Source organism: Oryza sativa, chromosome 6 (genome assembly GCF_034140825.1).
Source record: "Oryza sativa Japonica Group chromosome 6, ASM3414082v1".
NCBI classification, from domain to species: Eukaryota; Viridiplantae; Streptophyta; class Magnoliopsida; order Poales; family Poaceae; genus Oryza; species Oryza sativa.
The window spans coordinates 23,540,553-23,612,641 of NC_089040.1; the positions used below are offsets into that span (position 1 = coordinate 23,540,553).

The window sequence follows — 72,089 nt, forward strand, 5'->3', positions numbered from 1 at the left end:
TAATTATAAATAGCTAACTATCATATAGGTAGACTGAGAGAAAGCTACAAAGAACCTTATAGCCAACAGGTCGACTGTATTATTAGCCTTGCTCTAATATGAAATGGATGGAGTACTAGTAATACTATTTACATTAGCACTTTTGTTGAACAGTTAAATGATGTGTTTTATAAAAAAAAATATGTATAATTTTTTTCTTAAAAAATTAAATAATTTATATTTAAATTTGTAATATTTAATACTTACTTAATTACACACTAATGAGTTGTTCGTTTTACGTGTCACTAATATGCTACTTCAATATAGAGTTTCGAACAGCCCAAGATTTGTTATATATTTAATTGCTATAACTTAACGGTCGAGTATAATACGTCGGTGGTATCATAAATTGCAAGATGGGTGCAGTTTAGTTATTCATCTTATAAATTGCTCAAATATGTCACTCATTTTGCTTCGATGGTGCAAATCTTACCGAATACATTGTCACATGGATTGTTTGTTTTCAAATTGGAGGTCGTATTGACCTAACATCGTGCATTTTTTAGCTATGTGAGCAGGGCAAGCATTACAATTACAAATTAATACACATATTTTTTATGTATATCCTAATACTCATGTTTTTAATGAACGCCACCATATTATGCTTAATAATCAATAACAAAATTCATCTTTAATTGGATTTTAATACCGGTAGTATTGCACGTTGGCTTATTTATAGATCGTGTGATCATGTTTACAAAACAAATCAACACAACACGTAACTTCATTGCGAACACCCTACACAACATATGTTTTATGTGATTTGCACCCTAAAAACAAGATAAGATGAGTAACTTATTCGAGCATTTTACAAGATGGGTGACTAAATTACACCCACCTCACGAGTTGAGTTACTAGCGGTGCATTTTAGATTAGTTCGTAAGTGTTGATCTTGTTTACTGCACCCACCCACACGTACCATTAATGCATCAAGAAATCATAATATGCGGTGGTCCTCGATAATATAATAATAATAGAAACTAATACCAGTGATCGTCTGGGTGTGCATTGGAAAATCTATATACTTCACTTATACTATACTACGATGTAAACCAGATTGTTCATAAGTGTTGACCTTAATGCAATGCACGTTCAAGGGCGGGTAAGCTGGTTAAGAAATCATGGCAGCTGTCAACACAATTCCAGAGTTTTGGGGAGGGTCGTTGACTTCTGGAGTATCTTAATTTATTGAGCAGGAATCGAAAATTTTTCTTTGTATATTTCTAAATGGGCTTTGAAGTCAGGTAATCCTCAACACAGAGCAAGATCTTCGTATGGACTATGGATGATGATATATAATTTTTGAGTACGAGCCAAGTCGTTAATTAATTAGTCAGTGTATTCGCATGGGCTATTATTAATTGAACATGACCGCACACTACATAACTATTTCTGTATGGAAACATTGTTTCGAATAAATGTTAGTGACTACTATGGATTTCAGAATAACAATTTTGAATTTCAGAATAAATCTATCTATCTATCTATCTATCTATCTATCTATCTATCTATCTATCTATCTATCTATTATATACTAAAAGTCCATTAAACTTCCTACAATCGCTCCTAAACTGCCACATGGCATCTCTACAAACGCTTCTAGGCTGCCAAGTGGCATTTAAAACATCTAACCATTGATTTTCATTTAATCCGGTGAACTCATATTTTTAACCGTTAGATCTAAAATACCAAATATATTTAATTCATCTTTAAAATTCAGAAAGCCACACATCCATGTCGATCACTCACGTACGTGTACGTTCACGTATGTACATACTTCGTTAGTGTACGTCCTTCCCCTTCCTTCCTTTCTTTTTATTTTTTCTTTTTCTTTTTCACTCAAATGAGATAAAAACTAAATAAATAATTTTAGCCAAATAAATTAAATAGGGAGTAGCTAATCTTAAAAGCACTTTACAACATTATTATTGTCTTAAATTTATTACTTAGATATTAAAAACTTAATATGTAGTATACAATATAATTTGTCAATCCTAGCCTAAAATATCAATTGTATATCCTCAATGATCCCCATATATATAAGTTTTATATATAAGTCACCATTTACTAATCACCAAGTCATATTACTTATGAGGTATTCGTGCACAACGCACCTAACAGCCGGGTAGCTGATATATAATGAGCATGTATGTCATCAAACACCGATGATAAAGGGCATATAAGTGTGCAACGATCAACAAATTATAGGTAAGTAGAGGATGCAACTAATCCACCGCAAACAATAGTTGACTAAAGGTAGATTGTGACTATGAGTAATAGCATTTCTATACTCATACAAACGCTTCTAAGATATCATGTGATGCTCTAATTAGAAATAATCTAAGAAAAACTGTAAAATAAAATAAAAATAATATTCATCGATTTACACACAAAATCGGTGATCCATTATTTTTCAACCATTAAATTAGATCTATGATAATAATCCCTCTGTCTAAAAACCATCTAATCACTTCTTACGTACATACACATCTCCTATACACATCTCCTATGTACATACCTACGCAAGATATATAAAAAGGAAAAAAAGAAGAAGAGTGTGTATATGATTTGTCCCATATAGTTGTTTTCTCTTTCTTTCTAGATCCAAGCATATACGTAGTGATCACTCCTTGCCACGCCGCTGTCTCATGCCACCTGTTGCTCCACCCTCTTCCTGTCAAGTTTTTAAGGAAAAAAAAGAAGAGTGTGTATATGATTTGTCCCATATGGTTGTTTTATCTTTATTTCTAGATCTAAGGTTTCTTTTCTAAATTGAGCATATACGTAGTGATCACTCCTTGCCACACCATTGTCTCATGTCACCCGTTGCTCCACCCTCTTCCTGTCAAATTTTTAAAAATACTTTTTTTACTAACAATTTAAAAGGCAATCGTAGGAGCTCATATAAATGCGTGCATACGCACATTATGAATACAAATACGCACACCCTATTCCTATGATATACAAATATTTGTCCGAAAAGAAAAAAAAAGAAAAAAACAAACGTCCATACATGAGACTACTATTCACTAGAAAAAACATACATGTAACAACATTGTATCTCTTTTTTATGTTGTCCCCAGCAAAATAGTATTAACATTTAGCACAAATAATTTTAATAAATTTATCCAATATTAATCCCCACAAACATGAAATGGTGAATTAGATGTATAATACAAGAAAAAAATTAAAACCTATATTAACTTGTATGTTAGCAAAGGATCACAGTTTGAGCAATTTTTTTTACGTGGTCCACACCACCGAAGCTATTAGATTTTTCGAAGTAGAGTCCAATGAGCAACCCTGCTAATTTTTAAAAGAGAAAATTATATATATACCACTAAAATTTAGTGGTATCGATTAACACCATAAACAAATTATGTATACTCTATATAATAAATCAACTCAAGACATAAAAAAAACTATTTTCATCACCTCCATTTTCTCTCACTCATACCCTGAAGGGTGCCAAGCATGGATCTCAACTGGCTACATTATAGTAACTATGGCAAGAGTATGCATTATTGAGCTAAAGTCATCTTACCCAAACTGATCTACCTTATTTTAAACTGTTAGATCTATATATTAAAAAAACCTACTGATCGATCAGGCCATCAGAGTGCGTATGTACAACACATGTATCCAGTTCCCTCCTCACGGATGAAACGAACCCACTGGCTCTCGCCTCTTTGTTTTCCTTACCACAATTAAGTTAACCACTGAATAAAAGAAGATACTAAAAATTACCCCGAAAAAATATCTACCTTATTTTTTAATAAAACTGGTAGACTAATTACTTCATACCATTAGACATCTAACGACTTTCTACCAACTTAATTATATTTCTCAACTTGTATACCAGGTCTATTTACCTATACAAATATGTAAAGCTAAATCCATCTACAAAGGTACGAAAAAATCTGTCTCTGAATGAAGCTCTTTTTTGTTACTATATATCTCCGTCTTATAATGGATCCTAAAATTTTATACCCACTCCGTCCCAAAATATAACAACTTTTAGCACTTACGATTTGTCCCAAATATAACAACATTACCACCAACATTCCCTTCCCAACTAATCACAATCCTCCACCTTTCACTTTTCTCACCTACCTCTACTTCTCAACCCAACATAACATCTCCCTATTTAATTCTACCTACTTTCTTAATAACTGTGTCCAACTCTAAAACTTCTTATATTCTGGGACGGAGGGAGTAGAAATCAAGGAGGAATGAAAAAAAATACTAAGATACCCATCATTAAATAAGGCTCATTAAATAAGGAGATGGTTAGTGTAAATAAAAATTAAAAGAAGAATGGCTGGATGAAACGAGTAGTATTAATAATTACTTATATTTTAGGATATAAAATTTAAATCCTTCGATTTATGGATGGAGGTAGTAGAAGTAAATAGAAGTACATGAGTATTTGTTTAATTAGATAAAGATGTCATATTATCATATTTTTAATAGAAAATTTCTTATATTAATATATCGTAAAATCTACGAAGAAATATTTAGTATACAAGAAAAAAATAAAGTTTAAATTAAGATGCTAAATATTTTTAAAAATAAAAACATGTAGTATAAAAATGATATTTTCATATGAACCAACTTCATTATTGTGACATATTTTTCTCATAAATTTAAGACGACATGATGCAAGTAATTTTAGTTTACAATTTGTAACAACCCGTCCTTCAGAAGAAGGCAGCCCAGCCTCCATCCAACTGGCACGCTTACTTATAAATATCACCTCACTTACACTTTTATTCTCGCTTCGCATAAAATAGTCAAACCAAAAATAATATGGTTGGAGGGACAATGCATTACAGGTTGGCTACACTCTTGCTTAAATAGCAAGATAGTACTACTACTCATGTGCACACAATGCTTATAGACAACACATGTCAAATTCTTTAAATAAAAAAATATAGACCACATCCTAATTGCACTAGGATGTCTAAGACACCCTCTCAAAGGATCCGACGTTCCCGTCGGTCCAACTTATCTCCATAGTCACATATGCATATAGACAAATATCCAAAAACATGTCACCTCTTAATGCACGTCCGTACGTCTAGTGATCGAAACAAGCTTCCAAAACAATCCCAAAAAATATTGATAAACACAGATTTAGAAGAGTAAAAAAATAATTTTTTTTTGAAAAAAAATCTTATACATAAATATTCATCACAAAATTTCAAACATCATTAAATAAGGTGCCCGCGCATTTGCACGGGCTACCTTCCTAGTTGATTTAAATTCCATAACTGGGTAGGCGTTGTTTAGCATAAGTAACACTCCTCAGTCACCAACCCGCTCCTGTTCCCCTCCTAATTTAAGAAAAAAAAAACTCTCACCTTTGTTCTATCGCTAGGATCTTCACCTATCACCCACCCTCCCCCGCGTCCTCTCTACTGTCTCACTCGCCTCTCATCCCCTCTACTCTCCCACTTCCTTGTTAGCCTCACCCTTTTCTTTTTTTACTTTGGGAGAGCAAGAAACTAGTGAGAGAACCAATTTTCGGGTAAATAAATTGTCGAGATATTTTTTTCTTGAGGTTAACTTTTTTATCACGAGAGAGCCTACCAAGATAATTGATTGATGCTTCATACGCCAAGAGGGGTGAGAGTTTTTTTTTTCTTTATTAGGAAGATGAGAGGGATTAGGGAAGGGAGTTACCAATATAAAAAAATTTAACTAGAAGGGTGTGAGCAATTTTTCTTCATCAGGAGGAGAGGAAGTGGGGTAGAGTATAAAGATAAATCTCTTAAGCCAAAAAGGGTGATAGTTTTTTTTCCCATTAGGGTATGGGTCGAGAGCTTAGAAATAGAACATGTACATGTGAGAGGAGAGGAGCAGGATAGGTGTGGCTACGAGGCGTGTAGTTTCGAACAACCATTCAATTTCAATAATATTTCTAAAATCCAACTCTATAGTTAGTACTATCTCCGTCCATAAATCTAACTAATTTTCAGCATTTAAATTTATCTCACGATATACCTACTTCTCCACTTATCTTCTTATCTGAATCAATTACAACCATGTAAATATAGCTACTTCCCTACCTATTTTCTCATCTCAACTAATCAGAACTATCTCTAATTTAATTTATTCATCTACTTTCTCATCCCAACCAACCTCAACCATACCATTTCTCACTTAACCTTAATTCCACGAAATACTGAGGGAACTATGTTATTCCATTTTCTTATAGTTTAATAGTTTTAGAAGTCCTAACTGGCGACGGGAGTTATAAGTTACTTTTTTATAATTTAATATTTTGAAATTTTGAAATTAATAAATACGAGTATTGAGCTGTACCTGTCTCAATGTCTCAATCTATTATTCCTTAATTTAATAATTTTTAAATTTGATATTAATTATCACAAAGTTGTACTCCCTCCATCCACAAAAGTTATATCTATTTCACATTTGAGTTTTTCCAAATAAGTTGTTCCTATCTGTAGTCTTTATGTATTTAAAACTTAAATGAAGAGATAAATTAAATGTTTTATTAGAACCCAAGGAGTCATCTAAATACTCATTGGTTGCATGCTTGCATTCACTCTTTGATTTTATAACATCTAAGATGATTTAATTTCTCCTTGGTTTTGGTGTCAGAAGTAATATGTGTAACTTTTATAGATGTAGGGAGTAACTGCCTTGGACGTCAACAAATTAAAGAGGCAGAAACTGTAGCGTGTCTCAGGGGTCAAGATCGATGGATCATCAAGACGGGAAAAATGTACAACCCAAACGTGACAGATCGATGCAGATATCTCCTTATCCTTTTCTTTTTCCTTTGTCTTCTTTTTTTTTCTTCTTCTCTTTCAGAAGAAGAAGAAGAAGATAATTTGCATCGAGATATTTAGCAGCAGCTAGCTTTACATCGACCCTGACCTGACGATTCTGCTGCTGAGACGGCCAGTCAAATTATTCCTCTCCCATCTCTAGCTTTTTAACCACACAAATTAAAAGCTGGCGAGACACAAAGACATGACACACTTAAAGCAAAGTAACAGTACTGAATCAGATGTGTACGTTAAGAATAGTTATAGACTCGACAGGAGATCTGCTCATCTCCAAATTAATCCGGCAGCTAGTACTAGCTGCGTACTCCCTCCGTACTCCGTACTCATAAAGGTAATCGTTTGGAACAATGTTTAAATTAAATCTTAGGAATATAAATCATGAATAACTCTCAAGTTGTTGGGTTTAAAATGTAAAAAATATATGAATAGATGTGTCTTAAAAAAATACTATCATACACTTTTCAATATTTTTATAGAAACAAGAAGTCAAAGTTGTGTTTCAGAGACCGAGTCAGCTGTCCAAAATTGACTTCCTTTACGAGTAGGGGGAGTAGTTAACTAAGCTGTGTTCCCTCCTCCGACACGTAAAATGAAGCTCGTATTACTGCATGATTAATTAAGTATTAACTATTTTTTAAAAAAATAAATTAATATAATTTTTTAAAACAATATTTATATAGAAAGTTTTTTTATAAATCACACCATTTAGTAATTTGAAAAGCGTGCGCGCGAAAAACGAGAAAGGTGAGTTGGAAAAATGGGGGAAGAACACAGCCCTAGTGAGTTGACCGTTGATTTCCCGTCAACAGCTACTCTCCCTCCATTAAAAGGAAAAAGAATTTCTATGTATTTCGTAAATAAATCTGGTCAAAAGAATATCCGACACCTAGAAATTCATATATTTTAACGGAGAGAGTAGAACATACCACTCACACGTACTACCTGCATTTTAAAGTATAGAACATATTTTATTTTATTAAGACAAGACTTTAAATAACAAATATTTCACTAATATATCGTTCATATCACATAATGATGTATATTAGTGAAGTAATTATTTATAACCTTGTTCGAATTACCAAAAAAATATATTTGAAGATACAACCACTTTTGAAGACAAACGCTGGTACGAGACCCTCTATCCGATTTAGCGGCACATTTGGCCAAGTGCCGGCTTTAAATTTATCGATATTATCGGATACGTTAATTTTTTTTATAAACCATATCATAATAGAGTACCTGTTGATCAAAATGTTATATAAGAAAATAAAAATATGCAATATATATTTTAAAATGGATGGAGTACGTACCTACCGGCATCCTGTTCCGTGTACACGTACGGTCCGATCCTCTTGTGATCTGGTCGGTCGGTCCACGCACGGAATGATTGGGTCGGTCACGTAAGCAGGATGAGCTTTTGTGCGGATTCCGGCTCGTACGTACGGCCGAGAGTTATCGAGATCGCCAGATCGGTTTATATAGATATGGCGTCGATAAAAAGGTAAGTATACTTAAGTGCCTTTTCGTTGTATATTGCTAATCAAACCATAATTAATTCGTATTTTGCTGGGGTGGGGGGGGGGGATTTTCTAGCGAGTAGCCGATCGAGTAGTACCTAACTTGGATGACACGCGTGATGCGTGATCGATGCCATGCAAAAGCGATGCAAAGCCATGCAGGATTGCAGTGCACAACTGGCGTGATCAGATGAACTGCGGCGTTTGGAGCTGTGGCGGCAGGCCGGCATCTGTGGTGATATTGATTGAATATAGTGACATTAAAAATAGTTTTGCAACACTGTGACACAGATATTTCTAAAAGAAATTGCACCGAAAGAGATTTATCACATCTTAATTGCAAAGGGAACTGGAATAATAGTCTTGTCCTCGCTGGTGGAGAAGTGGTTTTTACTTCCGATTGATAACTTTTGTAGTCCTGGTTTTTCAACCGGGACTACAAATTGATCTTTAGTCCCGGGTAAAATAACCGGGAGTAAAAATCAAATTTTAGTCACGGTTGGTGTTACTAACCGGGAATAAAGATAGAGCCGGGCTAGGTCCGGTTGCTCCTTTATTTTTTTTTCTTCATTGTTTTTAATATATTGATTTCACTCCATCCCTGTCCCCGAATCGTCAAATCCCAAATCAATCATCCCTGAATCGTAAAATCTCAAATCGATCATCTCCAAATACATCACAAAATCTTAAAAAAAATTACATCACAAGTTTTGCAAAATTCATCAAAAATACATCACATATTCACATCACATACATATCAAATACATCTCAGATCCAAACCACAAATTCTCAAAAAATAACATATCTAGCCGCTGCTGCGCCGCCGCCGGCGGCAGGCGAGCAGAGCGGCCGCCGGTGCGCCGCCCGCCGCCGCGCAGGCCGCCGCCGAGTAGGCCGCCTCCTTCCGCGAGCTGCCCGGCCCTCCGCCGCCGCGTGCAGAGAAGTGGGGTGTGGGGAGGAGGGGGAATGGGAGGAGAAGGAGAAGGAAGAGATAGAGGAGTTAAAGGAGAAATAGATCTTTAGTTCCAGGACTAAAGAAAATATAGGGGTCTAACACTGCCTGCCCTCTTTTGAACCGGGACTAAAAATGTTCTTTAGTCCCAGTTGATGTTACCAACCGAGACTAAAGATCAAAAAGTACCCCTAAGCTTTTAAACCGGAACTAAAGATATTTTTAGTCCTGGTTTTTAATACAACCGGGACTATTATGAAATTTGGCCAACCGATCAAAGATGGTTTCTCTAGCCGTGCCTGTTTTTGTTGAGACTGGATAGGACATCCATAAGATAGCTTAACTACTAAATTAGGGTAAAGGAAAATTTTAAATGTGCATAAATTGTGCACACTACTGTTTATTAATGTTTCCTGAGAGTATTCCTATAATACTTTAGTACTAATTATAATTACTTCACATATATAATAAGCAAAACAAACACTAATATTCATTAAAAAGGCTAATTTTCTAACCAAAGCTAATTTGACTATAAGGAGAATATTTCCCTAAATGTGACAAGCCGCTATCATGCATGCTACGTTATTCTTGTTCGTCCCACCAACCAAATATATGGACAAAACCTAGTCATGAGACGTTCCTTTCCTATTCCCTTGGTCGCACTAACCAAAGACTAGCTATAATTGTGCAAGTAGTGATTCGTGTACGTACACATAAGAACCTCATGGTGCTTGATTTTGTCTGTTAACGTAACGGTGTGGTACGTTAAATTTTTTTTTGCCAAGATTTAATTAGTTTATCTAATTAATGTATCGATTACTCTTAAATTTAACCATTTCATCGACACCTAACGATCCATTTTTTTAAAATTTGTGTGAAACAAATATTGTTCTAATTTAAAACAAAATTGTACGTACTTTCGTGAACCCACAGTCCATATACGCAATAATATCAAATATATATTGAAAAAACATATCTAAGAAATTTCAGCCGACTACCAAAAATGCTATTTTTCATAGGAATGTTGGACCAGGAATCAGCCACTGCAAGTTGGATTAATGGCAGCCAACAAGAAGCCAATCACTAACGTAGCTGTTTCCCAGAGGATCAAGGCTCCATTTTGTGCTCGGAATATTAAACATATAGCTAGGTAACTGGTAAGCGCGCACTGCCAAGTAAAAAATGTCGATAAAAACTGCAAGCATTCTCCACGTGGAATTAACCGTCAAAATTGCTAGAAATTAATTACCAAAAGTTAAGCTGGAAATTGACCGTGCATTTGTTTGCTTTTATCACCGCGTTAGTCCATGTTGTCCTCTTCAGGCGTTCTAATTTGATTGTTTTTTTCAGGAGTTCTTTAATTAATTATTTCCAGTTGCATGCATTTTTTAATAAAGGAATATATTATTCCGGCCTCTACATAAGACATGCACTCAACCATTCATTATTACAAGGATTTCCAATTTCAAAATAAATAACACTAACAAAATAGCACGTTTATAAAATTTGAGCTTGAATGAGAATGCTTAAGCACAAAACCTACTAGTAAACATCCACCCATGCTTGCACATATTTACAGTTGCATGTATATATAAAATTACAAATTAAATTTGCAATGTTGCATGACACGTTTTTCCAAGGACCGTTATTTCTCCACATCATTGCGATAAGAACAAGCAAAAAACTTTCGCACTAAGTGTTCATATGCATGATAGTGGGTTAGCTGCAAAGAATGATCCGTTTAAATTCTCTTTGATTTCAAGGTTGATCTGGTCGCTGCCGTGACAATTTGCTGCATGACTCCATGAGGATTGAGGATGGTCGCACCGTCCTTTGATGTTGCTTTTCTCTGTACCGGGTATCGATTCCGTATAGACCATCTTGTCAATTAAAATTCGGTGGCACCACAAAAAACTACCAACAGCGATACCTTCTGCATTTGTCGTAGTCCAACTTGTAAAGTGTGTTATTGGTCGTGATTCGAATACTGACAGAACTTGGTTCCTCCAAAGCACATGAAAGCTCTGAGGAATTTCCCAATGCAAGTTTATATCTCTTCCAATCAGCGGCGGATTGATAGCTCCCGGGCAGGTTGGGCGCGCGGCCGCCCGACCTCCGCCGCTGCTATCTCCATCGCCGTTAGCCATTGACGTGTATAAAAATCAGTCGGTCACCGAAAAATCACTATTACTCGTCCGGGTTTCACGGTGGTGCTGGTTCCGCCACTGCTTCCAAACGTATACAGCTTGATCGATTGTTTCGAACATATCCGCTCTACAATTTATATGAACTTCTGTACGTATGGATAGGCCGTTCCAAGTGGTGGAAAAAAAAGAACAAACAATTAGTTAAACACAAGTACCTTTATGACAGTCTCTATTGAGTACATAGTATTACTAGTAGGTACTTTCAATATTATTACAAGTATATTATATCTTAATTGTTTAATCATGAATTCTACTACTAGTATAAAAAAATTATTCTACTACCGTACAATTAGTATATATGTAAAACGTCTATTTGAAAAAGTGAAAGCAAATAATTAGTATACATGTATAAAAGTATTCGGTGATCAGAACATTGGATTTGCCCTTCTTTTCCTATACTTACGAGAGTAGAATGATACGGGGCGCCATTTGGCTCGAGATAAAGTTTTGTTTCGCCAGGGCATCCACAATGTGGCGTAAAAGTAGTCCATAAGCAATAGAATATTCTATTCAGCCACCTATTCTCATTGTGCAACTAGTCCATATAAAAAAAATAGCAAAAGACACCCATATGCATATAGACTACCAATATGGAATAAATTATATTATCTATCTCTACTCCTCTCTCTTCTTCTAATGATATCTTGTATCTATATACATTGTGAACATTGTCATAGGGATAAACTATTTATGTGGGTTCCATCTATATGGATTACTTTGCCATATACATTGGTGATGCCCTAAAGATGCTTTAACATTTTTTTTGTTTTAGTTAGTGTTTATCCACCTATATATATCATCCTATCTTTATTTTTTAATAAATAATGCTGTTAACTTTTTATCACACATTTGATCATTCGTGTTATTAAAAAAAATTACGTAATTATAATTTGTTTTGTTGGATCGAGTTGTTTCGTTACTTAAAGTACTTTAATCATGATTTATATCTCACATATTTTCATAGAATTTTTGAATAAGACGAATAGTTAAATATATGTTAAAAGTCAACGGTATTCTCTATTAAAAAACAGAGGGAATATATGACTAAATTTTAATACTTAGTAACCTTAGCTAGCTAGTTGACAAATTAATCATTCTACATCTCCGTACGTGCATATATATATATATATAACGGAAATATCGCCTAGCTAGTTCCCCCTAGTGTAGGCAATCTTGTCTAAGATCCACATATCTAACTAAACTCAATTAGATTTTAGAACACTGGAGAAACATGGATCTTGTTCCCACTGTCCATACATAGGAGGAATATAATCTCTCTCCTTCTTTTCGGGAAGCCTGTAAATGGAACGCATAGGAGCATGCGGTTCTATTCCCACATATACTACTCTTTTATTAAGGATTGACATCCACATACAGAGATGTGGCTTACTCCTGCAGATAAATAATTAGACCATGTGGAGGCCTCCTCCTGCCTAGACTTTCTTTTTGCCTATCCATCATATTCATATACTCCTTCCGTTTCAAAATGTTTGATACCGTTGACTTTCTAGCACATGTTTAACCGTTCGTCTTATTCAAAAACTTTTGTGAAATATGTAAAATTATATGCCTACATAAAAATATATTTAACAATGAATCAAATGATAGAAAAATAATTAATAATTACTTAATTTTTTTAATAAAACGAATGGTCAAACATGTTTTAAAAAATCAACGGCGTCAATCATTTTAAAACGGAGGGAGTATATTGAACCAACCTTACTACCACCTTGCCTCACCTAGGTCATTCTTTTAACCAATTATGTATATAGTGTAATATATATAGTCCTTTTAGTTTAGTTTATTACCACTTAATCAGTTTTGGATATGAATGTTCTGTGACTTATCGATCGCGATTATATGCATTTGGATAAAAGTTTTAGTTAGTGTAACTGGCAATAATTCAACTAATTTCTCGACTAAAACAAATGATCCCTAAAGGGAAAAAAAATACTCTGTTGGGTCACCATTTTCACGGGAGAAAAATTCAATACAAATGGAAGAATTGTGGACTATACTACTATTTGAAGTGAAAAAAAATGTGATTAGTATGAATATTGGCTGATTTTGGCTACGGTAACTGAGCTGCATAAAAAACTCCTATCTTTTAATTGTCCGATGAATTATATATAATAAAAAATAGACTTAACCGGGATATTTTATAATAATCTTTACTGGTAGTAGAAATCAGTCTAAACCGTTTATTGTTTCTAATCCAATGTACCGTTTCTGTTTTTACTACCATATCAACTACCGATATTACAATAGATTTTTCTATTGTTACAAGTCATAAATAAATTATTGGAACTTGTACTGTGATAATGCTAATAGTACGTTCTACTACTTGTAGAGATCAACTTCCGGTTGTTATAACAGATTATTTAATCTTGTATGGAATCTAATCTCTGTCGTTTATAAGAGAATCTTGTGTTCTGATTCTTATTTGGTCACTATCCATGGGGTCACCGTCTTTTCTTGTTTGTTCAAGTGGAATATCTCTTATGAATTATTGTAAGAATATATTGCTAATGCCTTTTCTTCCACTGATCGATTCACTTTATTTTTTGACATCCTTTTAACTGTCTTGTGGTCGAAAACTTCTACAGACTGCAGGCAATTTGAACTTGAGGTCGCTTGTCGATCGTCCATAATTTATAGCCGCATTTTAACCATGTTAATTAGCCACCAGCAATTGTCGGGGAATTCTTCAACACATCATTTGGATCACTAATCTTTTATATAACTTTGTTTTAACCCATTATTAATTGCAAGCAGCTTGCTAGCCACAACAATATGACACAGTAGGATAGTACTTCCTAATTTGGTAGCAGGACAGAGCAAGGATGAACTAGTGATAGTTTTTTGTCCTACATCTGAACTGCGAATTCCCTTTGGAATAAACAAACGTAAAGGCTGTTCTTGGGAGAGGCAGGCCAACCAAGCTACGATTGTTAGTGGCATCCAATGTACACACAACAAGATCTCTCCTCGAATTGCTTTCGTGAGCATTAGAAGTGTGGAGAAGCATTGCTTTTTATGCTATTGGCTGCAAGAACTTAACGAAGAAGTTTCAGAAATCATGTTGAGATGTTTTCTTTCTTTATCTTGAAAGCAATGGCGAGGCTTTATCAAAGATCTCAATCGGTTGTGGTGACAAAAACTAGTACAGATGACAGTTGTTTGTTTCTGTGCTTAAAAAAAAATTGTACCAAACATATGATTTGTTATGCGATGTGTTCGAATTATGTAACTGAAGAAAGAAGTTGACTGATGTATAGTTTAAGTGACGAGCTTCCATCATGTCGCAAAATAAAATATGAGACCTTGTAAAAAAAGTACAGGTACGATGAGATGATCCTCCTCTCAAACTTGGTTGTATATGTTTCAATCTGATCATGACTTTAAACTATCTGTTAATTTTTTATTAGTAATTTTATAATGATCGATCATGTTCAGGACGGCTCCAGAAATTTAGGTCGCCTGAACTAACTGCAGCACATGATAGTGATTAGTGTGTAACCTACTTCAGAGCTGCATCATGTCAAGGAAACATAAGAAAATCAAAGGACAAGACTAATACCTAGAGCATCCAAGAGCACATCAAGTGGTTGACTTTAGATTTAATGAACTTATTAATACGCTTACTTTGTCTATCAATGAAGTTAGCAGCCACAATAATAAAGACCTGGTCCCAGATCAGGAGTACGATGCATCAGAAGAAAATTTGCTCTGCTTTGCTGGTTCATTCTGATTCCACCAGCTGTTTGCTATGATGAAACCTCTCTAGTATTTTCTGAAACTTCACATGTCAGACCGTTTACTTTGGAGTAACATAAGAATTAAGAAACGCAGAGTATGAAATTGAAAGCGAGATTAAAGAAAAGGAAGAAACAATATAATACTTTTAGTGGTCCAATCGTCGGTTAATTAAGTTATTATCCATGTTCAGCCATGTTATGGGCGAAATTCAGACGTTTTTAATTAACCCCATAAAAGTTGATAGATTCTGCAAGAGCGATATGACATTACACGTATCTTTCACACGCAGGCAGGGCTGCGCACACGTGTGATCGCTCTCTAGCCTATTTTGCTGAATTGAAGAAAGATAGTACTCCCTCCGTTACGAAATGTTTGACGCCGTTGACTTTTTAACACATGTTTGACCGTTCGTCTTATTCAAAAATTTTAAGTAATTATTAATTCTTTTCCTATCATTTGATTCATTGTTAAATATATTTTTATGTAGGCATATAATTTTACATATTTCACAAAAATTTTTGAATAAGACGAACGGTCAAATGTGTGCTAAAAAGTCAACGGTGTCAAATATTTTGAAACGGAGGGAGTACATAGTCATGCTTCGTCGGCAGGGTAGCTCGATCGATGTCTGCAGGCTGCAATGTCGTCAGCTAGCTCAGCGGCTATATATGCGTCTCCTTCCTTATCTGATCTACACAAGATAGCCCAAGATTGGAACGAAATGTCACTCGATCCATGCTTATCTTTTTCCTGCATGCATGGATGCGTATGCATCTCTGCCTGCCAAGCCAATGCCACCTCTCACGCAGACAACCCGATGCATGGCCGGCCGGCTGCTGCTGATATATAGCTGGAGCTAGCGCGTCATCGCTGCTGATACAGATATACTTGCTCCGTGTCAAAATGTTGCTATCTAATATATGATCGGATATTTTCTAGTACAACAAATTTAAACTGAAACCTATTTTGATTTGTTATACTATAAAGTATCTAATCATTAGCTAGGTTAGTAGTAATATTTCGGGACGAATATAGTACAATGGATCAGTGACGAAAGCAGCGGTTTCGGATGCAGATACCTTGGCCATCGCGACGAGCAATCAATCGATCGATCGATCAAGGCGGATTTTTCTGACGGATTGATGGTGTTGCGGCGGTTGGGTCCATCACTCCGAGGCGCGGGCGTCGTACGTCAGGGCGGCTGGCTTGGCTGCGGAGATTGGGCCGGGTAGCCGGCCGGCCGACCAATTTACTGACTCTCTCCGCCGTCGTCTAGCCATTTACTGCAGCTGCTGCTGCTGCTGCTGCTGCGGCTGTCACGGCGTTGTGACTGAACGCCGAGGCAAAACCGTCCCGGAGCTGACGAAATTTGTTCGGTGATGAGATGCCAGTGGTTCTTGTCTGCAAACGTCGTGACAATTTACATCATTGCCGGAGGTCTGCGAGTCATTTGATGGAAGAGAAGAAAAAGATGTCTCGGCTATGTTTGAAGCAAAGGTTTGAGAACCGTTTTTCCTCGACATGCAAAATGGAGGGTTGAGTTAGCACATAGTTAATTAAGTATTAACTTAAAAAACTTAAAAAATAAATTAATACGATTCTTTAAAGTAATTTTCCTATAATATTTTTTTTATTTAAAAAAACAACAGTTTAGTAGTTTGTGGAGAAAGAGTAGTAAAAGTTAAGGGTGGATCACTGCCTGGTCTTTTAACTGACCAAGTGGCCATGTTTGGAGAGAAACATTGGAGATGTATACCTTAGTGAAATTGTGAGGTTAATTCTATTTGGATTTGAATAATTGGGAATCATCACAGTCCGTATGCAAACAATTAATCCAAAGTTTTCTGTAGGGAAAAAAATTCATAAACTGCAATATTCATTCAGTGAACTGAGGCCAAAATCAGTTGGACATGATGTGTGTTGCCAAAGAACAAGATTATATTTCTGATGATGGGCCCTTAAACTTCAATTTAAAGCAAAATGAAGCCTGCTTCACAGATTGACCCAATTTGCTTTGGGCCTTAAAAAGAAAGGCCTAACGGTAACTTTTAGGTCCAATCAGATCCAGCCCATAGCCTAACCAGCCCATTGAACCCGTCTCTTCTACCCTTCGCCGACATCGCCGGAGCCGCGCGGCGCGCGGCGGCCGGCGGCGAGCTCGGATCCCCACCTCCACCCCTCCCGACTCCCACGCCTTCCTCCTCCACTGCGACCTACGGTGTAGGCGCATTCCGCCTACGTGGCCTCGCCTCCGCCTCCGGTTCCTCCGCCACGACGTGTCCGCGTCCCGTCCACTCGCCCGATGAGGAAATTTCCCTTCTGTACTGTTTCGCACGACTCTTCCGCCGACGAATTCCCCCGCTTCCCCATTTCGTCTCGCGGTGAGTTTTTGGTAGTTTAGTTTGATACACCACTTCGTTTGATACCCTCGGCGACCGCGCGGCGGCCAGCGGGCGCATCCATGGCGGCGGCGGGATCCATAGGCGTGTACAGGGCGGTGTTCGCGGCGCTGGGCGCTCTCATGCTGGGCACCCTGGTGTACACCTGCGTCACCGACGGCTCGCCGTTTCGCCTCGAGCTGCTCACCCCGTGAGTGCGTTGATACACCACTTCGTTTTCCTTCCCCCTCCATGGAAGAGGATTGGGTGCTAGTTACTGCCGCGAATTTTGGTAGTGCTGGCTAATTTCAGATGTGCTAGTTACTGATTGTTAGTCAGCTATTGCTTTTTTTACTAAAGTAGACCATTTCAAGCTTTTGGATTTTTGTTTTAAATTTAGGCGTAATGATTAGCAAATGTTGGGAGTCACTAGTACTATTTTAAGTATTATTCCAATGTTATTGTCTGTGACCTGCACAATGGTGCTGCAGAAAGACAGGAAGTATAGGTAGTTCTCGATGGATGCAACTTTGGATAATTAAGTGCACCAATTATGCTCTAGACCTCTAGGTTTGTAGTTTGTGCCCAAGGCTTTGAGAGAGTTTGTATGTTCTTAACGAATGAACTATGTGTTGCATCAGAGTAGGGAGGTCAGAACTATTGTCCAAAAGCGCCTTAACTTGAAGTTGTAATTTTTCTCTGTGTAGGTGGTTGGTGGCAACACTGATTGATTTTTATGTCAATGTGACTGCGATTTCGGTAATTCATTTATCTCTGTGCTGTACTTTGCGCCCTCTTCACCAACTAGTTATTTTGTTACGAAGGAAGTGTTTACAAGCAGTATGATTAGAAGGAATTATTTTCTGGAGCGTGAAGTGAAAGCGGCAGCAGTCAATTGTTTGCATGCATTGTACAAAAGTGCAATATGTTCTACCATTTTTTAAATCTGTTATTTACGAATAAATTCAATGTTGCCAAAACATATTTCATAGGAGATATAATGCTTGGAGTTAGACCTTTTTTTTTTCTGTGTGTACTCAATTGATAAAATGTTTGCTAAATTTGCGAATCTGGTGAAATTTTGATTTCCACCAAACATAGTTCCTGATCTGTATGAGGGAATGGTATCTAACTGGTTGAAGCTTTAACTAAATTGCATGACGATTGATCTCAGATATGAAATGATAGTAGAGAAGTTTTGTTGTATTATCTCTCTTAACATGTATTTTTTTTTTGTGTGTGTGTGTGTGAAGTTTGGAGCTTTTGCTGATATTTCTGCTCCAACTCCAATCTGTGTACCACTGAAAAACTAACAGAGAATTCTTTTGTGTGTCTTATCCTAATTAGCTCCTTTCCCCTGATTAAGACAAACAATTTCTAGATTCCACCTTAAATATATACACAAACTAAAGGATATTTGGATCTGCAAGGGTTGACCACTCAAATGCTTTGCTCTACATGATATAAATAATGTAAAAGAAAATCATTATTTATTTGTCCGCTTCATGTATGGAGATACAATTTTAAATATTATTTCATCTTGATGTGAGCTAGAGATGTTCTTGCATGTTGCAGACTTGGGTTATCTACAAGGAAGTAAATTGGATTAGTTCTTTCTTTTGGGTAGTTCTGTTGTACTGTTTTGGCAGGTACTCATTTCCTTCTTGATAATATTTGTGGCTTGTCAAACTTTCATAATTCTGTTTGAATGGAGATATTCATTTTACCTAATGTGATCATCCTTTTTTCCTGTTATCTTTTCAGTATTGCTACATGTGCTTATGTTGTTGTGAAGCTTTTTGAAATAAAAACTTCCGGACCTTCACAAGATCCACTTGATCTTTTATTCCTCAGGTACAGATTCAAATTTTTCCTAGCGTATGCAGGATGAAAAGATTTTAGTTTGATGCTTTTGACAGCATAATTTGGCAAATCAAGTAAAAAAAAGTTTTTTTTTTACATGCTGATATTGAAAACAGAAATGGATTTGGCAATTTTGTTCTTTTTCTGGGCTGGGGGCACTGATGGTCTGGTGGACATGGACTATAAGAAGCTTATATTGGTTCATGGTTACGCTATGTTCTCTTTCAACTTTGGGGGGACCTGTGAAATGTGTTATCCTGTAGATTTCAACACCTACAACAAGAAACTTTTGCTTTCACAGTTTTTGCATCTTTTGGGTCTAGATCCCTCATATGTTGAGTAATATACCTAACACTCCAAATTCCATAGTTCCATAGTGCATGCTCTCACCAATGTGGTGACCTTGTGTCACATTCTGGATGTCTAAGGAATATTGTTGTTCATATATCAATTGTTATTCTTATCTTCTGTGTTTTGAGGTGTTTCTCAACTTCTTTTCAGGCAAGGAGATCTATCCGAAAGAAAGTCCTCTTTTGTCATAATTGGGAGAATTATTTTCAGCATTTTGGGGGCAATGATGGCTGCAGTCGTAATTTATACTGTCATCACTGATGGACTACCTTTCAGGAAGGACTTGTTGACCCCGTAAGTGAACCATATTTGCTCAGATTATTTAAGAAACCTTATTTTCTTTAAGTACATTCTAAGTCCAGTTGAATGCAGCAAGCAAAATGGATAAATCCCAGTGATTGAATGAAAGATCACAGAGGCATAGATTGATAATACAGCTAAAGGAAATTTTGAAAATAATATATTTAATAAGCAAGACAAATGTGTATTTACAAGTGCTATAAGCACCCTATGCTGAATTTACATTCAAGAGTTAAACTAGTAACTGTCTTGTTAGGAGCACTTAGCACTTACCATAGTTGTGTACAGGCAAGGAGAACATTTTACTTGTGTTCTGGACTTATCTTCTAAAAATTTGACTGCAAATAGTCATAAAAAATTCTGAAATAACTTAGCAGTATAGATCATTATCTATAAAAACAATGTGTAAAAATTCAACTGCAAATGTGGCTTGTATTGGGAGAAACAAAAAAACAAATATCAGTGAATAGTAGCTTTCCCTTTTTCTTTTTGCCATTCCACTTTCCGTTGAATTTTTCCTTTCTATTTCTTCATGTCCACATCAAATTTAGATTTGAAATTTTCTATCATGATAGTTGATAGATTTATTTTGTATCACCACTACCAAATTATTTGAGAAATTTTCATGACTATTTTCACCATAAGAGTAGGAAGCACAGGAAGTCCATGCAGAGTTAAAAAAAGAATTTTGGAGGCCAGCCCTAAGTAATGCTCTGGAAGTACATTTTCGATTAGTATAGTGTTGTATATGTTTTCACATGATTTGTTAAATTTATCAGTACATGCTTCAAACATGCTAACTCTGTAGATGTTGTCTGGCACTTTTTATTTTCTTTTTTCCTTATTATACTTGTGTTATCAATTAGAAAAATATCAAATTTAATATTTTCCTTTGCATTCAGGTGGATGGCGGCAACCTTAATTGACTTCTATATAAATGTCTTCGCAATATCGGTAAATTACATTCTTTGGTTTTTAGAAATTGTTCCAAGTAATTTTGTGCGACACACTAGTTTGCCTGCATGAATGCATCTGCATCTTGGAAATTGTTGTTCATATTTTTGTGCAAACGGTGGGAAACGATTTTTATTTGCTAAAACTACTTTTGCATGACTCTATTGTTATTTGGAACAGTTGTCTTAAGCTCAGCTCTAATCATGCCATGGCACCCACAGTTTTCTGCTAATAGTTTTTTGGTATTTGTTATGAAAATATATTCCATTAAAATCTACAACACATTAATCCTTATGTCCAGTATATTTTATCATTTTTTTCTTTCCTCTTTGAAAATATGTGAAGATAATCTTATTTTTTAAAAATAAAAACATAAGCGCTAATTAGCAATGCTAGCACAACCTCCCACCTACTGAAAAGGTGTTTCCATGAAGTAATTAATACGTCCTGCAACTATAAAATGGCAGGGCACTGCTGGCTGGTAGAGTGGTAGCGTCCTAGGCACTGCATGTAGTGGCTATATCTTCTATCAGTAAATTAAAAAGAAAACCATCATAGTGGCTATATCTTCTATCAGTAAATTTTTGGTGATATGTCTGCAGGTATGGGTTGCTCACAAGGAGTCAAACTGGATATCTACTGCCATCTGGATATGCTTGTTAATATGCTTTGGAAGGTACACAATTTTTTGTTGAGGATTATAAAGGAAACATCTCATTGGATATCTACTGCCATCTGGGTTGCTTTCGAAGGATTATATTGCTACATTGCATTGGGGTTATATTTGTCCTTGTGACTTGGATTTTACTGCATGAACTTTGTAGAATATTTTTTGTTTGCACTTCTTAATCATAAGGTGCAACTAGTAGTTACTGCCACCTATCAAATACTGTAGATAAAATATTCTACAGATTTTGGCAACAAATTAGTCAAATTCCCAAGTATAGATAATATACAAAAATTATACCAATAGATTGACATTTCAAAGTGCGTTCATACAATATAAGTTTGATAACTACTGATATATATTTTTTGAGAAATCAATTATCGAAGTTTAATCTTGAAGACTTTTAAATCAAGTATGCCTTATAAAAATCAATGAAGGTTGTGCCATGTTAGCTGTATGATGCATACATTTTTCCTGCCACTTGTATTTTCTAGTGCTTCTCCTTATGAGTAGTGTCTAGATTATGTTTATTTGTATATGGGAGGCACTTTCCTGCTCAAGAATAGTTAGTCACGTAATATGAACATCTATAGTAAATTCATCAGTGAGTTATGCGCATCATGATGTATTTATTTGTAAGGAACTTATTGACCCTTTCCACTTTTTTTCATTTGATCTAGCATCACGACATGTGGCTACATTGTCATACAACTTTTCCAAGTGTCGTACCGAGACCCAATCTATCATGTGCTATTGAACTCTCATAACAAGTATGGCATTGTTCCCTCCCACTAATCCCTGATCTTCTCCAAGCCTTGTTAGCTTGTGGTTGTCTAAACTTTGCTTGACATATGGTCATTTATCTGGTATTTATATGTCTGAAATGTAGGAAGATTTGAAAATATCATTGAAGAGTTATGTTATTCTTGGTATACAATAATATTACCTCAATAAATGGTGTATCGTCTAGACAAATAGGGAATTCTCGGTGTAATTACATATCATTCTCAGTGTAATGACATAACTTTGGCAATTTCTCTACAAAAGGACCAGACTATATGCAGTTTGCAGCTCCTTTATCTGTCGTGTTTTTTAATTAACCCTTTATTTGTATATCTGATTTAGTCGATTTGCAAAAGTTTTCTTCATTGTAGTTGTTATCAAAATTGTAAGGTCATGTAACACAAAGGGTTACTAAAGTGAAGTAAAGAAAATGTGACTGTCTTGTTTAACTGGGAAATTATTTGAATTGCCAAATAAGTTTGCAGTCTTGCTGAAATCGGGCTCGCAAGACTCTTTTGATTTGATACATCTCTATCTTGAGTGTGTGAAGGAGCCTCAACGCAGAGCAGGGAAGACTTCCAAGCATTATACCCCCTAGCTCTGCCAAAGTATGAAGAATATGTAAGCCATCTTTTGCCAGTTCTTTTGCAGACAGAATTCCAATATGCAGGGATTCAGATCATTCTCATTTTGTTCTTTCTGTTGGAGTTAGAAAAATCTTTGCTTCGGCATACTCTCAAATATAATAGCTTTGAATTCTGGACCCCTGGAACCAATTCTTGGTCACACTGTCAATATTTTAACAAGGTTTCGATGTGTAACACTTGTAAAACTCACATTCTGTAGGAAAGCTTTGAGATGCCTATTGTTGATGTATCCTGTAGGTTGAATAGCTTCACGGCAAGGTTACCAGAAGCAAACCATGCTTGCCGTATGCGTTGCTGGGCCAATCCATAGTTTCAACTGATGCATTCATTCATGCGTGACAAAGCTCAGCGTGATGTGCTCGTGAAAAGATTTTAGGTTGTTTAAAATGCAAAAATAACAAATATACCTAGTTGAAAGTAATTAACTAGTGCTCCAAAATACAAAAATAACGAATATATCAGTAGAAACCACATCTCGCCATCGTCTTCTCCTGCTTAAGGCGCCTGCGCGTGTCCTGTCCTCTTAATCAAGACGAGAAAGCGAAAGCAAAACCAAATTCGTAATCTTAGACTACAACCAGCCTCACCAGCTGAGCTCACCATGAAATCACACCATTGCTTCCTTTCATCTGTATCTATCCAGCAGCCATGATGTCGGATCGAGTTTGGCCTAGACGATGGCAAGCTAAAGAACCTCCTCTGGGTAGCTCGAGCGCACACCGCCGCTCTCTTCCGCTGCCAAGCCCACACCAACAACATATCTCGATCCCATTCTCCGTTCTCCTGACTTCTCATCGCAACAACTCGCTGGAGCCTATCATGAAAGAAGGGAACGAGAAGATCGAATTGATGGCTGGGAAGTGGGAACCAATGGATGAGAAGGATAAGAAAAACAATTTGGTAGTAGAACCCACCAACGGTCAGTGATTGAGGAATGAAAAAAGTATTACTCCTTCCCACCGAAAGTATGATTCTAGATTTAAATTTTATCTCAAAATAAATGTAATTCTACCATACTATTTGTAATATCAATCATATATACTAGCCACCCAGTCACGCTTCGCATGACTCTGAGCGCCGGCATAACTTGTGTATAGGAGTTGACGACGGATCTTGATAATTACGGGATAATTTTTGTGAGACTATTATCTCTATTTTTTAAATATAAGGATTTCCATATTGTTTAACAAAGATTATGTTTAATCATATAAAATTTTTATATCCCTTTACGGAGGAATGATAGGAGTTGAGAAAATAGTTAAGAGTAAGATAAAATAAATTGAATGGGAGGTGAGATTGAAGATAAATCCTTATATTTTTTAATAAATTTTAAACATTTGTGATGCTTATATTTGCAGTTAGAGAGTCTACCTTTATGTTTTTTTGAAGGGATTAGGGAGAGGGCAATAAAATTAAATGGGAGGGTTGTGTTTTATTTTTGTTTCTGATAGAAAGTATATGAAGAAATTAAATAGAAAATGGTTGTAGTTGGTTGAGATGATGGAATAGAAGTAGGATAAGTTTTATATATTAAAAGTAGCTATATTTTTAGATGAAGGGAGTAATATAATTGGCACTATGGTGGATGGATTTCTGTAGTTGTGGGTCAATGAGGCGAGCTGCTGCTGCTCTCCATCTATACTAAACTATCTGTATATGCACCGATCGATGCACAGGACCTATTCATCTGGAACTCTCCCTATGTGTGATTGGTATACACACAAATGGATCCAACGGTCCAATTTTGTTCCTACTCTCATCCTAAGGCTATTATTATTCACATGACGTGGCTTATTAGTTTATGAGAAAGCTGGTTGCTTTCACATATGTAGATACTAGACAATCATACTTTAATGGATCTTTGTAATAATGTGCCATAGGTCATTGAGCAAAAGCTGAAATTTTATTTTATTATCTAAAAAATCAATCACATATTATTCAAATTTCTCTTAATCTTATACTCTATCCTCCCTCTGCTAAAATGAGAGAGTACTTGATCATATTAAATAAAAGATATTACTACTCATAAAATAATTCTTTGTTATCGCCCAAGAGTTCTCCCATAAATTTCCTATATTTTCAAATCCTGCAATCTTATTTTAATCCCAAAATTTTCTACTAATGTATCTTTTTTTTTCAATCCTATAATCCAAATATGTTTTTTTCCCTCTTCTATCTCCATTTATTATTAACATGTGTATGAATCGCAATATAATCATTTAGTAGTAATTTATGATTAAAGTGAGACGTTGTAATCAACAATAACAGTTATTCGAGAATGGAGTAGTATTTAGCTGCTGTGAAGAGCCCTTGTGTGAGAGAGTTGTTTTTAAAAGATCAACCTTAAATATCTCATAGCATTCAACTACGATTTTTTCCCTATCCATTTTCGTTTTACGTGTTTTCTTAATTCAAAATACGGCCGCCCCTGTTAATTCGTTCGATTTTTGAGAGATGACAAAATTTATTCACGCAAGCATTAATTTGGATGTAAATAGATTTTACCCGTTGCAACAAACGGATATTTTTCTAGTTTAGTCCAAAGTAAACAGTTTAGATAAAAGATGATCAAAAGTAAAACTTTAATAATAAAAGATCCAAAGTACATTCACACTATATATTTGCAACACTAGGCAACCCACACGTCACGGCCTCAGGGCAAGTTTTATGAAATAGGTGGATCTTGCATCTAATCTTGACCACATCATCAACTAATAAATGTAGAGGTAACATGTACAATACTCACATCTACACTAATTCTAATATACTAGCCCCAATGTTTGTTTGTCCAATCTACTCTTCCCCTCTTTCCTTTTGTCTTGAATTTTGTGTAGCGGTTATCTCTTGCATGAGAGGTGGCTGCTTATCTCTCTCATCTCTTCTCTCCTCCACTTCACTATTTTAACTTATGTGACATCTAGGAGATTGTGCTTGGATGCCCATAGTACGTGCCCTCAGGGCAGTCCCAACCCATAACACTAGACATGGTTTCTATAAACTCCACGTCATCAAGAAACTAGTACTAGACACTATTCTTCCAATGCAAACACCACTATTCCATACTCCAATTTAATGCTACTTATCTCACATGATGTCTTGGATGTTATGTAGGAACCATGTCTCATACAAGACATGGTTTCCTTCTCTTTCCTCATTTATTCACTTGCCACATCATTTTTTGTCTTAAGTGGCAACTTATTTAATGCTATGGATACCATCCTAGTTATTGGGTTGGGAATGCCCTCACAAACTCACAGTAAATACCGGCCTTCATTAATTTTTTTCACACCGGCTAGTCTATTCGAACCATCAAGCGCAAGCACATTATCTAACAAAAAGCTGCAAGGAGTAGATTGGTATCTTCATCCGTGCAATTTCATTGTTAGTTTGTTGGCTTGTGGCCCATCACTTTTCACCATGAAACAGCCGGTGCATGGCATAGTTAACTATTATTCTCTCTAAAAAAATAAAAAAAAAACTTCTTAAAACGAATCTGGAGATTATATACAATTACTCAGCTCGAGAAAAGCTCAAAGCTTGAACGTTCTGAGCCCAAAATAAAGCTTGAGATCTGGTGAGGCTCGACTCGAGCTTGGCTCATTGACAGCTCAAATATAGGCAACTATCAATCTAATTCGCAATACTAGTATCTTCAACCCTCAATTATTAAAACTAGTGCAAAATAACCCCTTGGTGGTTTTAAGGATGTTCTTTTGCTGACGTGGCTTGTTAACTTAATCTAACCTTTGAGTCATCATGTTGGACCCACATGTCATCCTCCCTCTCCTTCCCTTCTCACTACTTTCCTCTCCCTCCTCTCTTTCCCCTTCTCCACAGAAGCAAGAAAGTGGGAGGACGAGGAGAGCGGGAGCGGTGACGGCGGTGGCGGGAGGACGAGGAGAGCGCACGCTGCCCGCGAGTGCTAGGAGCACGTTGGAGAGGTCCTCAACCAGCCGCCGGATACTGACAAACTAGAGAGGTCCTTGACCGGCCGCTGGCAACCAAATCTGGAGGTCACCACCTCCCATCGCCCTTCACCCGCCGTCCTCACCACTGCAGCAGCCGTAGGCGCCGTCGCACGTCGCTGCCGCCAGCGCTAGGGCAGAAGGGGCCGAGAACCATCACCCTTCACCCATTGTCTGCACCGCCTCAGTAGCCGCAAGTGACGCCCCCGCCGTCGGGCCCTCGCCGTTGGACGCCGCCGCTCCACGTCATCATCGTTAGCCACTGTGTGCCGAGAAGAAAGGAGGAGAGAGAGAGGGAGAGAGGGGGAGAGGTTAGTAGAGGAAGGGGATGACAAGTAGGACCAACTTATTTTTTTAATTTATTTGATGACTAGGGTGTCACGTGGATACCACATTAGCGAAAACCGCTTTTAAAACAACCAAGGTAGTTGTTTTAAACGGTTTTAATAGTTGGGGAAGTCATTATATCTGGTCTTGTGGTTTAGGATATGAATTAGATTCGATCTTTATTTAAGGGAGTCAAATTGGACTTTTTTTTACGTAGGCGCATATGTTATACTTGTATGTTAATGGACCGGTATAAGTCCACCTGCCGTCCCTCAACTTTACATGAGTTTGATTGACCTTTTTAATTTCAAATACCATAAATCTTTACCTTTAGACTGTATAAAACTGTGCAATATGTCCCATTTTCACTGTTTTTACTTACGTGCCAGGTGTCTGGGCCGGTGGGCCCACTTATCAGCATCATCATGTGAGTTCCGTGCTTCGGTGCTTGTGCCCGTTGGTGTGCCAGAGCCCGAGTCGGTGGCACAGGGGGTCACGGGTTGAACGGCAACCTGCCGCCGCCGTCGGTGAACGTGGCTCATCTGAGCCAGATGTTCGATCGGCGCCAAGCAGGGGGTCACCCAGGCGGAGATGGTGGCGCTGTCGGGCTCGCACACCATCGGCCGGTGTGTCGCCCTCCAGCTCCTTCAGCAACCGGCTCTAGTAGTCGTCCGGCCCCAACGCCGGGCAGGACCCCAGCTACGTGGCAGCGCTGGCGACGCAGTGGCGCAGTGCCCGCAGCAGGAGGAGGCCGGGAGCTGGTGCCCATGGACTGGACGCCGTCACGCCCAATACCTTCGACACCAACTACCATGCCGCCATCGTCGCCAACTGGGGATTGCCAATAGTCCCGACTCGTTCCAGACCGACTTCGCGGCCGACAACGTCAAGATGGGCTCCATCGGCGTGCTCACCGGCAACGCCGCCGGCGGCACCATCAGGACCAACTGCAGGGTGGCCAGCTGATCGATCGATCTCATTCCATAAGCAATGTATAGTATAAGCATGTGTGGGTTGGGATCGTATTGATATCAAATTGAGCTTCCGGTCCAAACTATTGGGATCCAAGTTGAGGAGAACGTGTAGACTATGCATATTATTGGACCGGAAAGGTACGCAGTTAACGTGCGGTCCATGATAGTTAGGGCGGCATGGAAATTGTTCACGTGAGGTCCATTTTTTTGGGCCGAGGCCGGTAGTAGGAGGGCCTGGCGCTCGATTCCTCTGCTTCTGCTTCTGCGTGGAGAGGGAGGACCAATTCCTCGCGCCGCCGCCGCCGCCGTGACGGACACATCTTCGACGGCCCCCGCGCTCCACCAGGGGGGTAGTTTCCGCCAGGTCTGCTTCACTGTCTCCTCTGCGGCGTCGTTTGTTCCATCGGGCGATTCGCGTCGTCCGCGGGCTCTGCTCTCTCCCGGCCTCCCCGGAATCGCTCTCTGCCCCCGTCATGCGGTCGCAGCTCGAGAGTGATGGGGGGGGGGGGGGGGGGGGGTCTCCCTGCTGCGAGCCTGCTAGTGAAGTGCCTGCTGTGATACTACTGATCATGCCTACCGGTAGGTACCAGAATTGGCAGATTTCTCAATACTTTTTTCCTTCACCAGTTTAAATTGTGTGGTTAATACTAGATGACGAAGTAGTACCCTATATAATAATTCATTGATTCATTCCACACGACAGAAAAGTAAACGAGACAGATAGAAGAGCTCAATACTGAATTTTAATTATTTGTTACAAACTGGCATAGTTATCAGACATTATTACACACATAAATATTCACTAGTAAGACTGAAGAGGAGAAAATGACATATCACAAGCTCAAACAAGAAAAATGTACTAGTAGCATGTGCGACATAAAAGAAATAATCCTTTGGCTTAACCATGCAGTGCTGAAAATTCTTCTTTGATTGCAGCGACTTCCTTGTAAACGCTTTGCATTGTCGGCCGATCTTTAGGTGCCACTGCAGAGCACAAGAGGCCAAGCTTAACCAGCTTCGTGACACAGTTCAGCATTCCATCCATCAAACAATTATCATGGTCTAGATCATTGTTTGCATCATTGTCTTCGTTCTCATAATCTGGCATGATGCTCGGATCTAGAATTTGACCAATCTTCAGAGGAAATGCCTCCTTGGCAAATTGGTGAAGGTTCAAGCCATCATTAAACATCTCATCTGTTGGACGCTTCCCTGTCAACATTTCTAAGATGATAACCCCATAGCTGTAAACATCACCCTCTGTTGATATTTTACTCCCGAAGCCATATTCTGCAACGCAGTTTATAATTAATATGACAAAAAAAATGAACTCATAAAACTTGAAAGAAAGGAGTTTATAAGAGCAAATCAGAATAAAACACAGTCAGAAGAAACATGCAAATTATTTTACAGAAAAGACATATACTATCTTTTTTGTGCATTAAGAAATTCTCACCTGGTGCAATGTATCCAATAGACCCTCTTGGCCCCAGTAAGCTTGTAGACCTATCACTTGTCGAAGAAATATTGCTGTGAAGGAACTTAGCTAATCCAAAGTCGCTAACACGTGCACCCATGGCATTATCCAGAAGGACATTGCTTGGCTTCAGATCACAATGGACAATAGGTGGCATGCAACGGTTATGGAGATAATCCAAAGCAGCAGCCATGTCCAATGCTATTTCTATTCTTGTAGATAACCTCACTGGATTCCTCGGACGATTCTTGTAGGATGTTGGATGCAGCCAACATTCTAGGTTGCCATTAACCATGTATTCAAGAACAAGAGCTTTGAACTCATGTCCTGTCGGATCAAATGTTGAGCATGCGGTGATCACCCTTACGAGATTGCGATGGCGGGTGTTCCTCAAGGCCTCACACTCTGCTATGAAGCTTTTTGGTGCTCCAAGTTGATCAAGTTTGAAAACTTTGATAGCAACTGCATGTGCTTCGGCGTCAAATTTACCAACATATACTGATCCATATTTCCCCGAACCAATTAAGTTGGTTGGAGAAAAGTTGTTCGTTACTTTGACTAAATCAGCATATGTGAGTTTCTCCAATTTCTTATATGATGGGTCTGTTGGATTTTTAGCTTTTTTTCTCTTCAGAAAAAACACTGCTAAACATGACAAAAATACCAAACAGAAAACGCTGAGCCCTACTACCTTTGCAATATAGGAAGTGTGGTTGTTTTTAGAAGCAGATATCTGACAAAGTGGCAATTTCAGTAGTGGTGAGATGGCACACAACTCCTTGTTCCCTTGGAGAAAAACCTTGCTTGCATTTTGGAAGATCCCATTGGATGGTATGGGTCCCTCTAGGTTGTTGAATGACAAATTAAGAAGCACCATAGAGCTCAGAGTCTCAAAAAACTCTGGAATTTGACCAGATAAGTTGTTCCGAGAAAGATCCATCTGAATGATGCCTCTCAGTGCAGAAAAAGATTTAGGAATTTGCCCATTAAGAACATTCCCCTCCATGTTGAGATACTCAAGACGGACACAATCACCTAGAGCTGAGGGAATTTCTCCTGACAATTTGTTGTTTGAAATATTGAGGGGGCCAAGATTAATCAAACTACCAACTTCCACTGGTATAGGTCCAGAGAGTCTGTTGTGTGAGAGGTCCAGACCTTCAGAAAGTGTGGAAATAGTAAATAATTCCTTTGGTATTGTTCCTTCCAAGGAGTTACAAGAAAGATTTAGTATATCTAGTTTTTGGCATTGTCCTAAGGCCTTGGGGATGAGTCCACTGAAAGAGTTATCTTGCAGGTAAAGCTCAGTTAACTGATTTAGTTTACCAATTGAAAGTGGGATTTTCCCATAAAAACTGTTTTGTGCTAAGCTTAGAATGAGTAAGTTTGAAAGATTTCCAAGTGAGTCAGGAAGGTTGCCTGTCAGCAAATTATGGTCAATTTGAAGCAGTACGAGGTTTCTGAGTTGTTCTATCTCCTGTGGTATGGTGCCAGAGATGAAATTGGATGTCAAAACTAATATTTTCATGCTTTGTGGAAGATCACCAGTGGAACTTGGCAGGCTTCCTTGAAGGTTATTTGCATCTAAATATAATTCGGCCAGCTGTGTATGTGCTAATGCTGGGAGGAAAGTCCAATCTCCAGCTTCAAGCTGGTTCTTACCTAGATCGAGAATGGTCAAGTTGGGTAAGGACCCAAAATAAGGAATAATACCTTTGAATGCATTTTCTCTGAGATTAATCAATTGAAGATTTGTTGCTTTGGCCAATGATTTGGGAATTTGACCATGGAATTTGTTTCCTTGCAGAATGAACATTTCGATGCTTTTAAGAGTATACCCAATATTTTGTGGTAATTCTCCTATCAGATTATTTTCTGCCATGCCAAGGAATGTGAGTGTTGACATATTGTAGAGAGGGAGTGGAACTGTTCCTGTCAAGTTGTTCCCAGTGAATTCCAGTTCTTCTAAGTACGGAATTCTACTTAAACTCGATGGAATACTTCCTTGCAATTCATTCCATGCAAGCAGAAGTGAGTAAAGTGAAGTGGAGTTGCCTAGAGAAGATGGTATGCTACCTGAGAGATTATTGTAGGACAGATAAAGAAATTGAATTGATGAGAGGTCTGACAAAGGTGGAATGGACCCAAAAAAGTTGTTTTCTGCCAAATTTATGGCCTGTAGTGAGGAGCTATTGAATAGAGCGGGTGGTATCTCTCCACCGATGTGATTCTTCCTTAAGTCAAGCCACTGAAGTGATGAACAATTTGCTAGCACAGGGGGTATACCTCCAGTAAGACTATTGTTTGCGAGAACGACATAGGTGAGTGACGAGACGCTTCCAAGTGAATGAGGAATGTTACCTGACAAGTTGTTGCTATGGGCAAACAAAACCGAAAGTTTGTCGAGCGCGGTGAACCCATCAGGAATGCCACCGTGAAGCATGTTTTCATGGAGGACGATTCTTTTGAGATTTGAACAGTTGCTCAGACCAAGGGGTATCTCCCCTTGGAGGAAGTTGTTCCCAAGATTAAGTATTTCAAGGCTAGAGCAAGAAGATAGAGAGTTTGGTATCACACCAGTAAGATTGTTTGAAGAAAGGTTTATGTAAACTAGACGGCGTAGGTGGCCTACTTCAATTGGGATCTCACCATTCAACCTATTATTCGATAGGTGAATTCGTGTGAGGAAAGTGAGATTGCCAATACAGGGGGGTAAATGGCCATTGAGGTCTAAGGACTCTAGGTGCAGTGCTGTGACACGAGATTCATGTCTCTTTCCGCAGGTGATACCGGGCCAAGTGCAAAATTGGAGAGACTCGTTCCATGAGGCTAGGGATCTTGCATTGTTAGAGAGACGAGACTTGAGACAAAGGAGGGCCTGGAGATCCTTGTTGGATTCATCATCGAGTGCGGTGCTACTTAGTGACGGAATTAATGGGAGGGTCAAGAAAGCATACAGGACAGCAAAAGTGAGAAGTGAGGGAGTGAGAGTTCCTATAGGAATCATCTATCCGCTACTATGGATGTTGTTGCTGTTATGTTTGTGGAAGACTAGCTGTAGCTTGGGTTGTGTTTTTTTTCAGTAGCAGGGTTATGTGCATTTATAGGTTGCCGGAGGATAGCGGCTAGCCATTTGTTGAATTTGTTCCAACCTCACAGATGCATATCTACAGTCAAAGATTCAAAAGAAAAAGAAAGAGTTGGTTCGTAGTCCATCTTTGCTGTCGTGCAGACTATTCAAACAATGGACAGTCCTCTATATACGGCAAAGCATTGTACCGAGTACAAATTTTGTGCCTGAACTCAGTTTATCCATTTTCCTGAGAGTGCTCCCCAGTTCTACTTGATAGCCATTAATGCCTTTCATGTTAAAACATTCTATAACGTTTTATTTGGTTTGAGGAAAGAGGAACGACTCTCTTTTAAAACCGTTTGACCCTCATCCTGTGCACTCATACACTCCAGCAATCAGGTCCTTCGCATCTCAATCCGATGGCTAGGATCTGGTAGGGTGGGTAATTTTATAAAAACCCACCCGCCTCCTATCTTCTACCTTTGCATAAATCCCCTAACCAGTTCATCCTCCCATTACTCTGTCAGAGCACAACGCTGCGACAAATCCAAAGATTCCTTCTAAACCACCATTCCATATTTCCATATAGCAGAGAGGAATTAAAGATTTCTTTTTATTTTTTTAGAGAAGGATAACTTTTTCTCTGTCTCTACAATCCAACCGGATACCCGTGGATTCGGGTATCCACGGATACCCGGCCCGATGGGCACGGCATGGCGCGTGGGCACCTTTTCTTTTTTCCGTGGGCACGCCCGAGCTGTTACCGAGTCTCTTTAAGTTATTTGCTCCTATGAAGATTTGAACTCATATCCATGGAGTGCTACTCTGGTTACTGCAACCACTGAACTACATGCCCTTTTGCAGAGAGGAATTAAAGATTTAGGTTTTGGATAGAACGAATAGGAGAAAGAAGAATTTTAGGAATCTAAGAGTGGATATCTAGCACTTGATTCCTTATATCTATGGCCTAAGTCATCGCTTCGTATCAGCCTTCTTGTGGGTGGGTGCTGCCATCGCCCTCATCGAGCAGCTTCACGTCCCCGTCATTCGTGGGAGAGACAAAGTGATTTGGGGGTAGCTACAGCCAAAGAACAGGAAACCCATGCCAGGGGGATTTTTTTTTAACAAATATGGCAGATTTTATTCATTTAGGATAGTTACATCGTTTGCTAACAAATCAAGAATAAAGCTAGGGGGCTCATCGTCCCGAGTACAGTTTTGTTTTACCTGCATCGCTCTCTTTGCTAACTTATACGCCACTTGATTCGCTTACAAAGGTACAAGGTGGGAAGTGGGTGGTTTATTTTTTCTTTTTGTAAAATTACCCTACCAAGATCCTAGCTATCCGATTGAGATTGGAAGGACCTTATTTTACTACTGGATGAGTACACGTGATGTGCTGAGTGCACCTGATACATTGCCATAATGGAATAGAAGCATCAGACATCTGGATCTACTTATCTATCCTACAAATAGTTGGCCTTCTATATTAGTGTACGCCAGAACTTGTATTGAAGTTCTTAAAATAAATTGAGTAAATTTTACAAACCTACATATACTTCCATAGATTTAAGGTGTTCTACAATAAATTTAGTGATGCCGTATCTGTAATTTTGTTATACGCATCCTTAAATTTATAGTCTTGCAATAAGTTGGTCAAAGTACATGTCGTTTTGTGAAATTTATTTAAATAAATAACATGTGATAAAGTTTAAAAAGACAATAACGTTATATTATTTGTTTCTGTTTTTTTTTTCATTTGTGTGCTTATTTCAGTTTTGGAGACACGTGTAGGCATTTGATTTTAACTAAGTATTTTTTAATTGATTGCATAAAGAACAAAAGGTGTATTAGAGAAAAGTGTCTAAAATTGTCTTCCTTGTTTAATGCATTGTCTAGAGTTCGAAGAATCTCTCTAGGATGAAAACTTAAAAGTGTCTAAAAGTGACTTATGGTCTAGTCTTTGCTGATTGGATCATGGCAAGTTGATAACAACGGGGTGTACATATGCATTGTTCACCTTTTGGAGGCGTTATTTTACGAGTCTTTATCATAGTTGAGGCGTCGCTCGCTTTGGTGGAGCATGAGAATGAAGTTTGTTTGTGGCTGTAGCTTGTTGTGGCATGATATTTGTTTTTTCTTAAATAATGCTAGGCTGTGTGGTTCTTCTTCTTCTTCTTCTTCTTCTTCTTTTTTTGTGAGTGGAGGTTGTGTGCATCTTAGGTAATGGCAGGAGTCGTATTAGAGTGGTTGTATCCTTAAAACAGAACTTAATTATGTCACACCATATCTATTTTTTTTCGGGGAAAGGGAGATATATTACGAAGCTATAGAGTCAGCACCGACAAGGTGTGAGATGAAATTACAAGAATCATCAGGCCAAAAGGCCGTTAAGGACTCACACCTCCCTCTATTAGCTAAGATATGGCTAATGCGATTCTGATCACGATAGATTTTCGACACCACCACCTCCCTATTTCCAGCCATGAGGCATTTAACCTCCTTGACTAGAAATGTAAGCTCAGACCTGATCTCTATTAACAGTTCATGGTCTCTAGTGATATTCTAAATATAGCTGCTGGGTCATATTGAATCGCCGTACGGATATACGACTATAGTTATAGATAGGTTATCTTGTTAATTAGATTCTCATGAACAACGTGCTTCCAAGAACAATGTTTTGTTTATGCAAACTACTGCAAATCTAAATAAGTGAAAGGTGGAAACTTTCTTGCAAGATTACATGTCCATGTCATCTTTAAAATACGGACCATTTGATTTTTCCTCCAGACATTGCTAGCCATTAGATCCTTAGATTGGCGAAATATCTTCGTTCCCCTTCAAGAAACTTCTTTTGTAAAGAGGTCCTCCCACGTCCCTAACCAAAAAAATAAATTGTTTCTCCTCGTTGTCTCCACTCCCAAATCGTGAAAACGTGCACTCTTCGCTGCCGTCAGCTCCTCCTCCATGCCACCACCACCTCCTCCTCCTCCTCCTCCTACCTACCCCATCTGCCGTTGCTCCTCCACTCCATCCTCATGCGCGGTCGCCAGGCAACACCTCCAATCCCTCCACCTCCCAGGTGACCACGCAGCGGAGCTTGGCTGTGTGTCCCCTCAACATCCACAAACTCAGAGGCGATGGATTTTGATTGGCCGGCGACGAAGAAGGGGATTCGACAACGAGCCGCTTCTTCGTCCCTACGAGTTCACATGCCTCCGCATACTAATGATCCCACACCGCTTCTGCCATCGGCGTCGTCCTCCCCAATTTTCCTCCGGGGCAACTGGTGTGTAATACTGAAACACAACTGAATGCAAATTCTTGAAGATCTGGAAATTTGATATGGAGGAAAGAGTTGAAGCCCCGGAAGTAAAAGATGGATCTTTAATCCCGGTTATTTTAACCGATTCGTAGGGGGTTCCCAATTGGGAGTACAAAGCCTTTCTCCAGCAGTGTTTCTGAGCCACTACAGAAATTCTATTTGTATTAACTTTAGTGAAAATTTTGAAACTGACATTAAGTAAATAAATAGGCCTATATTGTTGAATTTTCAAAGCCTGTTTGCGCTTGGGCAGTAAAATAAAAATACCAAAGTTAAGAGAGTAATTAAAGAGGTAAATTACCACTATAAAAATTATTAAATAAATCAACTAAATTGGGCCTAATAACATTCCAGAAAACCTAATAAAACTCATAAGTGAATACATCCCGACCCAGAGCTTTATTATATTCCGTTTAAAAAATAGCATCTTGAATTTCCTTCTACTAAATTTTCTAATTGAGAAACCTAGAGAATATTACTTATTTGGCTTTGATCTAACGTGTGGCATCTGGCTGGGGTGCTTTTACGAAACACCAACCCCATAATTTGTCGAGCCAAACGAGCTTCTTGCCAGTCTGCTTATACTCGGCTCGTTTCACTCACGAGCTGTATTGTAGGCTTGGGCTCGCTCGTTCCATACATGCCGAGCTAAGCCTATGCAAAGACTGAGTGAAACGAGCGAGCCCACATTACTTGGTTAATATGTTCAGGAATGTTTTCTACTCTATTTTGAATTTCGTCTCAGTTGTCTAGTTAGGGCGGGTTAATTAGTCAGGTACTAGATCCTGGTCCAAATGTTCATCCCTCTCTCAACCATGAACAAACAATTTCGAGTTCGAACAAGGCAGCAGCCACGTACAAGCATTGCTGAAGAAACCATCTTTAGTCCCGGTTGGTAACCCTTTTAGTCTTGGGTTTTCAACCGGGAGATGAAATTCGGGACCCCGGTTAAAATAATCGGGACTAAAGATGGACCTTTAGTCCCGGTTGATAACATGAACCGGGACTAAAAATGTGGTCCCGGTTGTTATTACCAACCGGAACTAAAGATTTGTTTTTCTATTCCTTTCATCCGGTTGGTCTTTTTCCTTTTTTATTGTTCTTTTGCTCTATGCATATCACCCAAATCGTCATGGATCGGATCGAAGGAATAAAATCAACAACAAAGCCCAAATCATAGATCGAATGAATAAAATCAACAACAAAGCATCCATATTCTTTACACTTATTCACATATACAACATCTTCAGAACAACAAGCATTCATCACAGAGAATAGAGAAAAGAAAAAAAAGTTCACATCTACAACATCTTCAGCATTCATCAAAGAGCACAGATAAGAGAAGAAAAAAAAATGTTCGTCCGCCAGCCGCCGCCTCCCGACCGGCGTCGGCCGCCCCCGACGTAGCCGGCCGCCGCCTTCCCGACCAGCGCCAGCCACCCCTGACGCAGCTGGCTGCCGCCCTCTCGCGTCCGCCGCCTGCGCTGCCCGCCGTTGCTCGCCTGTGTCGGAGGGGAGGAGGAGGAGAGAGGGGAGGAGCAGAGAAATGTGGAGAAGATGAGAGGTGAGGATGAGATGGAGAAGATAAGATGTGGAGAAAAAACTGAGAGGGGAGGAGGAGATGTGGAGATCGAGGACTTTATCGCGCGGGAGGACGAGGCGGTAGGGCATGTGACGCGAGGGATTTTTTTTCCCGGTTGTTGTAATCAACCGGGACTAAAAATAGATCTTTAGTCCCACCAACGGGACTAAAAATAACATTGGTCTGACAACGTCTGCCATTTATTGAACCGGGACTAATAATGATCTTTAGTCCCGGTTGGTGCCAAAAACTTTTAAACCGGGATTTTTAGTCTTAGTTTGTTAGACTATTGTAAAATTTTTAATCGGGACTATTGTAAAATTTGATCGACCGATAAAGATGGTTTCTCCATAAGCGAAGTTTGGCTTCATGGCGCGTGCAAACCACCTTTAGCTATGCCGTGTATCCAAAAGGTACTAATTTGTATAGTTTCATACGCAGAAATTGAGTTTTTTTTTTCTAAAACAGAGTAGTCGTAGCCACCGGTTTTCTCCTTTAGTTACCTCGCTCATTGTCTGAGATTAAGCGGACCAATTAAAGGTACTGGAAGTTGTACTGGAATTGACAATGTGTTGTGAATTGACAAGACAGCCTGAGATTAAGCAGACCATGCCATGTGCAAAATATCAATGTCGGGCAAATGATAGGCCATTAGGAAGGTCTAAATGCAAAATAGTACTCCCTCCATTCCAAAAAACAAGGGATTTTAACATTTTATTTGTACTATTTGACCATTCGTATTATTTAAAAAATTTTAGAATTATTATTTATTTTATTTGTGACTTACTTTATTATCCAAAATACTTTAAGCATAACTTTTCGTTTTTTATATTTGCATAAATTTTTTGAATAACACGAATAGTTAAACAGTGCAAACAAAATGTTAAAATCCCTTATAGTAGAGGGCGAAGGCAGTATTACCTCCATCATAAAATATAATATTTTTTTGAATGAAATATATCTAACTACTATAAATTTGAATGATTCTTTGTCTAGATTTATATAGTATAATATGTTCCACCTATCTAAAAATTGTTCTACTTTAGGATAAAAAAAGTATGGATGTTAGAATTTATGGCTATGGTGAGAAAGGAAAATTTCCGAGGTGTGTGTGTGCGCGTGTTGGGGCTTGGGAGAGGGAAATATATATATTATATGCACACAAATTTTCCGTGCATACTCCATATACATCAACTAGCAAATGTTATTAAAAATTCTAGAAAAAAATGGACACATAGTTCCAATAATATTACACTTACCTGTGAAATCTTATCTTCAAAATCATTATATTTTAGCCCGTAACAAAAAAGACAAAATTCTGATACATTTTTATCCTTAAAACTGTCAGATTTTTCATTTTTTGTTATGGCTAAAATATAATGATTTTGAATATGACACTTTGTAAATATGTGTAATACTGTTATGAGTAAATGTTCAATTTTTGTGGAATTTTTGTGATATTTTGTAGTTAGTGTGTACGCCGTACGGTAGACCAGAAGCTTGTTTGTATAGGAGAGAGATAACATACATGACAATTCGGACATAATTATTACAACGATGGTCGTAGATTCCCGGAAAGAAAAGAACAAACAAGTATGACTTAATGTTTGTCTTTTCCAATCATACATGTTTTACCGCGTCCGGAATTGTGCCAGATTACAAAAGATTTATATTTAATGAAATGCTTGGATGAGCGACGCGCCATGGATATGCTTTGGTATATCTTGAGTTCTTGGGTCAGTCGTCCCTCGCTCTTCGACGTGCTTAGGAGGGCAAGTTTTCATTTAGAGCTCGTGTACAATTCTTCTTTTTTTTTTTTTGAAGAAAAGGGTTGTGGACAATTCTAGGTATAGCGATAATATAGTAGTGTAATTGCGCAGATAATATTGTAGAGAAAGTGCTTTTTTTTCCAGAATATAATAATTTTTAGGATTGAACATGAATGTTAATTTAATAAGTAGGTAGAATTTAATGGGAGAAAACTGTTATTGGTTGGGAAGTAAAGGCAAGTAGAAAATTTAATGGTGGATGATTATAATTGATTAGCAAGAATATATTGATGGATTAAATTTTAGGACAAATTTGAAGTCTAGAAGTTATTATATTTTGGAACGGAGAGATTACATCCTATATGACTAAGTAGGTGAAATAGCAAAAGAAATCTTGCCATGGATTTAAGCATTAACAAAGTTCTTAACGTAAGACTCCAAGAACAAACTAATAATACTTAAAGTTTGATTTTGAAGAATAATTTAGGTAGATTTCTTTTACTTTTCTGGTTAGAATTTATTAAAAAAGATCAGGCAACAAAGGTGAAAAGAAAGCACTTAAGTCAAATTTATAGTGTGTTAAAATCTGCTCTAGATTAATTTTTTTTTAAGAATTACACAGTACAACGCAGACACTCACCCCTATAAACGCACACACGCAAACCCTACCCCAAACCCTAACCCTATGAGCATATTTAAAGACTTGGGTGGCAAATCCTTGAGAAAGTCACCACAGACGCCTCGCTGTCGAGGGGTACGTCGCCTACCACTGAAAGCACGAAGCCGTTAAATCCTGAAAAATTTGCTCCCGTGAGGAGTCGAACCCAAGACCTAAGGTTCTACTCACCACTAGGCTAGAGGCCCTTTCGCAAATCTGCTCTAGATTATGACTCAATGAGAAACATAGTTGGTTCGTAGTTCTACTAATGAAATTTTGTCTTACTTTTTTTAAAAAAAATACATAAAACTTCAAACAAATTTAAATGCAAAACAAATAGCTAGTTAAGTAACTTATTCGAATGAATATGTTACCGTGCTCAGCCTGTCCAGTCTTGATGAACCCATCCCAGCCCTCCCAGGCCCCAGCCGTTGATACCTTATCTATCACGGGAGGTTTGTGACCGCACGAGCTGTTTCTCTCCGTATCTATTTTTCTTTATTTTCTTTTAACCTTTTTGATTGTTATTTTCGAAGATAAACTCTCTCCTAAACCGATTTCCAAGTCATTCTTTTAGCCTTAACACTACTACACAAAAGCTAATATGTGCTGGTTGGGAGCCGGCACTAGGTGCTGGTTTTCCCAACGGACACCACCGAGACCGCACTAATCACTGAAAGTCATAAACCGGCACATTTAAGGCTGCAGGAACGAAAAAAAAGCCGGCTTGATGCATCGAGCAATTTCACTTCAAGAACATCAAGAACATGAGATGAACACACAAGATGAACACAATAACACACATGAACACTCCTGAGTCCCCCTCCCGCCGGGCCATCGCCTTCCCTCCCGCCATCGCCCACCGCTGCCATCCCCGCCTCCCCTCCTGCCAGGTCATCGCTCCCAGCCAGATCTGGCAGAGGGGAGGCGCCGCCGCTACCTCTGCTGTCGGGCCGCCGTCTTCCCTCCAACCATCGCCCGCCACCGCCATCCCCGCCTCCCCTCTTGCCAGGTCATCGCTCCCAGCCAGATCTGGCAGAGGGGAGGCGCCGCCGCTACCTATGCTGTCGGGCCGCCGCCTTCCCTCCAACCATCGCCCGCCACCGCCGCCGCCCCTGCCTCCCCTCCTGTTGGGCTGCCGCTCCCGGTCAGATCTCGTGAAGGGGAGGCACCGCGCCGCAGCCGCCACCGCCTCCCCTCTCGTCACCGCCCGCAGCCGCCACCCCCACCTCCCCTCCTACCGGGCTGCCGCTGTCTTCCCTCCGACGACGCGAGACTGTGAGAGAGGCGAGGTGAGAGCTGAGGGAAAAGAGATAAGGAGAGAGAGAGAGCGTGGTGGGGATGGATGGATAAGAATGGGTGGGTGGTGACTTGGTGGATAAGAATGAGAAGCGGTGACTCGGCTCACAGCTCGGTTTTTAAAGGTGTCGATTTTAAAAAAAAAACGATATCTTTAATTTATTATACTATCAGTTCTTTAAAAAACCGACACCTATAATTAATTTAAGGTGTCGGTTTTTATTTAAAAACTGACACCTGTAGTATTAGTATCGTTTTTTTTTTTACAGAACCGACACCTATAATAAGGTGTCGGTTTTTCCTGTTTTGGGCCATGGAGGTGGGGAAATGTATTATAGGTGCCGGTTTTAGCTGTTCCGGCACCTATAGTGGTGATACCTGTTTTGTCTTTTTTTAGTGGTGTAAGCTTGCATGGTTACAAATAAGATATTAATTATGACATGTATAAATATAGAGTCTGATATATAAGCCCCTTGTTCCTTGTATAATGATCAGAGTCAATATAGGCTAGCTTTGTTCCTTGTGTCGTGGTTGCTAACCAACCTTTATCACGTACTGCCAGCTCCTTGCTCATACTTCCTCCAGGTCAGGCTAAGGACCACATCAAATAAATACTAAAAATTACTTAAACTATCTCATTTAAAAATATTACCCGGAATTTATACATGGGTCAGTGACTAATCTAGCTTAATTTGGGAATAAAAACAAAACAAAGGTCTATTTAATTTAGATTACTGAGCGAATCATTGGCATGATTATCAATTCAACTATCTAAATCTGATTTGTATTTTTCTATTCGTCACCTCACTTTCGGATTATTTTCGTTCGTTTTCCGATCGAGATTTCGTCCGGATTAATTTTTATCCGTCTACGTATCGAGGGTTCGTCTGATCGCTTTCATCATTCAATCATATCCGCTTCCCCGCGCTGATACAGGCCTGCACATGCGTGTTACTGGCCCGTGTCCGTGTGATAAGGAAAACGGACCGGGCCCATGTAAGATTTTTTCTAACTGTAAAAAATATCACGTGTCTTCCCTACTGTTGTACGAAGAAAAGTGACATTACCGTATTAATTAGCATAAGTGAACTAATCCAATCGCAATATCGATTGTGGATCCCCTCAAATGATCCAAGTGTGGTTCTAAGTACAGTATAGCAAATTACAAATTCATCCCTAGATAGAATTTAGTAAAAAAAAACCTGAAAATACACATGATATTGCTAAATGAATACAGTGTTTATGATATTGCTAAACAGACGCATGATATTTTACCTGTTTGATTAAAAATCTATATCTATATCTATACCTATATAATAAAAAAAAATATGTAAGGTTTCCGGCATATTTTTTCGTCCGTCTCTTTTTTTTTCCTTTTTTTTTTTGCTATTTTCACCTTTTTTTCTTTCTTTTTTCTGTTGTCCACTTTTTTTTTCACCGCCTTTTTTCTGTCCGCCTTTTTTTTCTCCGTTTTCCGTTATTTTTTTTCTTTTTTTTGACCACCTATACATTTGTCGACAAATTTTCTTATAAAAATTTGACACATGTAATTATAGTACAATCGTAGTGTAATTACACTGTAACTTGTATATAATTACACTGTAACTTGCATGTAACTACAGTGTAACTTGTATATAAGTTTCACGTAATTTTGAATCGTTAGATCTATTACAAAATTTGTTCTGGTGAGGAAGAAAAAATTCACATCATACACATATGTGAAAGAATTTGTTCTCACAACCTCCATTTTACCGAAATAAATGTTATGGAGATATTTTTGAAAGTTACATACATGTTATATTATAAGTTACAGTGTAATTACACTACGATTGTACTATAATTACATCTGTCAAATTTTTGGTGGAAAATTTGTCGACAAATATATAGCAAATTCGTCTTTTTTTGTCCGTCTCTTTTTTCGCCCCCCCCCCCCTTTTCTTTTCTTTTTTCCCTTTTTTTCTTTTTGTCCGTTCCTTTTTTTTTTTTTTTTGCCAGGCCGAACCCTAGCGCCGCTGCCATAACGATCACCTCCCATGCGTTCTCTTCTACAATTGATTGTAAAAGTTGATTACCCACTACTCTCTCATTATTTTCCCATGATTTTTCCTTTCAATTCTGCTCTAATTTACCGGATCTAATACACATTTAAAAATCACCGTATCTGAGTTTTATGTATTCGCTCATATTTTGGTAAAAACGGAAAGAGTAGATCGAGTGTATCAAAAGCCCTCAACCAACTTTGGGAGTATGGGCTAGGTCAAAGAGAGGCAAGCAAAACAGAGGAAGATAACGGGTTGGGCTAAGACTGAAAAGGAAGGAATAAATGAGGTTTTGGCCGCAAAACAGAGGAAGATAACGGGTTGGGCTAAGACTGAAAAGGAAGGAATAAATGAGGTTTTGGCCCAAAACCAAAGAGTATCTCTACTATTATAAAAATTGAAAATGTTTTTGTCGGTACTTTCGTAGATCATCTGTATTTGAGTCGGTTTCTAAGTTCGTTCGCTTTTGGAAATATAGATCCATGTTTGAGTCTTATTTTAAGTCTGATCACTTTTAGAAATACAGAAAGAGTCATATAATAAATCTCTTTAAAAAAAACTCGCACGCTAACTAGGGATGCTTTTGGAAATACAGAAGGAGTCGTATAAGAAATACTTTAAAAAAACTCGCATGCTAATTTAAGATGAGAGTTAGACTCCTAATAGTAGCTTATAATTTTCTAAAAGAAATATCCAAGCAAATTTCTACAGTAATTTTCACCCTAACTGAACCGTATAACAACAACAATAATAATAATAATAAGTCTAAAATAGCCTTCACCCATTGCAACGCACGGGTATTTTTTCTAGTTATTGAAAAGATACATAGTGCTTCCATCGTCCGTCGCTAATCGATCAAAAGTGATATGTTGTCCAAATATATTCAACTAATAAAAGTCGTAATGGTTTATTTCATTCATCATCCCGATCCAACGACCTTGATTATTCGGTGGTCATGCTCATAGTTTGTATTTCCGAATTGTGACAAAAATTACCCATATGCCACGAACAAAACCCCAACACACCCTAAAGCTCGATCTAATCGTTCCCTCACATCGCAATTCTCGTTCCCTCACATCGCAATTCTCTCCTACTCCCTTGCTCCCTATAATTACAAGTGTCTAGTCGAGCTAGCACCTGAGCTGGCCAGGATTTGGGCGGCCACCCAACCTCCATCATTAGAACCACCACTGTTGAATGACTTTGGTGTAAGTGGCCCATCACCGGAAAAACCTACTCTCTCCGTTTCACAATGTAAGACTTTCTAACATTGCTCACATATATATAGATATTAATGAATATAAACACATGCATATGTCTAGATTCATTAACATTTAAATGAATGTGAGCAATGCTAGAAAGTCTTACATTTTGAAACGGAGGGAGTATTAGATGGTGACTTTGGAACCGTCACTTCCTACCATCGCGGTTCTCTTCTTCCATGTCTGCTCCTCTCCTCTCCTCTCACTCTTTCTGGTTAGGGTTTAGCATGTTGTTTTTTTTCCCTCTACTGTCTTTCAACGACCTCAACTGTCCTTCCACTTCATCTTCTCACCCAACTATTTATAAACCGTACTTTCTCTTTCTTTTCTTAACTTCTTTAACATGATGAGATCTCTGTGAATGGAGCTAAGGTGCCAAAACAGTCCCAACAATAAATAGGGGTAAATATGTACAATAAATATTATCCTACTAGACCCTTTTCCCGTTGCAACGCACGGGCAATTCTTCTAGTATATAATTAGATATAATAAAAATAAATTTAACAAATAACATACAATCTAAACAATGATGTAGAAACGGAATAGAATAATCTTTTAAAAAATATATATTTTAAAAAAAACATGGAGGAAATAATCCGTTCCAATACTTCGGCGAATAAGAAAAAAAAAAAAGAACAGGGCAGGTCCCGCTAAGAACGTTTGATAGGTACTCCACGACCGTAGGAGTGCAGAGCGCAGAAGAATTCAAACATGTCCACATTTGACATCTTGTCTGGTGTTATTGGAAGATGAAACCATTTTTAAGTGGCGAGTGTTGCTTCCCGGCACGGACGGTAAAACAGACAGGTTGTATCGTTTGTTCGTGAGCTCACAAAGCAGCTAGCTGGCCTGCTGAACAAAGCATGTCGCCCACTCTGAGCAGCTTCCGTCTTCTTCTGATTCGACTTGTTTTGCTGGCTCTCCTGATAGGCAGCGGCGTCCCCATGCCCTCGGCTCAGCAAGGCAGCGCACGAGTCCGTGAGTATCATCTGTATATATTTGCAACAGATTTAGCTTTGGCAATCACTAGAGTCTAGAGCTACGGCGCGCAGTACTGTTTTTGTTCCCCCGCCCTTGGATTGCTGCTAATATTTTCTTTTTGACGCATCGTTGCAGATAATCCGCATGGTCCACCGCAGACCCATGGTACTGGTTTTAGCTACGACATTATTCGTGCTAATGGTGCAATAGGCTAACCCACGAAACTCACCTATAAGCCAAATAAGTAGCGAACCTATTTATTTTGATCTATATGGATTAGCGGCTTACTCACTTATACCCTTGATTCGTGCTGGATAAATATGTAGATCGTGTTGTTACCGCTCTATATTATACTCCTACTCCCTCCGTTGAAATTGTAATGCCTGGTTTTTATTGATTATTTCGGAAAATCGCTCCTTGGCTATATAATAGCAATGCCTCCAACTCTGTTTTACCACAAAGTTAAGTGTAATTACAAATTTAGTATATAATTGAGCAGTATGTACATTTAGTTTGCCACTTATCTCATCGTATCCCTTCTATTTTCGTTTCCACTTTCTTTTCCTTCTGAACTTACATATCTATTACTCCCTCCGTCCCATAATATAAGGGATTTTGAGTTTTTGCTTACAGTGTTTGACCACTCGTCTTATTCAAAAAGTTTTGTAATTATTATTTACTTTTTTTTACTTACTTTACTATCCAAAATACTTTACACACAACTATTCGTTTTTTATATTTGCATAAATTTTTTAAATAAGATGAGTGGTCAAACACTACAAGCAAAAACTTAAAATCCCTTATATTATGGGACGGAGGGAGTATCTATTATATATTAAAAATCAATTAAACTTTCTCAAATTAAATGCTCTCAGACCATCACGTGGTGCTCTAATAAGTTAGAGAAAAATAATAGAAATTATGAGAACAAAAAGTAAAACATCCATCCATTAATTTTTATTTAAATTGGTAGGTCCACGAAAAAAAGGGCGCGGCAAAAAAAAGTGATAAAAAAAGCTCCCTGATAAAAAAGAAGGATGAAAAAAACCGGTTTCGATTCTAAACATCGCCTGCAAAAAGAAAATCGAAAAAAAAAAAGAAAACGCCGTCCCTGATATAGAGCCATAAGGCCTGAGGCCCGAAGGCCCGGCCCACGGCACGGCTTTTTGGCCCGGCCCAAGCACGGCACGGACCGACTTGGGTCGGGCCCGTGCCGGCCCGGCCTGACCGCCGGGCTGTGCCTGGGCCTCTCCACCGGCACGCTGGGTTGGCCCGGCACGATGGGCCGGTAGGCCAGGCCCGGCACACAAAGTATAGAGACTAAAAATAGACATATAAATGTTACTGTCCAAATAATAGGGACCTTAAATAGACTTATTTCAGCTATTCATATACCACAGCCCAAAGATAAGGGACGTAAAATAGACTTTTTAGCTATATATATGTCACAGCCCAATAGGAGGGAGGGAAATTAGACTTATTCTGAGGAAATGCACAATGGCCCATCGTGCCTTCGGACCGGCCCGGCACGGCCCGAGACGTGTTGGGCCGTGCCTGGGCCGTGAGTACGACACGGCCCGGTGCGTCGGTCGGGCCGTGCCGGCCCAACATGCCTCGGCCCAGGCACGGCCGGGCCTAGGCCGTACCGTGCCGGGCAGTCCACATGGCCATCTATAGTCCCTGAGAAAACGGCCAAAAAAAAACAAAAAAGACGCCGGAAAAAAAAAAGAGGCAAAACTCCGTTCAAAGAAAATGGCTAAAAAAACGCGTCTATTAAAAAGCCCACAAATAGGGCGAAAAACCAAAAAAAAAAAGCCAAAACACCGTGAGAAAGAAAAGACAGCTAAAAACGCAAAAAGGGAAAAAACGCCATCCCATGAAAGCCCCCAAAAGGGAAAAAAACTGTCCGACTACTATATGTTTTATAGATTACTAGCAAAAGTGCCCGTGCGTTGCAACGGGAATTGTAAAGACTAAAAAATTGAGGAAAAGTTGAGAAATATTTACATTATGTAATTCATTGAAATACAAATTTCGATATTTTTTAAGTAGGTAGGTGTATAATTAAATTAGTTTACAAGTAAAGTAAGTGCGAGAAATAAAATGGTATAGTTAAAATTAATTTTATTAAATTCTCCGTGATTAATTATGCTAGTTGGAATTTTATTGGAATTTGCGTAGCTTAATTGCTAATTTTCATAATACTAACATCCTTGCAATATTTATTTGAATAGAAATCTTCCACTCTCTCGTTGGGGCATTTTCAGCCCATTTTTATACAGCCCGCAGCCAAGCTGGCCCGCTTTCCTCCCTTCTCCTCTCCTCCGCCTCAACCGCACACTTGTCCGGCCCAAAAATAAGTCTAATGAACTCCCCCTACTTCATCTCTCACTGCCGCGTGGGCCCTAACCGAAAGTCTAAGTTAAATTTTTTTGTTCGACCGGTCGACCTGCTGCGGCCCATGAAGCGCACGCGACCCAATAGTGATTCGGCCTAACGCGGGATCGATCTGAGCCATTCGTTTAGAGAATTTTTTTTATTTATAATTTTTTTTATTAAAAGTTTTACAAAAATAATTTTCCATTTTGAAAATTGACGGAAATAGTCGCCTACCGCCCTCTGGGAGGGCGATTTTTAAAAATCGCCCTCCCAGAGGGCGGCGAAAATGACGTGGCAGCCGGCCGTTCGCTCTCGGGCGACGGCCGTCAACGAAATTTGCAGGTGGCCCCCTTGCCGCCCTCCGCTAGGGCGATTTTATACTGTGCGGGGGGCCGCCTGCAAATGGGCGGCGAGGGGGGGCATGGAATTTTGCAGGCGGACCCCTTGCCGCCCTCCGCTAGGGCGATTTTCTACTGTGGGGGGCCGCCTGCAAATGGGCGGCGAGGGGGCATGGAATTTTGCAGGCGGCCCCCTTGCCGCCCTGGGGGAGGGCGATTTTGTACTGTGCTCTATATTTTTTTTATATAAATATCAATAGTTATCAAATCTTTTTATATTGAAAACTATACAAGATTAAAATCTCCAAGACTGGTAAAATACAATTTTATTATTTTTTAGGGCATATTTGGATTGTTACCGTACAAATATTTTGTTAGTGCCAAAATATAAGCAAGTTTTGGCACTACCAAATATTTGGTAAGGTAAAATTGCATTTGATCATATTTGGTTTGCTGCCAAAATGTAAAATTGTAGTGAAGAATGTTGTACATAATCTCAATTCTAGATTACGTATTACCAATTAATAGGCTTCCATTTTCGTGTGTGGTGTGCTAGTGGGAAAGAAGATATGAAGAGGTTGCCTTCAGATTGTCAATTATATAGCGTCGTTTTCACTGCAATATATGTGAACTCAATGAGATACATTATTCATTAGATGTGACAAGACGATCACGCGTGGGCGTGATTCACTTTATGTCAACAGGCAGCGCCGAAAGTTGATAGTGATAACTTGAGCTGCCGCTTTTCATGTGTGCTGTTGTGGACTGTGCGCGCTACTGGATATGGCACTACCGTGAAGCGCCGAAAGTGTGTTGTTGTGAGCATAAGTTGTTCAAGCACCATATGAATGAAAAGAACTACGTAGACGAGACAAACACAAGTAGTACTGCAGTAGTAATAGCAAAAGTAGTACTGCTTTACAAGTTTGTAAGCCAAAAGAAACGGTCACATAAGGACTGAAGAGGTAGAACACTACTGACGAGGCCTCTTACCCCTGTCCCTCCTACCCTGCGCCCTAATGTGCCCCTGGGAGTACGTGAGTCGGTCCGGGGGTACGGCACGGCCAACCCGACCTGCCTGTACTGGTGTGACCTCTGGCTGCTCCTGAGTGTGCGCCTCTGGAGCTCCTCCAAGCTGAGAGGAGCCTAGTACGTCCTGGTGGTCTGCACCGTGCAAGTCGTCGTCATAGAACTGGCTAGTAGGACCAGTCCTACCGGCGTGAGACGAAGAGGCCCCAGTACCGAAGATCCCGGCTGCATATCCTGCTGGACAAGGACCATCAGTTTTGTACAAGTATTTAACAGTAGTAATAAAAAGTAAAGTACCGTGTGGGCGAGGGATCGACGCTCCGTGAGAGGAAGAGCTGGCGAACGCGCCCGAAGAGGTGGCGAACGCCCCTGCGGAGCTCGCGGAAGTGCCGGTCGTGCCTGCGAACGCGCTCGAAGGCAGACGAGGTCCTGCGATGAGGAAACGTGCAGTTAAAACATGGTGACACATTCGTGCAAAAGCTGAAACAAAAATGAACTAATATCTGGGCTGAATTGTACCGTGCGAAACCGGTGCTGTAGGTCGCACTGCTCCGAAGCTAGGGGCGCTCGAAGGCAAACGAGGTCCTGCTCCGACGGTAGGCGCGCGAGGCCGTGGGTGTACCGGACCAGCTGGAGGTACGACGTCCACGGCGCTGCGACAGGAGAAGACGCGCATGACCGCACGCATCTTCTCCTGCATCCGGTCGAAGGTCGCCCTCTGCTCAACGTCAGTCAAGTGCAAACCTCTGTTCAACCTCACCTGGACTGCGGTGATATCGGCACTGATATCCCGTGCGGCATCAGCCTATGCAAGATGGAAATAAAAAATTCAGTAGTTGTCCTATATTATGCAAGATAAATGAAATAATTGTTGGAAGTAATACAAATTGGACGTACCGCCACGAAGTAGTCTCGGTCACGGTGCGTGGGATACGCGTCCGTGACAGCGGCAACGTGCGGCTCTGGGGCGTCTGGAGTGAAGGTCACACGCGCACGAGTGCGAGGAAGGTACCAGCGAAGGTAGTCACGGTAGTTCTCCTCCGTGTGTGGGAAGAGCTCGTTGATCACCTCCTCTGTAGCTAACACCCAGTCGTCAACGTACTGCTGTACACGTAGAGCCCAAAGTGCGCCTGCTAGCTGTCCCCGTCGAGTCAACCTGTGAAGAGAGGTAAATTATATGGCTCGATGATGTAATTATCATAAAAATTTAGAAATGAACAATCCGAACTCACGAGTGGTCGGCAGGGGGGACGGTCGGCTGCACGTTGCCCGGAAACACCTGCCTAAGTCCGAACTGTCTCATCACACGCTGCGGGCAGTGAGGCTCAACGAAAATGTGACCTTACTTGACATTGTGCCTGATGAAAACATTAACTGCGTTAACCTCGCATTTCTGTACTACGCCCTAAGTTACATTCTCTACAATATTGTCCTCTAAATTTCTAAAAGTACGTTACATTCTCCAGATCAAACTAAACTACATCTTACAATTAACACTACTGTCTATGTCTCAATTCATACTATTATATTCTATGCTCTGGATCTACACATATGTGCTGTGTGCTACAGATGTGCTAAAATATATGGAACTAAAACTAAAACGCAACATATATACTCAAACATAACATATTAGTACAAATGCAAAAGATGTATGGGAGCATACCTGTGATGAAGTGAGCGAACCAGCAGGGCTTCGCCGCTCCCCTTTTGCTGCCCTCCCCTCTCTCTCTTTTGTTTTTTTTGGATTTTTAGTGAATATAATGAAATTTCACAGAGGAGGGACTGGGTTTTATAGGGGGGGCAAAAATCGCCCTCCCCCAGGGCGGCAAGGGGGCCGCCTGCAAAATTCCATGCCCCCTCGCCGCCCATTTGCAGGCGGCCCCCCGCACAGTGCAAAATCGCCCTAGCAGAGGGCGGCAAGGGGGCCGCCTGCAAAATTCCATGCCCCCCCTCGCCGCCCATTTGCAGGCGGCCCCCCGCACAGTACAAAATCGCCCTCGCGGAGGGCGGCAAGGGGGCCGACTGCAAATTTCGTTGACGGCCGTCGCCCGAGAGCGAACGGCCGTCTGCCACGTCATTTTCGCCGCCCTCTGGGAGGGCGATTTTTAAAAATCGCCCTCCCAGAGGGCGGTAGGCGACTATTTCCGTCAATTTTCAAAATGGAAAATTATTTTTGTAAAACTTTTAATAAAAAAAATTATAAATAAAAAAAATTCTTCGTTTAGATGGACTGCTCAGATCGGCTCCTAATCCATTAAAACTCCGGACCGAACCCTAATCCCTAACCCTTCCTTTTTCCCCTTCCTCCTCCTACCGCAGGCCACTCTCTCCCCACCGGCAACCGCGCACCTTCCCCACCTCCGCCGTCTTCCCCGCGCCCCTCCCCCACCGCCGCCTCTCCGCGCCCCTCCCCCACCGCCGCCTTCCCGCGCCCCTCTTCACCTCCGCTGCCTTCCCGCGCTCCTCCCCCACCGCTACCTCTCTGCGCCCATCCCCGCCGCCGCCGCCTTCCCGCGCCCATCCCCCACCGGCGTCGTCTCCGCGCCCCTTCCCAACCAGCGCCGCCTCCGCGCCCCTCCCTCACCGGCGTTGCCTCTCCACGCCCCTCCCCACCGGCGGCGCCGCTCCTCCTCTCCATCTCCTCTCATTATCTATTGATTCCGATTTGTATTTGTATTTGAATTTGGATTGAGATTTTGTTTTTGTTTGGAGCCGCAGCCCGGATGGCGTGGGGACGGCCGGCCGGACCTCGCCGCTGCCGGATCTAGCGGCGGCGGGGGCAGGAGGGGGCGGCGGCCCGGATGCGGCGGAGGCGGGAGAGGCAGCTGCCCGGACGGCGTGGGGGCGGCGGCGGCCCGGCGTCCCTGCGTCGACGGCGGCGACGGCGGCACCCTCCCCTTCCGGCGTCGGCGTTTTTGTGCTTGTGATGTTCCTGTGTTGTCGTTGTTGTTGATGAAATATGATCTTGTGATGTTCTTCTTGTAGTAGTGTTTTCTCTTGGAATTTGTGATGATTCCGATCTGTATTTGAATTGAGATTGAGATTTTGTTTTTAGGTTGGATTGGATGCGGGATTTGGAGAGGAGGAGCGCGTGAGGTTAGAGAGGAGAGGGACGAAAAACCGGTGTGACGACCGGAAAAATACTAATATTTATATTAGTTGTAGATATATTATTATCTTTATACCTATTATAAAAATTAAAGATGATTTTATACTCACCTTAATTTTCGTCCATCAATCGAGTTAAACACATATAAAACCTGGATCGGACTGGAAAAAATCATCTACTGGCGATCCGTATTCTCAATCGGATGAAAAATGTCTTCTCTAGTATTATAAAAATTAAATATGTTTTTGCCGATACTTTTGTACGTCATCGAGTTGGTTTGTAATTTCATTAGCTTTTAGAAATACATAAGGAGTCATGTGAGAAATCTCTTAAAAAAACACTTACATATTAAAGTGAGATGATCAAACTCCTAATCAACTCCTAATCGCAGCTCATGATGATTTTCTCATGTGATTGAAATCCTAAGACTTTACCCGTTGCAATGCATTTTTCTAGTTGTATACTAAAAGTCAATTAAACTTTTTCAAATTAAACGCTCTCAGACCGTCACGTGGTGCTCTGATAAATTAAGGGAATAATAGAAATTATGAGAAGAAAAGTAAAACATCCGTCCAATGATTTTTATTTAAATTGATAGGTCTAATATTATAAACCGTTAATTTAGATTAATCTTCAAACGGACCGCACAAAACAACTACGGTCTCACCTCTCCTCCTTCCGCGTAGGTACGTACATGAGCGTACGTACAAGACCGAACAAGACATCCGTTTCTTCTGCTTCCCTCCTCTCAGGAATACTCAAATACAAATAAGTATATAGTAGTGTGTCTTATTTCTGGCTAACTACTTTGTAAAGGTGAGGAAAGTTAATGCAAAATATAAATACACTGTGATCATGTGATAGGTAATTATGTATACATTCATGTAGATTATATCGTCATATAGCTCATTCCAAATATACGTAACTAAATTAGCTATGTAATACTTAATATTTAAAAATAAAGTTTACACCATTATATATTTAACCATTAACTAAATTAATTATCTAGTTGTGAATTAACTTACCCACAAGAGGAGTACACAGGAATAAGCCTCTCCCCATTCCATTTCTTAACTCGACTCTCTTGAGTTCTACCTAGTTTCTACCATACTGTATGTTATCATTTTGAATCAAGTAAAGTTGCGTTTTGTTTTAATTTGGGTTAGCTTTGTTCCTTGTCGTCGCAGTGACCGGCCAACCTTATATCGAGCACCTTGCTCGTGCTTTCTCCAGGCCAGGCCGTGAGAGATGGGAACCACATCAAAAAATACTAAAATTACTTAAGCTATCTCATTTAAAAATGTACCCAAAATTTATATACGGGTCAGTGACTAGGGTAGATTAGTCTGGGAATAAAAACAAAACAAACCAAGGCCCAGTCTGATTTAAATTGTTGAGTGGATTATAGTTATAGATTTTCTAGTGATAAATTAAATATCTATTATATACTAAAAGTCAATTAAACTTTCTACGAACGTTCTCAAACCGCCAGGTGGCATCCTACCAACGTTCCTAACTCGCTACATCGCATTCTAATAAATAACAAAAATTCCTAAGAAATTCTAAAAAAAAACCAAAACATCTGTCCATCCGTTTTCATTAAAATAGTTGGTCCCATTATTTCAAGCCAACAGATTTATCTAAAAAATCTTTCCACCTCCACCTCCCTCCTCCCACACGTAACATCTCTTCCCTTTGTACGTAGTCACGTACCATGTACAAAGAAGGTTATATATGTACGTGCAGCCCATATATGTGTCCTCCTTTTCTCTCTACACCCTATTTTATAGCTAGAAATTTAACTAAGCATGGCGAGTTAAATGGTAATTTAATTTAGAATTAAACTGATAACTTAAGATCAATAAAATCCAAAATATTTCAAGGGTTAATTGGATCCATACCATTGCAAATTTGCCTATTCCGAAAAATGTCATTACAATTCGTCTATTCTTAATCGTGCCATTGAAATTTTCCAAAATTAAAACCGTGCCACTGCCATCACGTTTTCCATCCATCCCCTGCATTTTCCGTCTTCTTCCTTCATTCCCTCCTCACCGCCGCACATGGTGCCGTCGCCTTCGATCCTCACCGACGCAGGAGGCAGCCCAGAGCTTGGTAGCGGTGTCAAGGTGGCGGAGGACGGTGGCGGCGATGGCGCCGTCCATGGAGAAGAGGACAAAGCCATCACCGCCGGGGAGGCCGAGGGTGCGGGAGGCAGGCCAAAGGGAGGAGCGCGGTGGCGGAGGAGGATGGTCGCCGCTGTGGAGGAGGTCGCCCCTGAGGCCAGCGGTTGGATCCATGCGGCGGTGGAGGAGGGGGAGGAGGAGGAGACAGGGGATTTGGGGATCGGGAAGAGGAGGGAGAGGAGAGTGCGAAGCTGCATTGCGACGCCGCCAGCATGGTTGGGTCGCTAGTAAGCTCTCTCTCCTCCTCCGAGCTTGCCTCACTACGGGAGATGGCCCGCTTGACGCCTCCGTCGTCGCCGTACCTCTTGCTGCTGCCACCGTTCCACCGATGGCTACGTGGTTCTCGTCCTCCACGGCGAGGTGCGCTGGAGGCATGACGACAGAGAGATGGAGAGAGAAGATATAAGATGCAGAGAGAAGATGGAAGAGAGAAGGAAGAAGATGGAAAAAGAAGGATGGAAACGTGACGGCAACGGCCCGGTTCTAATTTTATAAAATTTTAGTGGCATGGCTACAAATAGACGAATTGTAATGACATTTTTCTGAATAGGCAAATTTGTAATGGCATGGATCCAATTAACCCTTGTTAATAAATAGTCTTAACAATCGGCACAAATAAAATAAACTTGATAACATATATTGTTCCATCATATATTACCCCCACGAACATGCATAGATGAATTAGATCAATAATAAAAAAACAAAAATATCAAAACTCATATCCTATCCAATCCTATATCCTATAATACTATATAATTGATCCCCACTTAGTGTAGTTATTAGGAATTTTCCTGAGCTGTGGTTAAGCCACGTCACTTCTTTTATTTTCAGTCATTCGATCAAACCTCGTGAATGGTCCAATCGTACTCCATCACACACACATGCACGTCCTTTTGCCTCCCTCCGCCACCGATCGAATATGCCGCCGCCGCCGGGTGCGCTTGCTTCCTCTCCCACATCGCGCGCTGCTTCCACCTACCACCCCCGCGCGCGCCAAGACGTGGGCCCTCTCCTCCATCGCCCGTGGCAGTGCGGGCCCTCCCTCCGGCCGCCGCGCTCGCTCCTCCTCCCATCCCCAGCGCGAGCCAGCCGCGAGCCTGCCATCCTCGCCTCGCCGCGCTCGGTTCCCCATCCCTCGCGCACTCTACCGCCAACCGCGCCGCTTCTCCAAAACCCCACCCCACCCCAACCCGCCCCCCCCCCTCACCCACACACACACGGCGGCACCCCAGGTTGCCCCACCCCCAGCGCACAGTCCTGCCGCTTCGCCTCCACCCCCCGGTGATTCTTTCTCCACGCCCACCAACGAGCAGCGCGCGCGCCACAGAAGCGAGCCGTCACCATCATCAGCACATCAATGGAATGGGGATCGCCGCTGCCATAGCAGGGCAAGGGACGGAGAAAGCCAGCCCAGCAGGTTCCCATTTTCTGTCTATACATCTTCCTCTGATAACCGTCACAATTAAGTTATTATTTGTTAACCCAAAGTTAATATGATGAATTCATTTATCATGTTTATTTTCCTTCTTATGTACTGAGGAAACTTCATAATCAGTCCCCTAATTTTATTTTATGGACAAATCAGTCAATAATTCATGAATCCCATTTTTTCATATGGGAATTAGCATTAGGCCAGTCAATAGGCGGAACTTTTTCCCCCTAATTTGTATGTATCTTAGGTTACTCATGTTTGTTGCTTTTAGATGTGCCGATTATCTGGATACATCTATAAATTACGGATTGGTGACTGGGCAATAAGCTAGCTTCGTTTCATCATAGGCCTATTAACTGTATCGAAGTATTTTCCAGCTTTGTTCTTCCCATTGCTCCATTTATATATTTAGAACCTAACTTTTGGTTTATATAAGTTGTATCCTGAGCTTTTGGTTGATATAATCATCATGCTTGAATAAGCTCCTATCTCTGTAAGGACCTGAACCCATCGCTTCGAAAGTGGGTACATCTATGCTGCATGCTGTTGTTATGTTATCTGGAATTTTTGCATGGATCTTTCTTTCAAACACATATCGGTATATAATATCCCGCGGCAACACACGGGGTATCATCTAGTTACTATAAAGTTATAACCCACTAACTTTTAAAGCTTAGCATGCAAAGATGCCACATCATTATCCACTAACAAGTTGACACATCATCATCCACTAGCAATCAATACATTTAATATTATGCAAACTTGTTATATTATCTATAATTTAAAATTTCTTACATTTTAGAGCTTTTAAAATGAAAGCATGTTAAATTATTATCCCACATAATTCACATAATATTTCAATATATATCTTCATTATGTTTTATAATATCTTATGTACATACATAAGTTCATCCTCACTTAGTTAATGTTATCTCTCTCTTCTCTATTTGAGCCATATCACGTCAATTGATTTTAGTGCTTATGTAAGTTTATATTGTTCAGCTATCTTACATATTATTTTTATTTATTGTTATCATACTGAACTCCCACAGCAATGTGTGGGGTTTCACCTAGTTACCTCATATGTTCGTGAATAATTACTTCTCGAGATCAACTCTACTTATTTTCAGGGAGAAAATTATATTTGTACTGCTAAAATTTAATGGACCAATTAACGCCATAGACAAGTGTCAACTCTATTCCATAAATGGATTCAAAACTTTAAAAAAATTATCACTTCCATCTTATCTAATTATCATTCCACGAAGGGCGCCAAGCATGGATAACATAGTATGCTCTGCTACTGTACGAATTTGGGGGGGGGGGAGGGGGCATGCATATGACTAAGTAAAGGTGACCGTAGTGAGAGGCTACTATTTGCAAATAAAGTTCAACTAACCTTCTTTCTGATGCTATTCTTTAGCTGATAATGAATTAGGCGTTAAAATTGTGCTGCACGCTGATTTTGAGGAGCACAACTATGTAGATTAAGGACACATATTTCAAGGCATAAGAGAAGAAAGCCTAGGTGGCTACACTCGGCTTCAACTATTAGAGGGGCATTTATATATAATTTTAATGGTTTTATCCCATGAATTGGTAGGAGCAATACTTCAAAATATTTATACATATATTTAAAAACAAGTGAGACATGAACAATTTAGTATTAAGTAGAGATGATCTTTTCTTGTATTACTGACATATTAAGTTTGTTTTCTTGTATGGATGTAATTCCATCATAACTGATAATACAACGATAATAAATAATGGTGACAAGCAAGTTTACATATATCCGGAACAACGTTATTTCTGTTTGAATATGAAAGATACTATTGTCATTTGGTATATAAAAATTTATGGTCTAGATATTTATTTTTTTATTAATTATAAGCTGATATACTGTCCTTATAATTAATTAATATGGTGAGATAGGATTTCTTTAGCATCATTTTTGTAAATAATAAATAAGTGGTTCTAATTATAAGGTGAAGCATGATTTTTTAACAATCTTTTATAAATAAGTTGCCCGCGCATCTGCGCGGGCTTTCTTTCTAATTCGTAAAAAAAATAACAAAGAACTTATTTTTAGTGGTGTAAGTAATTGATTCAATAATCCGGTAAATAAGGTAAAAAAATAGGGCATGCCCCGCTAAGTATACTACTGGATAAATGAAATTTGCTGGGTCACGCAAAAATCACATTAGTCCTGGTTTGAGTAAGAACCGTGACTAAAAATATCTTTAGTCCCGGTTTGAAAACCCACGGGTACTTTTTTTATCGTTACCAACCGGAACTAAATATCATTTGTAGTTCCAGTTAAAAACATGTTAGACCCTATTTTACCAACCGGGACTAACGATGCATCTTTAATCCTGGTTATTTATACCAACCGGGATCAAAATAAAAAAAATCGTGAAAATCCCTACCCCGAGTCACGGGCGCTGCCTTGTCCTTATCCCCTCCTCTTCTCCTCCTCCTACCCTCCCATTTTCTCTCCTGCACCTACTCCCCCCCCCCCCCCCCCCCCCCCAACACACACACACAACACTCCTCCCCTTCCTCCCCTTCCCCTTCACCTCAACTCCCCCTCCCCCCTTCACTAACGGCGACGGCGACAGCGAGCGGCGGCCTGGCGGCAGGCGGGCGGCGGCCTCCCCTCCAGCGGTGGCAGGGCCGCGGCCACCGAAGCGGCAGAGATGGCGAGATGGGAGGCAGCGGACGGCTGGCGGCCTCTCCTCCGCTGGAAATGGCGGGAGGGGAGGCAGGGCGGCGGAGGCGTCCGGGAGGCGGCGCACGGCCGGGCGGACGGCAGCGGCGTGTTTTGTGAATTTTTTTTATTTTTGGAATGATTTGTAAATTTTGTTGTAGATTATTTTAGATTTGGGGATAATTTTGTGAATTACTTGTGGATTGCGGATGATTTTTTGGATGGGCAATTGTGGATGATTTGTGGGGATTTGAGGGTGACGATAATCTTTAGTCCCGGATTGGGTGTCCCGGTTTGCACCCGGGGCTAAAAGGTTGCAAATCGGGAGTAAAAGAGCCATTCCACGTTTGATAAGTACTGCTATTCCATAGGAGAGCAAAGCGCTGAAGAGTTCAACCAGTTGAAAAATCCTCGCACATCTTGACTCTTCTTGTCTGGCGTTATTTGACATCAGTGGCTTCCCGGCACGCACGGTAAAACAGACAGGTTGTATCGTTTGTTCGTGAGCTCGATCACAAAGCAGGCCAGCTGCCTGCTGAACAAGCATGTCGCCCACTCTGAGCAGCTTCCGTCTTCTTCTGATTCGACTTGTTTTGGTGGCTCTTCTGATAGGCAGCGGCCTCCCCATGCTCTCGGCTCAGCAAGGCAGCCCAGGAGTCCGTGAGTATCATCTTTATATATTAGCAAAACGATTTTCAACAGATTTAGCTTTGCCAGCCAATAGAGTCTAGAGCTACTGCCCGCAGTGTTTTTGTTTCCCCGCCCTTGGATTGCTGCTAATATTTTCTTTTTGACACCATCGTTGCAGATAATCCGCATGGTCCACCGCAGATCCATCATACCCGTTTTATCTATCACGGTGAGGCAGGCACTGTCATCGGGAACTAATTAAACGCGTAGATCGTGTTGTTACCTGTTCTGCTCTGTATTATACTCCTACTCCCTCAGTTGAAATTCTAATGCGTGATTTGACTTTTGTTCTGTTGATTATTTCGGAAAATTACTCCTTGGCTATATAATTGCAAGGGCTCAACTCTGTTTTACCACAAAGTTAACTGCAATTATAAATTTAGCAGATAATTGAGCAGTATGTACATTTAATTTGCCACTTATCTCATCGTATCCCTTTGATTTTACTTTGGTCTGCCTTTTCTGAACTTCCATATTGTGGATCAATTAATATACCCACATGCCACATGGTACCCATAAGAGGAATACACAGGAATAAAGCCTCTCCCCATTACCTCCCTCGACTCTATTGTGCTCGACCTAGTCGCTACCAACTATACTGTATATTCTCGCTCTCAGAAAACTAATGTCATGTCCGTACGTTGCAACAGAATTAGAATTATACGGTTTAATCTTTTCTATCCGGTTTGTTGTCTTGATTTTTTGTGTGAAAACACTGATTTTCCTTTTGGGTGGAGTGGGTTTCCTAGGGAACCGGTTTTTTTACATGGGAAACTTCAATGGTGGGGAAAGATTATAGAGATATAAGCCACGACCACCAAATGCAGCTTCGCAGCTGAATCAGCGAATCGAAGTGGGAAAATCCCCTTCTCTGAAATTTACAATATTAGCAAGAGGACTAACCTATAGGACCATTACAAAATTTGTAGAACTAATGAACTGTTTTCACTAAATTACATAAAAATACAGGGACTAATATAAAATTGCTGCTAAAATAAAATTAAAAACTAAAATAAAGGGGTAAATGGGTGGTGCCGAAATCAATAGGATTTGGCCCACCACCACTACAGTGCAGCCGGCCCATCAAGCCCATGGGGAAAAGGGCAAAGGGGGGCGTGGGGGGGGGGTTAGGGTTACCCTAACCGCCCAGCAGTTTGAGCCGCCGCCGCCGCACATGACGCCACCAAGACAGCGCTGCCTCCTCCACCTCGTCTGCCGCCGCCGTCTATTTCGGCGCCTCCTCCTTCACCACTTTTGCCGCCGCCTCCCTAATCCACCGCCAATTCCATTTTCGCCGCCACCATCTCCCCCTATTACACCACCGCCGGCGCCTCCATTTCTGCCGCCCCCACCGCCACAGCAGCCGAAGTCCCCGTCGTCCGCCGGCGAGACTAAGCCGACGGCCCCCTCTCCTCATCGGAGTAAGAGGCCAGTCGGGTTCGGACGCTGTCCCCCCCTCCCCCCCACTCCGTTCGGGAGCGTGCAGCTCGGGGAGCCACATGAACGGTGCGGAAAGTAGCGGGGAGGCCGAGCGGCGAACGGGAAACGGTGCCGGCGGCGACTCCATCTCCAGTGGGAGGGAGCACTGCTCGCCGGTGGGCGTCACCGTAGTCCATCCATGGAGCTTGGACCTGGACGCAGCGGGGCGCCGGTGCACTCGTGGCGGGCGCTTGTGGTGGTGGAGTCGGAGGTGCGGCAGCGACGGCAAATGCGGCGCCGGGGATGGTGGCGGTGGCCACCAACCCTAGAATGGCGCCCGGCATGGCGATGGTGGTGACTCCATCGAATCGACGGAGGAGGTGGCGAAGGCGATGAATGCGGTCTCGGCGATGGAGGCCGAGAACGGCATCGAGGATGAAATCAAGGTAGACGTACTTACGCGATTTCCTTAGTTTCTTCTGTTTCTTTCGCTTTTCTTGAAATCAAAAGCGATGTTTCCTTCTTTCACTTCGTGATCTCCTTCGCGAGAGCGAAAGTGCTAATAACGTGTTGAATGTGGATAGAATTGATTGAACGAGAGAGATTGAGAGAGAGAATTTAACACAAGAATGTATCGCGAAAGTGCTGATAACGTGTTGAATGTGGATAGAATTGATTGAACGAGAGAGATTGAGAGAGAATTTAACACAAGAATGTAGGGAATGAATGAGCGGATCCTTTATTGATAACAGTGTTACAATATACAGGGGGAGAGAGGCGACAACTGGAGGCGCGACCGTTGCTAGAATCGCCGTGAGGCGAGAACATGTGTGGGGCACGACCAACCGTTGTGTCCCTGAGTTGGTTGTTACTCTATCCATATATATAGATGAGATCACCCAAATATTTCATAACAGTTTGACTTTTGTTCCGTTGATTATTTCGGAAAATTACTCCTTGGCTATATAATTGCAAGGGCTCAACTCTGTTTTACCACAAAGTTAACTGCAATTATAAATTTAGAAGATAATTGAGCAGTATGTACATTTAATTTGCCACTTATCTCATCGTATCCCTTTGATTTTACTTTGGTCTGCCTTTTCTGAACTTCCATATTGTGGATCAATTAATATACCCACATGCCACATGGTACCCATAAGAGGAATACACAGGAATAAAGCCTCTCCCCATTACCTCCCTCGACTCTATTGTGCTCGACCTAGTCGCTACCAACTATACTGTATATTCTCGCTCTCAGAAAACTAATGTCATGTCCGTACGTTGCAACAGAATTAGAATTATACGGTTTAATCTTTTCTATCCGGTTTGTTGTCTTGATTTTTTGTGTGAAAACACTGATTTTCTTTTTGGGTGGGGTGGGTTTTATAGGGAACCGGTTTTTTTACATGGGAAACTTCAATGGTGCGGAAGGATTATAGAGATATAAGCCACGACCACCAAATGCAGCTTCGCAGCTGAATCAGCGAATTGAAGTGGGAAAATCTCCTTCTCTGAAATTTACAATATTAGCAAGAGCACTAATCTATAGGACCATTACATAATTTGTAGAACTAATGAACTGTTTTCACTAAATTACATAAAAATTCAGGGACTAATATAAAATTGCTGCTAAAATAAAATTAAAAACTAAAATAAAGGGGTAAATGGGTGGTGGGCCAAAATCAATAGGATTTGGCCCACCACCACTACAGTGCAGCCGGCCCATCAGGCCCATGGGGAAAAGGGCGAAGGGGGGCGTGGGGGGGTTAGGGTAACCCTAACCGCCCCGCGGTTTGAGCCGCCGCCGCCGCACATGACGCCACCGAGACGGCGCTGCCTCCTCCACCTCGTCTGCCGCCGCCGTCCATTTCGGCGCCTCCTCCTTCACCACTTTCGCCGCCGCCTCCCTCATCCACCGCCGATTCCATTTTCGCCGCCACCATCTCCCCCTATTACACCACCGCCAGCGCCTCCATTTCTGCCGTCCCCACCGCCATAGCAGCCGAAGTCCCCATCGTCCGCCGGCGAGACTAAGCCGACGGCTCCCTCTCCTCATCGGAGTAAGAGGCCGATCGGGTTCGGACGCCGTCCCCCCCCTCCCCCACACCGTTCGGAAGCGTGTAGCTCGGGGAGCCATGAGGAATGGCGCGGAAAGTAGTGGGGAGGCCGAGCGGCGAACGGGGAACGGTGCCGGCGGCGACTGCATCTCCGGTGGGAGGGAGCACTACTCGCCGGCGGGCGTCACCACCACAGTCCATCCATGGAGCCTGGACCTGGACGCGGCGGGGCGCCGGTGCACTCGTGGTGTGCGCTTGTGGTGGTGGAGTCGGAGGTGCGTCAGCGACGGCAAATGCGGCGCCGAGGATGGTGGCGGTGGCCACCAACCCTAGAATGGCGCCCGACATGGCGATGGTGGTGACTCCATCGAATCGAGGGAGGAGGTGAAGAAGGTGATGAAAGCGGTCTCAGCGATGGAGGCCGAGAACGGCATCGAGGATGAAATCAAGGTAGACGTACTTAGGCGATTTCCTTAGTTTCTTCTGTTTCTTTCGCTTTTCTTGAAATCAAAAGCGATGTTTCCTTCTTTCACTTCGCGATCTCCTTCGCGAGAGCGAAAGTGCTGATAACGTGTTGAATGTGGATAGAATTGATTGAGCGAGAGAGATTGAGAGAGAGAATTTAAACACAAGAATGTAGGGAATGAATGAGTGGATCCTTTATTGATAACAGTGTTACAATATATATGGGGGAGAGAGGCAGCAACCGGAGGCGCGATGGTTTGGGAACCATCACGTCTGTTGCTAGAATCGCCGTGAGGCGAGAAGAGGTGTGGGGCATGACCAACCGTCGTGTCCCTGAGTTGGTTGTTACACTATCCATATATATGGATGAGATCACCCAAATATTTCAGAACACTCCCCCTTGATCGAATCCAGCTTTGATCATTGCTCATTTAGTGTTCAGATATCTGTAAAGATAATCTTAGAAATAATTATAGTTAAATACATCACGTAAAACTCCTCAAAAACCCAGTGGGAAAAATAAGGAGAGAACCATGATATATTATTGACTATTTTTAGATCTCTATGAGTAAAGCTCATAGTATGATCCAAAATAGTATAGTGTCTACAGTTATCATTTAGTAAAAACACAGTGGCGAAAAGCCAAATGATAAGACATATAAGCTTATGTTGATATTACCTCGTTAAAAACTTTGGATGAGAAAACCTAAAGGGTAAAACTCATACAAAGGAAAAAGAGTATAATATGACGAAAATAGGTTATTTTCCAAAGGAAGATACTCCCCCTGAATCCTGCAAATTTTTAAGTCGTCTCATACCAATTCCTTCGACACATTTAAAGAATGCGGAGTATGGTAGAGATTTTGTGAATAAATCAGCAAGATTATCACATGACTTAGTTTGCAAGATGTTTATCTCTCCATGTTGCTAAAGCTCATGAGGATAAAATAATTTGGGAGCAATATGCTTAGTGATGTTGCTCTTAATATAACCAGTTTCCATCTGAACAACACAAGCGGCATTATTTTCATAGATAATGGTAGGTGATTCCAATGAACCAATACCACAAGAAGTTATATGTGGTTAACCATTCTGCGAAGCCATACACATTCACGTGATGCCTCATATAATGCAATTATTTCAGAATAATTTGTGGAAGTGGCTACTAGAGTCTGTTTAGAAGACTTCCATGAAATAGTAGTTCCACCTTGTAAAAATACGAATTCTGTTTGTGATCTGGCGTTGTGGGGATCAGATAGATAGCCAGCATCAGTATACCCAATTAAAGTTGAATCCTGGTTCTTTTTAAAGAAAAGTCCAAGATCTCTTGTGCCATTAAGATATCGAAAGACATTCTTAACTCCAGTCCAATGGCGTTTGGTAAGAGCAGCGCTGTATCTTACCAATAGATTTACCGAGAAAGCAATATCTGGCCTCGTACTATTTGCAAGGTACATAAGTGCACCAATAGCACTAAGATATGGAAAATCTGGTCCAAGCACATCCTCACCATAGGGGTTTTGGAAGGATATGACTTGTCCATATTAAATTTCTACAAAATTTTCTAGGTATATGCACCTTGGTGCACAAGGATTCCAGAAGATAAATGCTCAAGTTGTAGACCTAAGCAAAATTTGGTTTGACCCAAATCCTTCATCTCAAATTCCGTCTTTAAATGATGACGTGCTTCATTAATATCTTGTGTATTGCCAATAATGTTGAGATCATCGACATATACCGAGATAATACAAAATCCTGTGGGGTCTTTTTGATAATGACGCACGGGCAATCATCATTTTTAGTGTATCCCTTTAGTGAAAGGAATTCACTTAATCGGTTGTACCACATCCTGACCGATTGTTTTAAGCCATAAAGTCACTTCTGCAACTTAACACAATACATGTTACGATTTACCTTCTGATTCGGGATGTCGATGCCGTCAGGAACCTTCATGTAAATATCAGAATCAAGTGACCCATAAAGATATGCAGTCACTACGTCCATCAACTGCATAAATAGACGATTTTGTACTGCCAGTGATATTCAATATCGGAAAGTTATACCACTCATAACTGGAGAGTAAGTTTCGTTGAAATCAACGCCAGGTTTTTGCGTAAAACCTTGTGCTACAAGCCTTGCTTTATGTCTCACCACCACGTTGTTTTCATTCCATTTTCGGACGAAAACCCATTTGTATCCCACAGGAAAGATACCACGAGGAGTAGGCATTACAGCCGAGAATACATCTCTTTTGTAAAGTGAGGCTAATACTGCGTCAATTGCGTCCTTCCATTTGTTCCAGTCAGAGCACTTTTGGCACTCTTTTATAGACCTAGGTTCTGGATCAACTTGGAGGCAATCAGCAATTTGTTCAGAAAAATTAATGTCGACAATTGTAGCTCTTCTATCAAAAGATTCTCCAGTTTCAGAGTAGTTGATGGCAATTTCATCAACCCTTATAGACTCATCGTGATCTCCCGAAACAATGTGTCTATGGTCTTCCGAATTCCTAGTCTTAGCATTGTGCACCACCGAGCTAGGTTGCAGACTATCATGATCTGCTTGATATATAGTATCAATTTGGTGTGTACCAACTAAAGGTTGGTTTGCATTTACCGTCTTTCTTTGCTTATTAGCAATTGTTTCTCGCTGAGTGGCCATACTTCCTCTCTTTTTAGTGAGTAGAAGTTGAGTGGTTTTATTTGGTACCTCCACTCTTTTTGGCGCATTCTGAGCAGGAATGAAAGATTTAGTCACACCTTTATAATTAGTAAATGCATCTGGCAGGTTATTTGCAAGTCTTTGCAAATGTATAATTTTCTGAACTTGTAGTTCAATTTTAGTAATACGTGGGTCTGAGGCTGGAATACCCTAGGCATCCCAATCAATTTCCTGGCATTCTTTCGGGTACTTGAAGTCTCCCCCTAATGCCGGGAAATGTTCCTCATCAAAGATAGAGTCAGCGAACCGGGCAGTAAATAGATCACCTGTTAAGGGTTCTAAATACTTTATGATCGACGGAGATTTGAATCCCACATAGATCCCCACTTTCCTGTGTGGGCCATAGCAGTACGATTTGATGGTGAGATCGGTATGTATACAGCACATCCGAACTTACGCAAATGGGAAATACTTGGAGGATTTCCACATACTAACTGCATTGGGGAAGTTTCATGATATGCAGTTGGTTGTAGTTGGACAAGGTCAGCAGCGTGCAGAACTGCATGACCCCAACATGACGAAGGTAATTTGCAATTCATCAATAATGGTCGAGCAATAAGCTTAATTCTTTTGATCAACGATTCAGCCAAACCATTTTGTGTGTGGACATATGGAACAGAGTGCTGGACCTGAATTCCCAATGCCATACAATAATCATCGAAAGCATGAGATGTAAATTCGGCAGCGTTGTCCATACGGATTGATTGAATCCTATGTTCAGGGTAATTTGCCTTCAACCTTATAATTTGAGACATTAGTTTGGCAAAGACATGGTTTCGTGTCGATAGAAGACACACATGAGACCATCTAGTAGATGCATCAATCAAAACCATAAAGTACCTGAACGGTCCAGATCTTGGCACAATAAGGCCACAGATATCTCCTTGAACGCGTTCAAGAAATTTAAGTGGTTCGGCTCTAATTTTGAGATAAGATGGTCTCAAAATCAGTTTCTCAGTAGCACATGCAGTGCATACGTAATCAGAGGATTTGGGAAATTTATCAGTGATCAAATGATGACCAATAGAGTTGCCAATAATTTTTCTCATCATCCCGATACTGGGGTGCCCAAGTCGATCATGCCAAGTGTGGAATGCATCAACATTTTGAAAAATTACTTTGTACGCAACATGTGCAATGGGCTTAATGTATGTATAGTACAATCCCGATGTGAGAGATGGAATTTTCTCGCAAATGCGTTTGCCATATCCGTTTTGTTTGGTTAAGAGAAGAAATTCTTCTCGATTATCCATATGGGTTTCAATGTGAAACCCATTTTGACGGATATCTCTATAACTTAGTAGGGTACGGGTTGAATCAGGATACAATAAAGCATCCTCGATTGTAATTTGTGTACCCATTGGGAGTGTAATAATTGCTCGTCCTGAGCCAACTATCACAGTATCGCACCCAGCGATAGTCAAAACTTTGCCTTCTCTCTTTTTGAGAGTTTGAAAGTATTTGATCTCCCTAAGTATAGAGTTTGTGGTACTACTGTCCACAAGACATAATTCCTCTCCAATCGGAGTGATATCCTTAGACATCTATAGTAAAAGAAGAATTACTTAGTGAAGAATTCTTTATCCACAATATATACATACATACAATAATGAAAACATAAAATACATAGTATGACGTTTACATATGTTAAAAGTACATACTCTAATGACTAGCAAGTCATACAACCTTATAATATAAGGGAGTTTGTACTTATCTACTTATTACAACCAATATTGTTTGGCAAACTTATAGGATATCAATATAATGTCTCAAACACACTGAGATTAAAGCAGCTTTATCTCTAAGTGGGATGCACTGAGATTACAGTAAATCTCCAAGTGGGTTCGTTGAGCAGTACTCGATGAGCATGTCATCCATTGTAGAAAGTGCAGTGGTATCTTCTGGGAGAAGAGCGAGGTTGTTCTCTGGTTCAATAGGAGCCTGGTAAAAACTTTCAACCTCAGGTCTTTCTTTTGTAAGATTGAAGTGAGCTTCAAATCTTAGTTCCTCAGAAGACTTTTTCTCCTTTAGGGATTTCTGATACAGGAGAAAAGATGTTGTTGGGATGCGGCAATCTTTAGCAACATGATAGTCAGATCCACACCTGTTGCAATGCCTGTTGCTATTGCCACTAGGTTGTGGTGCCTTACCCTTCCCTTTTCCTTTCCAATCAACCATTGGATTTGCGCTGTTGTTGCATTTGCGTTTTCCAGTCAGATTCTTAGGGTTATTCGAGGAATTTCCCTTGAATCCTTTGAGTGCGATACTGTTGGTTCAGTATCATGTCCTCTGGAAACATAGTTGATAGAGTTTTCTCTATCTTCTCTGCTTCCGTTGGCTCTTTTTCGCAAAACTTCAACTTGGAGCAAATGTTAAGAACAACATGATTGTATTCTGCCACAGTTTTTAAAATCCTGTAGGCGTAAATGAATCCACTCATAATTAGCCTCAGGCCAAATGAGTTCCTTTTGCTGATCATAAGCTTTCCATAGGTTGAGAGGGCTCGTCTCCAACATGTATTCATGTTTAAGATCTTTATAGATGTAGAGCCTTAGAAGTAAAAGGGCAATATATAGTTTTCTGTTCTCAACTGGTAGATCCCAATCATTGGGTTCCTAATTTGTATGTGAAATCCCACTAGAAGAAAAATTTATTTTGATATTGGAAGCCCAAATTGGGTAGTTACTCCCATCGAGGGCGAGTTCGTCGAACTCTATAGTTGCCATGTCCCTATAATCATGATAAACATTATTAATTTACAGAGGTAAATTAATAAAAAGATGATATTGTGGTTGTAATCTCAATGCGAAATGTAAGACTTCATATTTTGTAATGTTTCGAAAAAATGCAGGTAATAGACCTGACAATTTGAGTTAGAATTCAAAATTAGGTGGCACAATGTGGATAATCTCCAAGTAATTAAACAGTGTAGTAGATCTCTTAATAGTGGGCAAGTTATACTTGCTGCCTAAAACACGGTCTCTAGGCAAATATATTCTGGTGAATATACCGCAGCCAATGTTTAGGACTCCACTACCTTGTGCTCAACCAAAATTCCAATAATCTCATTTTCAAAACATATTCTCGGAAAAAAACACATGTCGGTAATCATCGTGAGATGTAGACCTCTGTGAGATCGGCGAGATACTCGCTGCCTAGGTTACGACCAGTGCGGCCAATTTGTAGGGCTCCATCGGGTAATCATCTCAAAATGTAGATCACTTGTTGATGGGCGAGATACTCGCTGCCTAAGTTATGGTCACGATGACCAAAGTATAGGACTCCATCGACATGTGATTAATTTCCAAGTCAAAGTGTGAAGTGGAACATGCATTAAATCATCCATTAATTATGTAGTACATAATTAAGAGAATTTGCTAAATTAAAGTATAAAATTTATAAAATTTTGTAAATTAATAAAGCAAGAAAGTAGAGCATGTCTTGAAATAATATGCAAAAGGCATTTTATTAAGACAACTAATAAATTTAGTGAAACATGGTATTTGAAAAAACACCTATGTTAATTAACACATAACATCAGTAGTCTATAGGACCATTACATAATTTGTAGAACTGATGAACTGTTTCCACTAAATTAAATAAAAATACAGGGACTAATATGAAATTGCTGCTAAAATAAAATTAAAAACTAAAATAAAGGGGTAAAAGGGTGGTGGGCCGAAATCAGTAGGATTCGGCCCACCACCGCTTCAGTGCAGCCGGCCCATCAGGCCCAAGGGGAAAAGGGCGCAGGGGGGCGAGGGGGGGTTAGGGTTACCCTAACCGCCCCACGGTTTGAGCCGCCGCCGCCGCACATGACGCTGCCGAGACGGCGCCGCCTCCTTCACCTCGTCTGCCGCCGCCGTCCATTTCGGCGCCTCCTCCTTCACCACTTTCGCTGCCGTTTCCACCGCCGCCTCTCTCATCTACCGCCGATTCCATTTTCGCCGCCACCATCTCCCCCTGTTACACCACCGCCGGTGCCTCCATTTCTGCCGCCCCCACCGCCACAGCAGCCGAAGTCCCCGTCGTCCGCCGGCGAGACTAAGCCGACGGCCCCCTCTCCTCATCGGAGTAAGAGACCAGTCGGGTTCGGACGCTGTTCCCCCCCCCCCCCACTCCGTTCGGGAGCGTGCAGCTCGAGGAGCCACATGAACGGCGCGGAAAGTAGCGGGGAGGCTGAGCGGCGAACGGGAAACGGTGCCGGCGGCGACTCTATCTCCAGTGGGAGGGAGCACTGCTCGCCGGGGGGCGTCACCGCTGTCCATCCATGGAGCCTGGACCTGGACGCAACGGGGCACCGGTGCACTCGTGGCGGGCGCTTGTGGTGGTGGAGTCGGAGGTGTGGCAGCGACGGCAAATGCGGCGCCGGGGATGGTGGCGGTGGCCACCAACCCTAGAATGGCGCCCAGCATGGCGATGGTGGTGACTCCATCGAATCGACGGAGGAGGTGGCGAAGGCGATGAATGCGGTCTCGGCGATGGAGGCCGAGAACGGCATCGAGGATGAAATCAAGGTAGACGTACTTACGCGATTTCCTTAGTTTCTTCTGTTTCTTTCGCTTTTCTTGAAATCAAAAGCAATGTTTCCTTCTTTCACTTCGTGATCTCCTTCACGAGAGCGAAAGTGCTGATAACGTGTTGAACGTGGATAGAATTGATTGAACGAGAGAGATTGAGAGAGACAATTTAACACAAGAATGTATCGCGAAAGTGCTGATAACGTGTTGAATGTGGATAGAATTGATTGAACGAGAGAGATTGAGAGAGAATTTAACACAAGAATGTAGAGAATGAATGAGTGGATCCTTTATTGATAACAGTGTTGCAATATACAGGGGGAGAGAGGCGGCAACCGGAGGCGCGTCCGTTGCTAGAATCGCCGTGAGGCGAGAAGAGGTGTGGGGCACGACCAACCGTTGTGTCCCTGAGTTGGTTGTTACTCTATCCATATATATGGATGAGATCACCCAAATATTTCATAACAGTTTGACTTTTGTTCTGTTGATTATTTCGGAAAATTACTCCTTGGCTATATAATTGCAAGGGCTCAACTCTGTTTTACCACAAAGTTAACTGCAATTATAAATTTAGCAGATAATTGAGCAGTATGTACATTTAATTTGCCACTTATCTCATCGTATCCCTTCGATTTTACTTTGGTCTGCCTTTTCTGAACTTCCATACTGTGGATCAATTAATATACCCACATGCCACATGGTACCCACAAGAGGAATACACAGAAATAAAGCCTCTCCCCATTACCTCCCTCGACTCTATTGTGCTCTACCTAGTCGCTACCAACTATACTGTATATTCTCGCTCTCAGAAAACTAATGTCATGTCCGTACGTTGCAACAGAATTAGAATTATACGGTTTAATCTTTTCTATCCGGTTTGTTGTCTTGATTTTTTGTGTGAAAACACTGATTTTCTTTTTGGGTGGGGTGGGTTTTCTAGGGAACCGGTTTTTTTACATGGGAAACTTCAATGGTGGGGAAGGATTATAGAGATATAAGCCACGACCACCAAATGCAGCTTCGCAGCTGAATCAGCGAATCGAAGTGAGAAAATCCCCTTCTCTGAAATTT

The 72,089-nt window shown here is 40.6% G+C and overlaps 2 protein-coding genes and 3 long non-coding RNA genes across 7 annotated transcripts; 4 read left to right on the forward strand and 1 right to left on the reverse strand.

Annotated features, from left to right (window-relative positions):
* Window positions 1-17,636: 17,636 nt before the first annotated feature.
* Window positions 17,637-23,453, forward strand: LOC4341379 (uncharacterized). Of its 3 annotated transcripts, none has more exons than XM_015785591.3 (9): window positions 17,637-17,881; window positions 18,378-18,429; window positions 19,246-19,319; window positions 19,435-19,524; window positions 20,035-20,178; window positions 21,087-21,138; window positions 21,741-21,814; window positions 22,486-22,575; window positions 23,130-23,453. In XM_015785591.3, the coding sequence occupies exons 1-9, from the start codon at window positions 17,754-17,756 to the stop codon at window positions 23,134-23,136; spliced, it is 711 nt and encodes a 236-aa protein (XP_015641077.1). In that variant the 5' UTR covers window positions 17,637-17,753; the 3' UTR covers window positions 23,137-23,453. The 3 variants fall into 3 exon arrangements, with proteins under 3 accessions (XP_015641077.1, XP_015641072.1, XP_015641076.1); XM_015785586.3 differs by having other exon boundaries at window positions 23,139-23,453; XM_015785590.3 differs by lacking the exon at window positions 23,130-23,453 and adding an exon at window positions 22,695-22,884.
* A 5,338-nt stretch (window positions 23,454-28,791) lies between these two features.
* On the forward strand, window positions 28,792-32,689 carry LOC136356923 (uncharacterized). The gene is made up of 2 exons (XR_010741945.1): window positions 28,792-29,080; window positions 31,786-32,689. It is a non-coding gene; the product is annotated as an uncharacterized lncRNA (long non-coding RNA).
* On the reverse strand, window positions 29,225-32,985 carry LOC4341380 (probable LRR receptor-like serine/threonine-protein kinase At3g47570). Its single transcript, XM_015786000.2, has 2 exons — window positions 29,958-32,985; window positions 29,225-29,791 (listed from the first exon to the last, which is right to left on the reverse strand). The coding sequence occupies exons 1-2, from the start codon at window positions 32,983-32,985 to the stop codon at window positions 29,400-29,402; spliced, it is 3,420 nt and encodes a 1,139-aa protein (XP_015641486.1). The 3' UTR covers window positions 29,225-29,399.
* A 12,801-nt stretch (window positions 32,986-45,786) lies between these two features.
* Window positions 45,787-46,489, forward strand: LOC9268915 (uncharacterized). Its single transcript, XR_001546683.3, has 2 exons — window positions 45,787-45,963; window positions 46,102-46,489. It is a non-coding gene; the product is annotated as an uncharacterized lncRNA (long non-coding RNA).
* Window positions 46,490-58,935: 12,446 nt separating this feature from the next.
* On the forward strand, window positions 58,936-60,226 carry LOC107281331 (uncharacterized). The gene is made up of 2 exons (XR_001546628.3): window positions 58,936-59,806; window positions 59,955-60,226. It is a non-coding gene; the product is annotated as an uncharacterized lncRNA (long non-coding RNA).
* The last annotated feature ends 11,863 nt before the right edge of the window (window positions 60,227-72,089 follow it).

Bases quoted from the DNA above. Each gene is read 5' to 3' on its own strand.
- LOC4341380 (XM_015786000.2), bottom strand. From the start codon at position 32,985: ATGATTCCTATAGGAACTCTCACTCCCTCACTTCTCACTTTTGCTGTC. The intron at 29,792-29,957 runs GTGAGAATTTCT...ACTGCGTTGCAG, and splicing joins TATTGGATACATTGCACCAG to AATATGGCTTCGGGAGTAAA.
- LOC4341379 (XM_015785586.3), top strand. From the start codon at position 17,754: ATGGCGGCGGCGGGATCCATAGGCGTGTACAGGGCGGTGTTCGCGGCG. The intron at 21,139-21,740 runs GTAAATTACATT...ATATGTCTGCAG, and splicing joins TAAATGTCTTCGCAATATCG to GTATGGGTTGCTCACAAGGA. The intron at 21,815-22,485 runs GTACACAATTTT...CATTTGATCTAG, and splicing joins TTGTTAATATGCTTTGGAAG to CATCACGACATGTGGCTACA.